Here is a 60948-nt window from a genome sequence, read left to right as displayed (position 1 = left end):
AAACGTGATTAAAATTAATGATCTGGAGATGGGGAGAACATTTTGGATTATCCAGATGTGCCCAGCATAAGCACAAGAGTCCTTTTAAGGAGACTGGAGAGTCACAGTTAGATAAAATATAAAGATGGAAGCAGAGGTCAGAGAGAAGAAAAGATGCTACCCTTCTGGATTTGATGATGTAGGAAGGGGGCTACTAGCCAGAGAATTTAGGCAGACTCTAGAAGCTGGAGACAGCCTGGAAATAGATTCTTCAGAGAGCTTCCAGAGGGAATGCAGCCCAGCCTACACTTTGATTTTAGCTCAGTGAAACTAATTTTGAACTTCTGACCTCCTGAACTGTAAAATAATTAGTGTTGTTCCGTATCATTACATTTATGGTAATTTGTTACAATGACAATAGGAAACTAATACATGCACATCCCTCCCTTGCACAGGCCCCTTCCAAAACCCTGGGAGGCAGTCTGGAAATGTACTCACATGGTCATGGTACAAAAGTAAAGCTTGCAAAATGAAAATACTTTAACTACAAATGGGTATAATGTGTGTAATTTGGTTGGCCTGACTTGACCACTACACTATGTATGCATGAACAAAACTGCACATGTACTGCATAAATTAAATTTGTACAAATAAAAAGGGAAAAAATAAAGTACCTACCATTGATTAAGGCTGCTCTGTCTTTCAACTCTTGACTTCTCCTGGTTGACTAACATGGTAGTGGCTACAAGCATTTGGGGAACCTGCTAAGCAGAAAGGCAGTTGGAGGATACTTTGGTTTGCGTCTGGAGAGATACATTCATAAGATTCATGGTCACTTCCACATAGCATTAAATTATTGCTCAAGTGTAGGAATGGCTTCCAAGAATACTCCGAATACCCAATGTGTCAAAGTCCCCGGGAGTGGTGACTTAAAGGAGTCGTAGAATACATGCAGCATGTATGTAGTTCATGGGTAAGAAAAAGCTATCTTAAACTGGGCTCAGTGGCACTTCCCTGTAGTTCCAGGGACTTGGGAGGCTGAGGCAGGAGGACCATTTGAAGCAAGCAGTGTTCACAGTCCCTACATTTTTTCAGACATGAAGAGGAAGAGAAAATTCTGAAGAGAAGTAATAAATAGGCTCTCACATGGTTTGATAAGCCAGTTAATAAAGAGTGAATCATCATGCATATATTGGGAAAAGGTTTAAATTCCTTGCTGATTTGGCACAATTTACAGGTTTCAATTAAGATATTATAAAGGTAATACACAACCACAAAGAGGACATCAATTCTAAGAGTAGTATTTATCAGTCGCTGCTCAGGAAAATATGAAATGCCCCTGAGATTGTATAATTCTTATATTAAAGAAATTTGATTGAGATTTTCTCAAATTTGGCAATAATCTTAAACATTTGCATAACATTATCAGAACAAACTATCAGACTGAGATGGTCCTTGATGGGGATGGTCAGGAGGCATCCTAGAGAGGGTGGCCTGAATTCAGAAGAGGAACCGGACCCTCAGTGTGTGGGGGAGTCGTCTTGGCGGTAGAACTGGAATTGGTAAATCGAAAAAACGTTTTACATGAAAGGATTGCCAGTAAATGAACTTCCCACCACATTTTTAGTTTTGGCTATACATACCTTGCAGTAGGTCAAGGAATCCTACAAAGTAAATGTAAATATTCAAACCGTTTTGAAAAAACATTAACGCAGGATCAAATTAGAATCAGAGTCGTCAGCCACTGGTTGCTGTTATTAATATGTCAGTTTGGGTTGTGCAGACCTACCTGGCAGCCAGCAACTATTAATTCATACTTATAGCACCTATTAAAACTCTCCTAGCCTTTGAAGCCTCTCTTTAGCTGAGGGGGTGGGATACGTATTTAGAACAGCAAATGAAAAGTGCAAAATGCTCCTGATAAAGACTTTTTCTTCTCCGGAAGGAACCACGGTTCTGGCACTTTGCCTGATTCAGAGCAGGTTCATCCTGACTCAGAGCTGGCGACTGCCGTGCGGACAGCCCACCTGCAGGGGGCGCGCAGGCCGCCGCGGCACCAGGCCGCTCTGGCCCAGCGTGGGGGTTCCGTCTGCCTCTGCGGCTGCCCGGTCCCCTCCGCCCGGCGTCGCCACCGGGAGGTGCTGCCGCTGTCGCTGCTGCTCGTCTGAGTCGCAGGTATCTGGGCCGAGGTTCTGCCGCTGTCGCTGCTGCTCGTCTGAGTCGCAGGTATCTGGGCCGAGAGGTGCTGCCGCTGTCGCTGCTGCTCGTCTGAGTCGCAGGTATCTGGGCCGAGGTGCTGCCGCTGTCGCTGCTGCTCGTCTGAGTTGCAGGTATCTGGGCCGGGGCGATGGGCAGCTCCTGGGCGGGAGCCACTTGATGTCACCCCTGCGGGCTCTGAATGGGGGAAGCCACCCGGGCCAGGGGGAGGGTGGCGGCCGGAGGGAGCCGGGTGGAAGAAGCGGCCGCGGGTCCGAGGTGGCTTCGCCCGGGCTGTGGTGTTCGCGAGGGCGGGGAGAAGGCCTCTGAGGGCTCCCGTTTGCTTTCGCAGCGTACAGCTGTGGTTGCCTGCCGGAGGTGCCGGCCTGGACTAGCGGGCCGCGGCCGGGGTGCGCTCCCTCGCGGTTAAGGCGGAGGTCCGCACGGAAGCCCGCGCTGCACGTCTAGGTGTTAGGCCGGGGCAAAATGTGTGCAGCGTTCGCATGGAAAGTACGTGGCACATTATAAGCAGCCCGCAGTCCAAGCTGTTGAGATGTGAGCGAGCTGTCCAGAGTGACACATGGCCCCAAGGTGTCCGTGTAAAAAGACAGGATTTGCACATCTCTCTCAGGGCTCAGGTAATCACAAACGTCCACTCTGAAATGACGTGTGATACTAACAGCAGCACCATCGTTTTCTCCCCAGATTCTCCAACACTGCTCTGCTTTGAGGGAAAAAAAAAAGACATTTATTTCTTAAACTTTCCCAATGTTCAGAATTGGCTACAGAGCATAATGAGATAAAAATATATCATTGGATAGTAACACTTCTCACTCTTTAAAAAGTAACAGTGGTACCTAGGAGCTTATTCGTTTAAAGACCTGCAATACGTGTACCATTATTTTGGGGTTATTTTTATGTTATGGTAATAACTGTCTCTCTTCAGTGCCTAGTGTATGTCAGACCTCGGCGGAGGGTTTTAAACACCTAGTACCTTTATTTAATCCTTGCAGCAGCCCCTATGAGGCACCATTTCTCTTAAGCAGGTAAGGAAACTGAGGCACAGAGAGTCCTATAAATTAAGGTGTTTGAGGTTAGAGGCTAGCAACGAGTGAACATGGTGGTGTTCCATGAGATGCATGTTTATTAATTTGATTAGTAACCTGAACTGATTTTCTCTCAGTCTTAATTTTCATGGCTAAATGCAAAAATTCTATATTAACTCCTTTTTAGTTTTAAAAGGAGTTTAGTGAGGGAAAACTTTGCTCATTAAGTATTATATTTATAATTAAGCTTGTGCTGAGGTTCTACTCCAGTACCATTTGATTTGATATGATGCATGCGTTGGTTTGGTTGTTAACAAGCTTTATTACTTTTCTACATTATTTGTGTTTTCATACCATTTTTAGTGAGTTCACTTTGCAAATTATGTTAGCAGAACTGGAGGCAAATCAAAGACTTTCCAGTGACAGTAATTTAATATTTTACAGGATGTAGGAAAGGCATTGAGGAGTGGCTAAGGAGTGAGGAATGAAGAGATTTAGGGTATGTTATTTAGAGAAATTGTGTTACTGTAAGAGATAAAAGATTCCTATGGTACCTATCCTTGTTAGAAGAGAAATTGTATTTCCCATTGTGGAAAGAGGATGGATATATTAGAGTGACCCAAAGCTGTAGGCCTTATCGGGCTTTAAAAATTTGTATCTTCCCAAGGAAGGGGAAGGGAGGGGGGAGGTTTCAGTGGAGGGAGGGTAATAGGTAGGCCACATCTATGGTGCATCTTAGAATGGGTACAGGCGATTGCACTAATGTACACAGCTATGATTTAACAATTAAAAAAAATTTGTATCTTCAGCATTCATATAGTCAATATGCATTGAGCACCTTCCATGGCGAGGCTCTGTGCTAAGCACTGGGGGTGTAAGAATGAACAAAATGAAGTCTTTGTCCCCATGGAGCTAACGTTCCACTAGGGGAAGGTAATCTTTAAGAAGTTAAAATTAAAGTATTTTCAGTCAGATGCTAACAATTACTGAGAAGGAAATTAAAGTAGCAAAGGGGGCTAGGAAGCACCTGGGAAGGAGCAAATGCAGTTTAAAAGTAAGGAGAGCCATGCGGCTGTCTAGGAAAGGCACACCGGGTAAGTACAAAAGCCGAGAACCTACCAGTCTTGGAAGACAGCATGAGGCTGTGAGTTTGAGGGGACAGAGGCTGGTGGAGGTCAGAGAGCTAATCAGTCCTGGTAAAGACTTGGCTTTTACTCTGCGAAGGTAGGTAGGTAGAGGGTTTTGAGCAGAGAAGTGAGGGAATCTGCCTTAAGAGTTTTAAAGGGCTTCGGGCTGCTGTGTTTGGAATGGACTGTACATGGAGAGCAGGGAGGAGATTAGTGCAGTAATCCAAGTGAGAGAGGATGGTGGCTTAGACCAGGTGGTAGAAGAGAAGCATAAGAAGCTTCCATATTGTTGGTCTTTCTGACAAGATTTGCTGATGCATTGGATGTGGAGGGTGGGAGGAAGAGTGAAGCACAATTCATGGGCTTAGCCTGGGTGGAGATGGATGGAACAGGAATCTGGGGTTTAGTTTTATCAGGTTCAAGGTGCCTGTTCAGGTTGTGTTATAGAGACTGCAGTTCAAGGGAAAGGTACAACTGGAAATCAGAATTTGGGAGTCACTGGCACAGGGTAGTGTTTAAAGCTAGGAGGCTGTGAGGGCTAGGCTGAAAAGTGAGGCTTGAACCCTGGAGCTGTCCATGTTCAGAGATGGGAGAGATTAAGAGCTGCAAAGGAGACTGACAAGGAGAAGCTTTTGAAAGTAGGAGGAAAAGGAGGTGAGAATGGAGTGCTGCAGGCCCCTGAAGAGTGTGTTTCAAGGAGAAAGCAGCCAACTACCCTAAGTCCTGGAGTTAGAAACATCCCGCTGATGTACTACAACTTGCTCTTATCAACAAGCTATTATAAGGAATAGGTAGATGTACCTCTTCAACTTACATGCTGACTTAAGAACAAACCTACAGGACCTGTCTCATTTGCAATGTGGGGAATGGCTGTTTATCACCTCCTGCTGATAGAAAAGTCAAGTAAGATGTTAACCAGGAGATAAGCATAGGAAGGTGTTTGGGTACCTTGCAAGAGCACTTTCAAGAGGGTAGTAAGGGAGAAAACCGGATTGGTGTGGTTTCAAAAGAGTAGGAGGAGAGGAATTAGAGACTGCAAGTATGGACAGTTCTTTGGAAGAAGCTAGCTATAAATTTTTCATATCAATATTTGAAAGCCCTGTTGTCATTCTCACAGTAAGTAATTTTTATTTCTAACCTCAACTACTTAGGAACTAGACTTGGATTGTTTTATCAATGTCTGGTGGAAATAAAATAACTATACTACTGCTAACAATAATTTATAATTAACTTTCTAAACCACTATACAATGAAAACTTATTCTTTTTACATAATACGTTTCCGGGCCCATAAAAATTCTTGGGTGGTATATGTTCTTTTATCACTTATCTTTTTTTCTTTAGGTTAAAAGCTAACTCCCATATGCTGGAGGTGGTGGGTTCAAACCCAGCCCCGGCCAAAAACCACAAAAAAAAAAAAAAAAAAAAAAAAGCTAACTCAGGAGTGCTACAAACTGTATTTGAAAGCAAAACAGACACAAAAATTGAGAATCAGAATTAATTTTGACATATGCTGTCTCAGTAGTATTAAGAATTGACAAAAGTAAAAAAAGTATAACATACAATTACATACAGTACATAATACTTGATAATAAACAACTATGTTACTGGGGTATGTTAAAAAATAGGAATTGGTATAAGATAATTTCTGTTATAAGAATTAATAACCGACAAAACAAAACTGTGTCTGTTGTTACTTTAAAGATATTAAGACTGATACTTCATTGAAAGTAAATAATAATATGGGTTAAGTAAGGCACCTTGGTTTAAATATGTAGTAAGTGTATAAAAAAGGCCTATTTTTATCTGAAGAAGTGAATTTGCATGCTTGTTTCTACCTTCAGCAGGTTAATGCCCAAACCCAAATACAAAATAATCAAGCAAGGAAAGTGCTCCTGCGAGGTATGCAAATATCTTCCTATGGTACAATAAATGCCAGGTTTACCCCATTTTGACCACAGATAATATGTGCCTTTTCCATAGCAAATATAGCTACCTGTATTGGAGTGTGGAGATTTTAAATGATTAAATAAAGCATTTCAAAGTTCAGGTCTAGATCTATTGATTGCTTTAACCCATTAATTTTATCTGAAAGATGATATGTCTTTCGATCTGTGGATTGAATTCTTTTTTGTTGTTGTTTAGCTTTGTGCATTTTTTTTTGTTCTTGTTTTGTTCCTTGGAAATTTTCATGGGTTGGATTGACTTTCCAGTTTTCACAGCTGTCATCTCACACTCCTTTGAAACTTTTTTTCATTTGCATAGCTTTTTAATAAGTTAGCCCCTTCCACCTCTGATTTTCTTACTGCTTACAATTTGGATTTTTGTTGTTGCTGTTTTTTTTAAGTCCCAATGTGCTTCTTAATACTATTTTTTCTTCATACTGAGTTAATTTTTTGTATATTCCTGAGAGCACATTATTTTTGTGGAATTTTTTCAATTTCTTCTTGTAAGTAATTTTCAGTGGTGTGCTTTACTCCAGATAGAACTGATGTACCTTTTCCCTTACAGTGCAGAACTTTTTTACATTGACTTCATGTTGACTTTCTTTTGTTTTTATCCTTTAAATATGAAAGAACTTTGAGCTATAATATTGAATTTGCCATATCAGTACTGTTCTACTGAATATATTTTGTAGATTTCTTAAAAGAAAAATAGAGAATTGGGTTTTGTGTAGGGATTCCACAAAGGATACAATTGTGGTTTTGTAAAAGATTTACCTATTTAAAATCATTTTCAAGCTGGGTGTGGTGGCTTATTCCCATAATTCTAGCACACTGGGAGGCTGAGGTGGGAGAATTGCTTGAGCTCTGGAGCTGAAGACCAGCCTGATCAAGAGCAAAAATAGAAAAATCAGCCAGGTATGGTGGCATGACCTCTAGTCCCAGCTACTAGTGAGGCTAAGGCAGGAGGATTGTATGAGCCAAGGAGTCTCATGAGTCAAGGAACTGGGCTGAGACCGTGGCACTCTAGCCCAGGTGACAGAGCAAGACTCTGTCTCAAAAAAATAAGAAGAAGAAGAGGAAGAATTAGAGCACAAATCAGTAAAATTGAAAATGGGAAATCATAGAAAAAATTAACAAAACCAAAACCTGGTTCTTCGAAAACATCAATAAAATCTATAAGCCTCTAGCCAGGCTGAGAAAACAGGACATAAATTACTAATATCAAAAATGAAAGAGAGGCCATCACTACAGATTCCCTGGGCACTAAAAGGATAATAAAGGAATACTTTAACAGCTGTGTGCCCATATTCTTAATAACCTATATGAAATGGACCAGTTCATTGAAAGACACATCTACCAAAATTCACACAAAAAGAAAAAGACCATCTGAATTGGCTTATTCAGAAGTTGAATAAAAAGTAATGACCTTCTAAAGAAGCATCAGGCCCAGTTGGGTTCATTGGTGAATTCTACCAAACCTTGAAGGAAGAAATTATGCCAATTCTCTACAACCCCTTTCAGAAAACAGAAGCAGAGGGAATCTCTCTTTACTCATTCCATGAGGCCAGAATTCCCCTAATACCAAGATAAGACAAAGATACCACAAGAAAAGAAAACCACAGACAGGTATTGGTCATCAGTAAAATATTAGCAAATCAAACCCAACAATTTATGAAAAGAATTATGTGTTATGATATAATATTATGGGACCACCAGTTATTTTATATGTGGTCCATCATACTGAAGTGTCATTATGAATCGTGAATAGGACTAGAACCTTAGAAGTGAGTGATACCATGTCAAGTATAGTTACAACTTTGCTGGTTCTCAGTATCCTTGTTTGTTAAATAATGAGATTGGGTTAGATGATCCTGAATAGCCTTCTAATTCTAAAAATTTCACAGACTGCAGTCATGTATGTTAGAAGTATAGTAGATACAAGTAGGTTTATGTAAGAACCTCAGGAGGCTCTATGATGTTCACATAATGACCAAATCACCTGAGGACACATTGTATATATGTATCCCTGTATCATAATGTAGCCCTGTCAGTAAGTGACACAGGGCTGTAGTTAAATTTCTTCTAAAAACACATTTTTTTTTTTTTTGAGACAGTCTCACTTTGTTGCCCTCAGTAGAATGCTGTGATGTCATAGCTCACAGCAACCTTAAACTCTTGGACTCAAGTGATCCTCTTGCCTCAGTCTCCCAAGTAACTGGGACTATAAGTGCCCACCACAATATCCGGTTAGTTTTTAGAGACAGGGTCTTGCTCTTTCTCAGGCTGATCTTGAACTACTGAGCTGAGACAATCCACCCACTTCAGCCTCCCAGAGTGCTGCGATTATAGGGGTGCACCACCACACCTAGCCCTCTAAAAACACAATAAATCTTACACCTTCAAACTTACTTGAGGTGAAGTTTGGTTTAAATTTTGTAGACTGTTCATTGGTGGGATTAGACCAGCGGTGCATCTTACAAGAGTATATGTGAAACTTGGTAAACGGTCTGTGAAGCTAGTGAATGATGCCCCATGATTATATCAATGTACACAGCTATGATTTAATAAAATTTAAAATAAATAAATAAATTTTGTAGACTATTCAAAAAATAAGAATATTTTGCAAAAATTGTAGTTTTTAGATTTTGAAACAATACTGAATAAATGGATAAGTAAGAATGCCACTTAAGTAACACTTTATATAAATTAAATCTCCTATATAAATTAAGTCTGCTAAGGTGGGCTTAATAAGGTTTAGGATTTGAACAGCCCTGGAATCATATTTGTGCTATTAATTTTCTTGATAAACTTTTTTTAAAAGGAAAATTGAACTTTATCTCAACTCTGGATTTTCACAGATTTACAACTAGGGAGAATTATAATGTAAGTAACTGAAATGAAACAGAAAGGTGAAGGTACTCCTCTTGGTTTATACCTGTACTAGACAGACGCTATAGTTGAACTTGAGGCCTAGGTAGGCCACACGGTGGCACCATTAGGCCATATAAATAAAGTACTGTTGCTAGAAAAAAATGATTTTTACAGAATTAAATAACTCTTGTTACATAACTAATACATGTTTATGAAAGAATTCAGATTGATTTCTCAGTGGTTATTTAACATCTTTATTATATGATTATAGATTATAAACTGGAAACTTCCTAGGGAAAAATTCCCTTGCTAAGAATTTTCAGTGTGGTAGATTTATATAGTAAAGATTTAGGAAAATACCAAAAGGTGTTGGAATAAAATAAAAGTTCTAAATAACCAGCATTCCTTTTGTGAACAGTTAATTTTGGTTTAATCTAGTATCTTTTCTAAAAGTTGAATTGTAACTAAATTCTAATAATGCAAACAAGTAGTAGTTAAATAATATAGATAATATATATCAGAAGTCCTTGTTTAGCATTTTTTGATTTCCTGATGAAGAAAGAAAAATTTAGGTTAAAGTATTTTCTTGTTATCCAAGCCAATAAAAAATACTTGAGAATATTGAGTCTGGGAATTCCTTTACTCACTTTCCTATACAATAGAAGACATATCCATATATTTTATTTTTGTTTTCCCACACTTGAAAAAGTTTTCTTTGGGCTCAGCGCCTGTAGCTCAGTGGCTAGGGTGCCAGCCACATACACCAGAGCTGGTGGGTTCGAATCTGACCTGCCAGACAACAATGACAACTACAACCAAAAAATAGCCGGGTGTTGTGGCGGGCACCTATAGTTCCAGCTACTTGGGAGGCTGAGGCAAGAGAATCTCTTGAGCCCAGGAGTTGGAGGTTGCTGTGAGCTGTGACGCCACACAGCACTACCCAGGGTGACAGCTTGAGGCTCTGTCTCAAACAAAGTTTTCTTTGTATGATATGATTACAAAGAGTTAATTCAAAATATGTGTGCAAGGCTTATTTCCTAAGAAGTAAGAAACACTTCCAGATACTGTTTTCTTGCAGTTTAAAAAAGTTCACTTTGAATGAAATGTTTATAAAGAGTTAATTTGAAATGTGTACAGTAACGTTTCCCCTCATGTAATCTTTGATGAAGATTTGATTCTCTAAATAAAAGAATCTTATGAAACAAACTTAGGGACTTGGTTTTTTTTACTCATGGAATGAGCATAGTGATAGTATGTACTTAACTAGTAGGGTTGCTGTGAGGATTAAATCAGTTATTACGGAAAAACATTTAGAGCTCTGCCTGGAGTATAATAACTTAATAAATTGTCAAATATTGTGTATCTCAAATGTTTCTAAGCAATCGTTTGCATAGTAATAGCAGACATACAAACGAATTCTTTTTCCCTTTTCCTTCAGCTTAGTTCCCTAAAAACATCACTAAGTAATTCCTGATTAACCTCTTTTATTATATGAACTTAATATAATGAGGTGGCCTTTATTAATATCACTCTATAATTCACATACTTCCAATTAATCTCATCTTTACTTTCTTAATGAAGTTATTCATAGCTTGACATGAAGATATCATGAAATTAATAATTTTAGATACAGCCAAATTAGACTACAATGTTGGAAACACCACATAATCTGAGTTCCTCACAGGTTTTGATATAAAGTAAAAATGCTTCTGTTTTGGTGGATCCAGATCTACCTAAAAATTGCTCTTTTTGAACTTGTTACTTTTGAGCCTTAGAAATGAAATTCTGAGGGTTCTCTTTCTTCCTCCTCCTCCCAATCCTCTTTATAGTGTTGAGATATCCTGAAAGAATATTATTCTCAGTTCTTCCTTTTATTTACTTGCTAGAATGCTTTCAGAAAGATGATGACCTTTTTCCTTTTTTAAGAACCCAAAGTAAGTATTCACATATTTTCTCCTTATTTAGGACAGATAGCTCAAAGATGAAAAATTGGAATCCTAGCCATGTAGAATTTACTTCCTATGCACTTCTAATACAATCTTCAAAAAAATAAATAAGGTTCTTAAATCCAGCACAGTGGGTGATGAACTACACATTTAAACCAGAATCTTGGAAGTTATGTGAGCAAAGACAGCGTTGCATCAAGATTGCTGTCCCAGTAAAATTATTCACCCATGTGAAATAAGACCGGCTCCACAGCCATCCCTTAGACAACCTCATCTGTGCCCTGTCATTTAAATACATTGCCCAGGAACCGACTGTGATAGCTAAATTTTGACCCAAGGGATTATTTTAAAGTTCTTCTAGACTGGCTACATTTTGATGGGCTGAGAATGTTAATGAATTTGAATCACCTGTCCCCCTCTTTGGTTTCTCGTGTCCTTTATATAGCTTTGTGCCCACGTGTACCCAGGTGTAGCTCCCACTACACATGGCTTTTTTTCTTCCTCCATATCTGTAGGTTTGTGGGTAGCTCAGGCTTTAAGAACAGTAATTTTAAAGTACTAGCAGTTAGGATTTAATGACTTCATTGAAAGTTCTTGTTTTATTGTTCTTTGAGGATGTTTTATATGTTGAGACAACTGTATCCTTTTAAAAGGATAAAAATAATCAAGTAATATAGAAAATCCAGATAATGTAGTTACATTAACTGTATATCATTTATTTTCTCAGTTTTAGTACTGTTCTTTGACATTAGAAAATGGTGAAGGTAATAAGCGCTAATCGGGTACCTCTCCTGCTGTGCTATTTTTTCCTTGCATTTTGCTGAAATGTCTGATGCTTTGATCAGATTGCTGTGTATGCATACAGTTGGTCCATTTGAACCAATACTGTAGCTCTTAGTCTTGCCTCTCCCAGTGACTTTTCAAAATGAAAAATAGATCAGGGTGTTAGGTATTCTTGTAGATAGTGGATACAGGAGAACAACTTAAAGTTATGATGTAGTAAGTATATAATAAAATAGAATATGTCTTCCTTAGTTCTTAACCATCAAGAATACTACTTTAAAGTTTTGTGGATTGACCTAAGATTGTGGATCTAGGTTTGAGATACAAAACAAAAATACTACTAGGAAGAACTTTTTGTCAAGTCAGTGAATGATAAGCTTCCACAAAAATTTCATTATTATTTTGTTATCTGGGTTGACATTAGGGCTCTTGTTGCTGAGTGACTCCATTCTCATGAAGTCTCTTGAGCAGGGCCACAGAGCACGGAGTGAGTTTTAAATGTCAGGCTGCCCCAGTCTTCTAAAACCTGACCTCAGAGTTGTGCTTTTCACAGTCCCTGCTAGTCTGTCTCTGAACCAGTCAATGCATACTGTCCCTTACGGACACTTTCCCTTAGGAACCAGGGTCCTGGTTAACAACAAGCGTGCTTTCTGGGGCTTGGCAATTTCCATATTCACTGTTCTTGTACTAGGCCTGTTCTTTTTTTTCTTTCTTGGAGGTTTTCACTCCCCACTAGATGTCACCCCATTGCCACAGCTGCTCTGTTACCAGGGGCTCAGGGCTCTGTCTATGTAAGCTTTCTTCAATACAGGAGGGAACCGTCTCTCCAGAATTGTACCGGGTCTAGGAAGGATAATAACTATTATTTTTTGAGTGCTAAGTCATATAGCTATTAAGTAGCTGAGCTGCGGTTCAAACCAGGCAGTCCTCCTCCAGACACATTCTGAGTGGAGTAGCCAAGGCCTCTTAGAGGCTCTTAGAGTACGAAAACGGCCTCTCCCTGGCACATTCCTGAGAGTAGCCCCTGGAGGAGAGTCAGCGTCATCTCGCTCTCCTTCCTGCTTTCTCCCCCTGTGAAAGCAGGCAGCAGCATGTTTAGCTTTCACTTTCATTCACTGGCTTGGCCCTCAGTGACTCTTAAAAGCTACTAGTTCACGGTTCACCCCCTCTTCATGCCTCTCACTCGGCTTGTGCCAGGTTCTTTTTAAACACTCCCTTTGGTTAACACCAGGGCATCCACCTGTGCCCCTTACAAATGCTTTATTGTGCAAGATCTTCCATAAATAACCTGACGCCCAGACAAATGACTGGAAAGTTGACCTCATGTTCTCTTTTTCATGGGAGATACAGGTACGTTCATACTCAACAGTCTTTCATGACCCAGAACTTGCACTCCTGACCATTTATCTGGGGTAATGAAGACTTACATTCACACAAAAACCTGTACAAAAATATTTGTAGAAGCTTTCACATAATAGCCAAAGCTGAAAACAACCAGATGTCCTTCAGCAGGTAAAGGTTAAAGAAACTCTGGTATATCCGTACTATGGGATAGTACTCAGCAATAAAAAAGAAACAAACTGTTGATACAACTTACGTGACTCTCCAGACATTATGCAAAATGAAAAAGACATTCCCAAAAGGTTCCATGTATGGTACTATATGGTTCTATTTTTAACAGCATTATTGAGATGACAGAATTACAGAAACTGAAGGCAAAAGTAGTGGTTTCTGGGAGTTGGAGTGTGAAGGAAGAAGTATAAATCTCGTGGATTGTAGAGAACATTAGAATTATTGGGGTATAGCTATATGATCTGTAATTCTATCTCCAGTTGAAAAGCAAAATTTATTATTTTCATAATGTGAACTCGCTTCAGAAGACCTCACTTGGACCATTTTAAATTGAAAATTGAGGCTTGCGGCAAGGCATGGTGGCTCACGCCTATAATCCTAGCACTCTGGAAGGCTGAGGCAGGTGGATTGCTTGAGTTCATGAGTTTGAGCAAGACCCCCATCTTTCTACTAAAAATAGAAAAACTGAGACAAGAGGATCACTTGAGCTCAAGAGTTGGAGGTTGCTGTGAGCTATGACACCTCAGCACTCTACTGAGGGTGACAAAGTGAGACTCTGTCTCAAAAAAATAGTAATAATGTAATCACTTATTTCTGTATAGCAATTTCCCTCTGGCTTTCTAAAACTTTGTTCTTTTTTAGTCTGTCTCAAAAAAAAAGAAAAAGGAAGAAAAGAAAAGAAAGTTGAGACCAAATCCTATGTTGGAGGGAGGCCTTAATCATGAAGACTGCTTCGGTGGTGAGGACAAGAGAGGACAGTACTAGGTTTTGGGTGAATTCAGAATGTTTGTTTAAGGAAATCAAATTAAGTGGCTAAATGATATGAAGTTTGTTTGAATTGATAGTTACGGCCTCACAGAAAACTAGGACAGAATAGAAGAGGGCAGTTTGTGCATTATCAGGTCTTCATCATGTTTGCTGATACTTCTGTGGACTGATCCTCACGTGCATTTTGTGAGTCACTGTCATCAGGCACAGCCTGGCACTGATAGCCCTTATGATAGACCCTGACTTACAGATTGTAAACGGAGCTTCGTAAAATACCATTAATTATTTCTTTATATAAATTTATTTAAAGAGGTTTGGTAACAGTGAGCACGAATGACCAGTTAAAAGTTAACCTGAGTTTCAACCTGACCATGAATTTAGGATTTGGATTTTATATCTTACCATTTAGCATGGTATCTGGCCCATTTCAGGCACACGGTAAATGCTTAGTGAATTAATGTTGCCTTTTTTGTGGTCTGTGGTCCCTCCAGAGAAGAGTTGAGTGGGGAGACAGGGGAACCACATAGTCTTGATGCGCAGAGGTGCACTTGAGTGGGCCCTGACAAGGACAGCAGTGTGAGAGTGGAGGGCACCACAGTGTGGGGATGGGCAGGGGCTGGCTGTGTGGAGACTACTACAGATAGATTTGAGCCAGATTTTCCTTCACACTGAAAAAAGGGGAAAGGACAATCTCAGGAACAGATTTAAGGAAATTAAGTACCAGCATTCAAGATAGATTAGAAATATTTTTTCTTAAAAGTATGGTGTAAATATAAATATTGGTTTGGTGTAAATATAAATATTGGTTGTTTTTACTCTTTCCCCCCTATTACAAATAGTATTTTATTTCTCAAAATAGTTTTGTGGACTAACCTGGGAAGTAGCCTCCATTTATAACATGAAAAATGTACATTCTGAATTCAAATAATAACTGAAGAATGAATTCTCAGAGCCCAGTTTGTTCTCCCTTGATGGCACATAATTTCATTTATCTATTTTTACATGCTTTCTTGTTGGGAGAAACAAAGCAGCTCCTTTTTTTCTTCCTTTCCACTGCTACCTTATTACCTGTCAGGCACTTGACTAGTCTCAGAAGTTGATGCCTCACCCACAGATTTTTCTGGTTACTATCTGCAGGCCCTGCTAGCCTATATCTAATAGAACAGCAAGTTCTTTTTCATGTCACACCTTTATTATAACTGAAATTTCTATTTACTATATAGAACCTGGCGGGCACATTACAGCATTATTTTTGTTGAACCTTCTTAAGAATCCAGAGAGGAGGCGGAGCAAGATGGCAGCCGATTAACAGCTTCCTTGCATCTGGGCACCGTGAGTCTGGGGATATAGGACTCCAGGCATCTCTGACTGGTGGGATCTGCCTATCATCACCCCTGAGAGAATACAGGGAGTCAGTGAGAGACTTCTGGACCCCAAGAGGAGGACTAAAACAGTGGAAAACCGGCAAGTGGTCGCGTATGTTCAATCCGTCTAAAACCGCCCGCAACTTCCACAGGCACGAGAACTTAAAGAGCAAGAGGAAGTGAAAGGAAAATTAGGGCAAGGAAACAGATAAAAGAAATCACCCATGAGGAAGAATCAGCAGAAAACTCCAGGCAACATGAAGAACCAGTCCAGAACAACCCCACCAAGGGACTATGAGGTAGCTACTGCAGAGGATTCCACCTATACAGAAATGTTAGGAATGACAGAAAGGGAATTTAGAATACACATGTTGAAAACAATGAAAGAAATGATGGAAACAATGAAGGAAACTGCTAATAAAGTGGAAAATAACCAAAAGGAAATCCAAAAACAGAATCAAATCAGAGATGAACGATATGAAGAATATAAAAAGGATATAGCAGAGCTGAAGGAACTGGAACAGTCAATCAGGGAACTTAAAGATGCAATGGAAAGTATCAGCAACAGGTTAGACCATGCAGAAGAAAGAATTTCAGAGGTAGAAGACAAAGTTTTTGAGATAACTCAGATAGTACAAGAGGCAGAAAAGAAGAGAGAGAAAGCAGAACGTTCACTGTCAGAATTATGGGACTTTCTGAAGCGTTCCAACATACGAGTTATAGAAATTCCAGAAGGGGAAGAAGAATGCCCCAGAGGAATGGAAACCATACTAGAGAATATTATAAAAGAAAATTTCCCAAATATCACCAAAGATTCTGACACACTGCTTTCAGAGGGCTATCGGACCCCAGGTCGCCTCAACTCTGACCGAGCTTCTCCAAGACACATTGTGATGATCCTGTCCAAAGTCAAGACAAAAGAAACGATTCTGCAAGCTGCCAGGAGTAAGCGCCAGTTGACCTACAGGGGCAAATCCATCAGATTGACCGCAGACTTCTCTAATGAAACTTTCCAAGCAAGAAGACAATGGTCATCTACCTTTAATCTACTTAAACAGAACAATTTCCAGCCCAGAATTCTGTACCCTGCTAAGCTAAGCTTCAAAATTGACGGAGAAATCAAATCATTTACGGATATACAAACATTGAGGAAATTCGCCACAACAAGACCAGCTCTACAGGAAATACTTCAACCTGTTCTGCACACTGACCACCACAATGGATCAGCAGCAAAGTAAGAACTCAGAAATTAAAGGACAGAACCAAACCTCCACACTGATGCAAAAGATAAAACTAAGCAATGGACTCTCACAAAATAAGACGAATAGAATACTACCACACTTATCAATTATCTCAATAAATGTTAATGGCTTGAATTCCCCACTGAAGAGACATAGATTGGTTGACTGGATTAAAAAACACAAGCCATCCATTTGCTGTCTGCAAGAAACACACCTGGCTTCAAAAGACAAATTAAAGCTCCGAGTCAAGGGTTGGAAGACAATTTTTCAGGCAAATGGAATTCAGAAGAAAAGAGGAGTTGCAATCTTATTTTCAGATTCATGTGGATTTAAAGCAACTAAAGTCAAAAAAGACAAAGATGGTCACTTTATATTGGTCAAGGGAAAAATACAACAAGAAGACATTTCAATTCTAAATATCTATGCACCCAATTTAAATGCTCCCAGATTCTTGAAGCAGACCTTACTCAGTCTGAGCAATATGATATCTGATAATACCATCATAACAGGGGACCTTAACACTCCTCTTACAGAGCTGGACAGAACCTCTAAACAGAAATTAAACAAGGATATAAGAGACCTAAATGAGACCCTAGAACAACTGTGCTTGATAGACGCATATAGAACACTCCATCCCAAAGATAAAGAATATACATTCTTCTCATCACCCCATGGAACATTCTCCAAAATTGATCATATCCTGGGACACAAAACAAATATCAACAGAAACAAAAGAATTGAAATTTTACCTTGTATCTTCTCAGACCATAAGGCACTAAAGGTGGAACTCAACTCTAACAAAAATGCTTGACCCCACCCAAAGGCATGGAAACTAAACAATCTTCTGTTGAATAACAGATGGGTGAAGGAAGAAATAAAACAGGAAATCATTAACTTCCTTGAGCATAACAACAATGAAGACACAAGCTACCAAAACCTGTGGGATACTGCAAAAGCAGTTTTGAGAGGAAAATTCATCGCTTTAGATGCCTACATTCAAAAAACAGACAGAGAGCACATCAACAATCTCACAAGAGATCTTATAGAATTGGAAAAAGAAGAACAATCTAAGCCTAAACTCAGTAGAAGAAAAGAAATATCCAAAATCAAATCAGAGATCAATGAAATTGAAAACAAAAGAATCATTCAGAAAATTAATGAAACAAGGAGTTGGTTTTTTGAAAAAATAAATAAAATAGATAAACCATTGGCCAGACTAACGAGGAATAGAAAAGTAAAATCTCTAGTAACCTCAATCAGAAATGATAAAGGGGAAATAACAACTGATCCCACAGAGATACAAGAGATCATCTCTGAATACTACCAGAAACTCTATGCCCAGAAATTTGACAATGTGAAAGAAATGGATCAATATTTGGAATCACACCCTCTCCCTAGACTCAGCCAGGAAGAAATAGAGCTCCTGAACAGACCAATTTCAAGCACTGAGATCAAAGAAACAATAAAATCTTCCAACCAAAAAATGCCCTGGTCCAGATGGCTTCACACCAGAATTCTATCAAACCTTCAAGGAAGAGCTTATTCCTGTACTGCAGAATTTATTCCAAAAAAATGAGGAAGAAGGAATCTTCCCCAACACATTCTATAAAGCAAACATCACCCTGATACCAAAACCAGGAAAAGACCCAAACAAACAGGAGAATTTCAGACCAATCTCACTCATGAACATAGACGCAAAAATTCTCAACAAAATCCTAGCCAATAGATTACAGCTTATCATCAAAAAAGTCATTCATCATGATCAAGTAGGCTTCATCCCAGGGATGCAAGGCTGGTTTAACATACGCAAGTCTATAAACGTTATCCACCATATTAACAGAGGCAAAAATAAAGATCACATGATCCTCTCAATAGATGCAGAAAAAGCATTTGATAAAATCCAACATCCTTTTCTAATTAGAACACTGAAGAGTATAGGCATAGGTGGCGCATTTCTAAAACTGATTGAAGCTACCTATGACAAACCCACAGCCAATATTTTACTGAATGGAGTAAAACTGAAAGCTTTTCCTCTTAGAACTGGAACCAGACAAGGTTGTCCTCTGTCACCTTTACTATTCAACGTAGTGCTGGAAGTTCTAGCCAATACAATTAGGCAAGACAAGGAAATAAAGGGAATCCAAATGGGAGCAGAGGAGGTCAAACTCTCCCTCTTTGCTGACGACATGATCTTATACTTAGAGAACCCCAAAGACTCAACCACAAGACTCCTAGAAGTCATCAAAAAATACAGTAATGTTTCAGGATATAAAATCAATGTCCACAAGTCAGTAACCTTTGTGTACACCAATAACAGTCAAGATGAGAAGCTAATTAAGGACACAACTCCCTTCACCATAGTCTCAAAGAAAATGAAATACCTAGGAATATACCTAACGAAGGAGGTGAAGGACCTCTATAAAGAAAACTATGAACTCCTCAGAAAGGAAATAGCCGAGGATATTAACAAATGGAAGAACATACCATGCTCATGGATGGGAAGAATCAACATTGTTAAAATGTCTATACTTCCCAAAGCAATCTACCTATTCAATGCCATTCCTATCAAAATACCAACATCGTACTTTCAAGATTTGGAAAAAATGATTCTGCATTTTGTATGGAACCGGAAAAAAACCCCGTATAGCTAAGTCAGTTCTCTGTAACAAAAATAAAGCTGGGGGCATCAGCATACCAGATTTTAGTCTGTACTACAAAGCCATAGTGCTCAAGACAGCATGGTACTGGCACAAAAACAGAGACATAGACACTTGGAATGGAATTGAAAACCAAGAAATGAAACTAACATTTTACAACCACCTAATCTTTGATAAACCAAACAAGAACATACCTTGGGGGAAAAGACTCCCTATTCAATAAATGGTGTTGGGAGAACTGGATGTCTACATGTAAAAGACTGAAACTGGACCCACACCTCTCCCCACTCACAAAAATTGATTCAAGATGGATAAAGGACTTAAACTTAAGGCATGAAACAATAAAAATCCTCCAAGAAAGCATAGGAAAAACACTGGAAGATATTCGCCTGGGGAAAGACTTCATGAAGAAGACTGCCATGGCAATTGCAACAACAACAAAAATAAACAAATGGGACTTCATTAAACTGAAAAGCTTCTGTACAGCTAAGGAGACAATAACCAAAGCAAAGAGACAACCTACAGAATGGGAAAGGATATTTGCATATTTTCAATCAGACAAAAGCTTGATAACTAGGATCTATAGAGAACTCAAATTAATCCACATGAAAAAAGCCAACAATCCCTTATATCAATGGGCAAGAGACATGAATAGAACTTTCTCTAAAGACGACAGATGAATGGCTAACAAACACATGAAAAAATGTTCATCATCTCTATATATTAGAGAAATGCAAATCAAAACAACCCTGAGATATCATCTAACCCCAGTGAGAATGGCCCACATCACAAAATCTCAGAACTGCAGATGCTGGCATGGATGTGGAGAGAAGGGAACACTTTTACACTGCTGGTGGGACTGCAAACTAGTACAACCTTTCTGGAAGGAAGTATGGAGAAACCTCAAAGCACTCAAGCTAGACCTCCCATTTGATCCTGCAATCCCATTACTGGGCATCTACCCAGAAGGAAAGAAATCCTTTTATCATAAGGACACTTGTACTAGACTGTTTATTGCAGCTCAATTTACAATTGCCAAAATGTGGAAACAACCTAAATGCCCACCAACCCAGGAATGGATTAACAAGCTGTGGTATATGTATACCATGGAATACTATTCAGCCATTAAAAAAAATGGAGACTTTACATCCTTCGTATTAACCTGGATGGAAGTGGAAGACATTATTCTTAGTAAAGCATCACAAGAATGGAGAAGCATAAATCCTATGTACTCAATTTTGATATGAGGACAATTAATGACAATTATGGTTATGGGGGGGAAACAGAGGGAAGGAGGGAGGTGGGTGGGGCCTTGGTGTGTGTCACACTTTATGGGGGCAAGACATGATTGCAAGAGGGACTTTACCTAACAATTGCAATCAGTGTAACCTGGCTTATTGTACCCTCAATTAATCCCCAACAATAAAAAAAAAAAAAAAAAGAAAGGAAAAGAATCCAGAGAAACTGCTGAGTGACCACTGAAAAGACGATCTCATCTTAAGGCTTGCGTGAGTATTTTCTACTGTGGACTTACAATATGTAAAACCTTCAGAAAACTGTGGCCTTGCTTTAGGGCAGATTCAGTTCTGAGATGAAGATGAAAAATGTTTGTCATTAGATTTACTAAATGGGAGTAAGATTAGCTGTTTCTCAAGGACTCAGAGAAACTGACAAAATATACTACACTTATTCTTACCTAAAAAAATAGACAAGAATGTCTATTTTACTGAGCCAACATTCAGAAGAATCCCAGTCTGCAAACCACAAGAATTCTTACTGTGTTTAAATCAAAAACACCAAGTAGATTGTTTTTTGTAATCTGTTTGTACAGAATTTAATCAAAACATATTACCTCTTGAAAAGCCCTTGATAATATGGTATTATTTTTAAAAGGTTTGTGCTAACTTTGTCTTCTTCGTGATCCAATCCCATAAATAGTGTAAGGGAAAAATAGATTACTTTCAAAAAAGAATTCTTGACTATTTTATTGAGTAATTTCTTCTCACTGAGTTAATTTTAAAAAATTACATATAGTATCATAAAATGAAGTTTATTTTATCTTGATCCCTGTAATTCTTTTTTTTTTTTTTTTTTTTTTTAGACAGAGTCTCACTATGTCGCCCTCAGTACAGTGCTGTGGCGTCACAGCTCACAGCAACCTCCAACTCCCGGGCTTAGGTGATTCTCTTGCCTCAGCCTCCCAAGTAGCTGGGACTACAGGCGCCCGCCACAACGCCCGGCTATTTTTTTATTGCAGTTATCATTGTTTGGCAGGCCCAGGCCGGGTGGCTGGCGCCGTAACCACTGTGCTATGGGCGCCGAGCTGATCTCTATAATTCCTAATCCTAAGCAGATTTGTCTCTTATTTGGAATTAACCTTGACAGTTCCTTCCCACCTTTCTTATCTCATGAGTCATTGAGTTATGCCAATCCTATCTTCTCTGCTCCTCTCTAGTATGTCCTCTTCCACCTACCACCGCGTCAGAGCAGGCTGTCGTCATTTCTTGCCTAAATTACTAAATTGCCTACTGATTGATCTCCCCGCCTTCCATTCAGCTCCTTTCCCCTCTCCAATACAGCCCCTCCATATCGCCATCAGGTCGTCTTCCTCAAAGAGTAATAAGACTCTGCCACTTCCTCAGCTTAAGATCCTTCAGTGGCTCCTCACTGAAATTCAGGTATAATTAACCTTACCATGGAGTTAAGTAAAACTCAGTAAAAGCCTCTAGATGATGCCTGCCTCAGAACAGGACCCAATATGTGATAATGCCACCCCTGCCCGTGTAAGGCCGCCCAGGTCTAGGGGACAGTGGCTTTGCTGGGAAGCCAGGAGCCAAGAATCTCACCAAACTCAGCAGCCGTGCTTTCCTGAATCCCCTTGAGGGTAGGCACAAAAATAGATAGGTTTAGCATCCATTCATGCATTTTCCATAAAGAAGGATTTCTTCTGATAAACTGTGCAAGCAAAGCCCATCTGTGACTAAGCTTTGATAACCTTAGAGTAAGACAGCCATCACTATAAATGCATCAGTCTCGCCTTTCTGCTTTCTTGTTTTATTTTCTCTTCAAATTCTTAGTAAAGTTTCTTTTTATAGGCTGTAACTTTTTCTTAAATGAACCAAAGGGAAAAGAAAGAGAGAGACCTAGTTGATTGTACTTTGTTAAATCAGAATGTTCTGAGCGTTCAGGCATGCCAGTGGGGCAGGGAAGCATCAGTGGGTGTGGGCAGTCTGGTGATCTGGTTAGTCAAAGGGATGAGACTGATATTGGACCCCGCTGGGCGTGCTGCTCTCGTCCTGCCTCTCTACTCCCAGACACATGCTTTCCTCTTCACCTGACATTCTTCAGACGATGGGAATTTAGCATTGAGAAAACCACAGAACAGAGCAGAATAGAATTAATACTGCAAAAAGAAGGATAATATGAATTGATTTCACAGTATTTCCAATTTTTAAATTCAGTTTATTACTTTCCTAAGCCTTTCTCTTTCTATGAAAGAACTATAAAGTTCTTATTGAGCATGTTATTTCTATGCAGGTAGTTTTTTTTTTTTTTTACCGTATAGAATATCTCAAATACAAGAAGAAGCAAATAATGCTTGCTTCGGCAGCACATATACTAAAATCGGAATGATACAGAGAAGATTAGCATGGCCCCTGCACAAAGATGACATGCAAATTTGTGAAGTGTTCCATATTTTTGGTGCATTTTACAAGGGTAGATGTTAAATTTACTAAGTGTCGAGTATAAATGTCTTAACACAATAACTAAGAAAATGTGGTAAAGGCTATGTTAACCAGTTTGATGCAAATATTTCAAATGGCATATAAAACCAGCACATTGTACCCCATAATTGCATTAATGTACACAGCTATGATTTAATAGTAAAAAGAAGCAAATATATGAAAGAGAATTATTTTCTATTTAAAAAGAATGTATCAGCAGTAGCATTTTTAAATATATATTTATACATATATGTAGTTCTTTTAAGTTTAAAGATCATGTTATCTGACAACTCAATAAACATAAATCCAAGCAATTATGTCTTGCTTAACTTTAAAAATGTCTTAATTTTTTTATATGGTGAAAAGCAAAATAGAGCTTTATGGTAATTTAATTGTAATTTTGATCGAACAGATGTGAAGAAAATAAAACATTTTAATGGAAAATAAAGTATGTAATTAAAGTATAATTAATAACTCTGTTTAAAAAATTTTTAAAAATAGGCCAGGCGTGGTAGCTCACGCCTGTAGTCCCAGTGCTGTGGGAGGCTGAGGCAGGTGGATTGCCTGAGCTCAGAGGTTCTAGACCAGTATGAGCAGCAGTGAGCCAGAGTAAGACCCCATCTCTACTAACATCAAAAAAAAAAAAAAAAAAAAACAGACGTGGTGGTGGGTGTCTGTAATCCCAGCTACTCGGGAGGCAACGGGACAGAGCATTGCCAGAGGAAGAACATTAAAAAAAAGAAGAAAGAAAATGAACAATAAAAAAGAATACTTCAAACAAAGAAGAATGAACAAGAAAGCTGAAATTTTAAAAAAAATAAATAAATTTAGAAAATAACTGTTGTTTCTGTTTGGTAAGGTACTTTATTAGAGGCAGGAGGCCAAGATGGATAAGATGTAGTGCTTTTCTAAATGACTTTATTGTGTTGATTTCATTTGACTTTATCAAATCTTACCTCATTTCATTACAGGCATTTGCTATCCGCAAATCAGAACAATGTCCTACGTTTTTGTAAATGATTCTTCGCAGACTAATGTGCCGTTGCTACAAGCCTGTATTGATGGAGACTTTAACTATTCCAAGCGGCTTTTGGAAAGTGGCTTTGACCCAAATATTCGTGACAGCAGGGGCAGAACAGGCCTACACCTGGCAGCAGCTCGCGGGAATGTAGACATCTGCCAGTTACTGCATAAATTTGGTGCTGATCTTCTGGCCACAGATTATCAAGGAAACACAGCTCTTCACCTTTGTGGCCATGTGGACACCATTCAATTCTTAGTTTCCAATGGACTAAAAATTGACATTTGGTGAGTTCTCTGTGCTTTTTGAAGTCTAGTCATTTCTTCCCTTTACTCTGTCAACCTGTACTCTAATCTCAGAGTCTACTGATTCTGTTTACTTGTTGATCAATTGTAATGACAAGTTCAGAAAGGCATTGAAGATAGTGTTATCTTGTTGCGTGGGTGAGGGAAGGAACAAGGGAATGACTTACATGTTTTTACTGAAGCAGTATAATTTACCTATGAAAATAGTGCCCAGCTTCTGCTGTTAATTAATTGTATAGTATAAGATGGGCGGGGGGGGGGGGAAGTGGAGAAACAAAGAAAGAACAATTGTTGGAAATCTTTGAGCTATATGTGTTTACTTATGTTAACTCGTGAAATCCTCAGAGTGAATAACTCTCACAGTAGGTGTAATCTTCATTTCACAGATGAGATAGTTGAGACAAAAAGGATTAAACGATTTGAGAAAGGTCACAAGGTTTAGAAGGGACAGAGCTGGAATTTGAACCTAGTTCTGCTGATTCCAGAGCTCATGTGCCTTGTGTCATATACTGTATCATGCTAGCTTCATGATTTCTCTGGGGTCCAGAGTCCTTTTTAGACTCAGTCATCTGAGGAAGTCATGGGGGTTTTTGTTTGCTTTAGAGATACCCTATTTCTTGAGTGGGAAAGGTGGCAAGCCTACTGAGCTGGACCTTTAAGTTACAGTTGCATGCTACCCTAATTTATTGGTGTCATAATGTCCTAAATCTGAATAAGTAGCAAATGGTTCTATTAATGGGATCTAAATTAACTGCAGGATTTAAAGTGATTCTGGTTCTCTCCTGTTGTTAGTCCTAAGTAGCTGAGTGAACCAAAGCAACTTATTTAACCCCTTTTTTAAAAAAATTCTTAAAACTTGTTCTATGTATACTCCTCCCATAAAATGAAATGTCAGATAAGATGAGTCTACAGCTAGACTTCCCAATTAATCTGTGAGAAGATGGTCTCTCTATCTTTTCCTTTATCTGCTCTTTTGCCTGTATATATTGTCTTTTGCCTTTCCCTGGAAGGAAAAAATTGGTTAATTGAAAATTCAACTTCTGCCTTGACCTTTGGCTGTGCCCTGGGTTTTAGTTTTGAGTTAATTTGGCTCATCTTTTCTTCACTGAAATCTGCACAAGTGGGCGCTAACAATGTAATTCACCATGTAGTATAACTGCTACAATGATGTCTTTATTTTTTCAACATTTTTAGCAATCATCAAGGTGCTACTCCCTTAGTTCTAGCAAAACGCAGGGGAGTGAATAAAGATGTTATCCGATTGCTGGAATCTTTGGAAGAACAGGAGGTAAAAGGATTTAACAGAGGAACCCACTCGAAACTGGAGACCATGCAGACAGCTGAGAGTGAAAGGTACTTGAGATATGTATTTATTTGTTTATCATTTATTATGTATTTATTAATTAGAGACAGGATCTCACTATGTTACCCAGGCTGTCCTTAATTCCTGTGCTAAATCAGTCCTGCGTGAGCTTCCTCAGTACCTAGGACTACAGGCATAAACCAAGCAAGATAAAATTTTTAAGGGGCAAGTCACTTAAGTACCTGGATCTTTTTTGGTGACCTTACATTCATTTGATTTCAGGTGCAGAGTTTTGATACTTTCCTTGAACTTTATATAGGCCCTTATGGCTTCAGGTTATAATTGAAAAGCTGTAAACAGAAATTATACACCACATGCATATAATGTTCTACTAGCCACCTGTTGTATCGACAGCATGAGGGAGAAGAATAGTTAAGAGCTGAATCTGAGATGAGGAGGAAGCAGAAGTTTGGGAGTGTTAAATACAGGTCACAAAAAAATGAAATTTCAAAAAAAGATAAGAAACATAAGCAAGCCTGAGAAGTTGGACAGTGTTAGAAATGACCAGAAAGTAGTTTCAATGGTAGGAAAGTGGAGTGCTGAGAGACAGTGAAACAGGAGAGGGAAAGTAAGACAAGATTTAACACATACTCAATTTGGGGATGTGAAAGTGACAAGATTTAACATACACACAAGTCAGAAATGTGCAAGTGACTTTTAGATGAATTTGGACTAGTGAAATGTGATAGAAGTGAAGATGTGGTGATTGACAGGGTCTTCAGCATCTCATCATTTTCTGTCTGGAAGCTGTGGAGAGCACAGTTCAGAGAGCTGTGAAAAGGTGGCCGGTCATTTTTTCTCCTGGCCCCCCTGGCTCAGCAGGTGGTCAGTAGACGAGACCTAGGTGTCGTGGTGCCAAGCTTAGTTGACCACCATGGATTTTCAGCCTTCAAGATTAAACAAATGTGGTAAGAAGAATGAGGGGCTGACTGAAGTCTTGTAGTCTCTTCGCAAGATTTTTGGTAGACTATAAATAGAACAGAAAGGGGCCCACATGAGCATCAGCATCAGCTGTTGACCTGAAAGCTAATTGACCACGACTTGGATTTAGGCTCACACAGACCACGTATGCCATCAGGATCGTTCTGTGAGATCTAAATGAAATCCTCTCTGGTTTTCACAGCTCATCCTTCACGCGCTCCCTCCCTGCTCATTGCTTTCCTTCTCTCTCTGTGTGCTGGTTCTTCCGCTCCTTGGGGACCATTAATTCCATTCCCAAGCTTAGGTCTATTTTGTTTAGATACTTTCAAGCACTTACTACTGTCCTAAAGAAATCTAAGAGTTTTGCTTCTAAAATTGTGTATGCTTTTTATGAGTTATCACAAAAGCTGACGAATAGATAAAATTCACAAGTCGTCAAATGCATTTGCAAGCCCTTTCACTCTCTCCTGTGTAGTCTGGATGGACAGAACCCAAAAGCACTTTAATAATACTCGATTAACTATTATTTGTTTAAGATCCTGTTCCTCCAAAACATGGTGTTTTGGAAGGAGCATGGTATACTTGGGGGAACTTCATTTTGCTAACAGCCAGTTTCTTGCAACTTCTTTATCAGAAATGTACTTTTAACATGAGTTTGCCTCAGTTGTGATTACTTATTAGTTAAGCAGTGATTAGTCATTTGAGCAGCTCAGTACAAAACACTCCTACTTCTTTCACTTACCTGCCATTTCACTTCAGCATGAGAGTTTATATGATGGTGTATAAAACCAGTTCGTCAAAAATTAAATTATTCATCCTTTATTCCTGGCCTTCAGTGTCAGGATAGAAATGCAGTGGTTGAAGCCTAAGTTTGAAAGTGTAAAGGCCATACCATTAGGAAAATGCAAATCAGAACCACGGTGAAATACCACTTCACACCTACTAGGATTAATGAAATGAAAAATGAAAAAGATAGACAATAACAAGGGTTATCAGGAATGTAGAGAAGTTAGAACACTCAATACATCGCTACTGGGAATGGAAAATAGTACAGCTGCTTTGGAAAAGTCTGGCAATTCTTCAAAAAGTTACACATAGAATTACAACCTGACCAGCAATTCCACTTCCAGGTATAGATACCAAAGAAAATTGAAACTTTATGTTTACACAAAAACTTGTGCACAGTTGTTCATAGCAGTGTTATTCACAGTAGCCAAGATGTGGAAACAACTCAAATGTCCATCAGCCGATGAATGAATAAACAAAATGTCTTCACGTCATCCAGTGGAATATTATTTCGCCACCAAAAGGAATGAAGTACTGATGCATGCTCCAAAGCACAAAAGGCCACCTATTATGTGACTCTGTAATGTGAAATGTCCAGCATAGGCCAATCCCTAGAGACGTAAAGTAGATTACTGGTTATTAGAAGCTGGGGAAAGGGGCAATGCGGAATGACTGCTCGTAAGTTCAGAGTTTTTTATGCCCATGATAGAACCATACTAGAATTAGTGGAAATGGCTACACAAGTTGAGTATGCTAAAGCCCACTGATTATTTATAAAGTTTTAAAAAGTGAATTTTATGGTATGTAAATTAAATCTCAATTTTTGAAAGTAGAAGAGAAAGTTTGAAGAGATTAGCTAGCATGCAGCATTGTGGCTTAGCTGTGTAACACCCTTTCCTAGGACAGAAGGTAATACAGTAAGGTTTTCAATGTATTTACTGCAGTATTTTCTACTTCCCTTAGGATTCCCTGAGACATGGTACAACTTCTATCATCCTATACATCAAATTGATGAAAAATATTTCCACACTCCACCAGACTGTTCAGGTTTAATTTAGTTCCTTTTTTTCATTTGGTAGTTCTGGAATGACAGAGACTGTGCAAATGACACAGGTTTTTAAAAGGCCATATACACATGCATACACACAAACACACCCCGTTATGTCCGAGTTAGTTATTCCCTGGACAGTAGAAAGCATTTCATTGAATAAAGTTTCTATAGAAAACTCCGATTGGCAGAGCTTCATGGGCTCCTAGAGAATACTTGCTGAGTTTTCATGTTAAGCCAACATCTCTGAGTGAGAGCGTGTCCCTCAGACATAGTAAGTTTTGTATAGGTCAAACTAGGCCTTTCCTGAGCTGCTTTATTGTGGGTTCACTTGGTCAGGCCTTCTTAATGTTCTTGTCTTATTTTTAAACTTGCTTAAGTTTTTTTAAACTTCTGTGTTGTAGATTCCCACTGAAAATCTTTTCTCTTAGAGAATAAACATCTTTTAATACTAAAAAACAAAAGTTTCATGTCAGGCAGACTGGCCCATTAGGAAGTCAGCATGGCACAATCAGGGAAGAACTCAATACTGGTAAAGGCTGAAGTACCTCAGGTTAATGGTGTAAAGAAGTAAAGTTGTAGGTTACAAACCTGCCAGTTTCACACATGCTTTCTCCTAGTTCATGGTGAATGAGACTAAGACATTGTTTTATGCTGTTTTCGTGGTTCTGAGCCAAGGTGTTTGGAAAAACCATAAAGGGAAGGGACATGGGAAGGGTGGTCATGACCTTCTATAACCAACAGATAGTTGGTGCCTGTGATTGCGGCCATTGTGACTTTAGTCTGTGAGACTCTGATATTGGGCCTGCATGCTGTCATGTAACGGTGGGTGCTGATTCCCTAGAGCTTCTGCATGCAAAAGGCAGATGCAGTGTCCTGGTTTCTCTATATGGGGCTCATATTTCTCACTTATGTAGTTCTGAAAACCAGAATCAGTGTCTTTGTGGTGTTTGTACAACCTTATTTTCAACTAGACTCAACCATTATGCAGAAGAAAAATAAACCTATTCTGTGTTATTGTAGAAAATAGAACTAAAACCAGTAGGAAGAAACTACTCAGAATTCCTAGTGATTACACCAGTCCCCATGTACAACCAACCGACTTACATTCTGAGAGGCATACACTTCTAAAGAAGGAATTCTTCGTGGTGAGATTAGTGAACTAAATTAAAAATTCCCTTTTAACTGTAAGCTTCACACACTGTGAATTTTTTTTAAATTTACCCTTCTTTGCTTATTTTCTTTTTCTTCTTGGCAGAAATTTATTTTCTCCCAATTCTAGAGGCTAGGAGTCTGATATCAAGCCATCAGCAGACTTGGTTTCTTCTCAGGACTCTCACCACTTTCAGATGTCTTCACCTTCATGTCTGCTTATTTTCATGGACATCTTTTTTGTTTCTGGAGAGTGCAGTGGTGTCATCGTAGCTCATTGCAACCTCAAACTCTTGGGCTCAAGCAGTTCTCCTGTCAAAGCCTTCTGAGTAGTTGGGACTACAGGGTGTGTGCCACCATACCCAGCTAATTTTTCTATTTTTTGTAGAAACAGTCTCGCTCAAGATGGTCTCGAGCTCTTGGGCTCAAGCAATCCTCCCATAGTACTAGGATTACAAGTATGAGCCCACTTACATAAATTCTCAAATTATGAATCTTCATTTTGAATCTTCTTCCTAAATTTAAAATAAAAATGTGTTTTGGCTTAGTATCTTGATGAAAACAACTCATTTGACCTATCTCAAGACTTCTGCTTGGTACTTCTTTAAGTAGGATTTTTTTCTTTAAGAGATGGTGTCTCACTCTGTCAGGCTGGTGTTAAGTTCGACCATAGTTCACCATAACCTCCAACCCCTGAGCTCAGTTGATCCTCCTGCCTTAGCCTCCTGAATACCTTAGACTATAGAGGCATGCACCACCATGCCTGGCTAATTTTTAAATTTTCTTTGTAGAGACAGGTTCTTGTTAGTTGCCCAGGCTGGTCTCAAACTCCTGGCTTCAAACAGTTCTCCTACCTTGGCCTCCCAAGGTCCTAGAAGCCACTGGGCCTGGCCATTAATAGGATTTCTAACTTGACTCTGTTAGATACTCAATCAAGAAACATACTCATTATGGTCTAGCAGTTTTCAGCTTCAGGTAGATTGTCCAGATACCTGTGGATATATAAATCAATATGTAAGCATGTAAGAGTGTACGTATGTGTCCATTTTTTCTTATGTGTGTTATAAATTTGGTCTTTTCTAAATAAGATGGTACCTATTGTTTTACGTTTTTGAAATGGGTGAGGTATTGGTTTCATGCCCTTTCTTTTTCCTTCTTGCACAGTGCCATGGAAAGCCACTCTCTCCTCAATCCCAATCTACAGCAAGGCGAAGGAGTCCTTTCCAGCTTTCGAACCACATGGCAGGAGTTTGTAGAGGATCTGGGCTTCTGGAGGGTCTTGCTTCTGATCTTTGTCATCGCTTTGCTGTCTCTTGGCATTGCCTACTATGTGAGTGGGGTGCTGCCCTTCGTGGAAAACCAGCCTGAATTGGTGCATTGAAGGGGCTATGGAAGATGAGGCAAATGCTCTTTCCTGGCTTTGTATTTGTTCTCAGCTTCCCAAAACTCTTCTTAGTGCAAGGCAGTGAGGGCTGTACATTTTTCTTTTTGCATTTTTACCTATCATAATCCTTTTACATAATGACATGTTTATTTGAACTAACTACACACTACAATCAAGTAAACTGCATCCTAACGCTACCTCTGACTCAACCTGACTTCTTAGGAAAACCTATACCTAACCTTGTTTGACAAAAGAAATGGAAATGATTAGAAAATGGGGGATAAAGGAAGGGGCTAGGAAGTCCTTGCTCTCAAAACCATACTCTAATATAGGACCAACTGAAGCATTGAAAAAATACATTTCGTACATGATTAGTTTTTTTGGTGGTTTTGTTTTTATTTTTGCAAGAACCGCTCTTTTTTATTTTTTGCTTTCTCTAGGGATAGGACAAAAGTTTAAAACTTGAAGTACATTTTTCAAATCTTATATAGCCAATTAGTATTGTTAGAATCTGTGTGGTTTATTTTAAAATTTTTAAGTCTAGTCATAAACCAAACAAAACTTTTGAAAATGAGCTATATTTTCTTCAAAAATGATTGATTTGATCTTATATTTATTTGGTTTTTGGATAATTTTTTTGTAAACTGCATTGCTTGTTAATATGGTGAAAAATAAACTTGAGGAATACATTTTGTTCACTTTTCAATTTCCCCTGCTGTTTATTTTAAAGGTCTTTTATTCACCAAAATTATACTCAGAAAACACTTTTTCTACTGAATAGTAGCAGGAAAAATAATTCTGATATTTAATTGTCCCAGTTCTGAGGCACTATTATTATGTTGAAAAATACAGTTCTATAAGCTAGCTGTGTTGTCACAGTTGTATCATGGTTCATGACTATTTCACGTGCAATCCTGTTTAGAAGCCCTGTTAGGCTTTTCTTAACAGTACCATCCATATCAGTAATTCTCTGAAGGCAAGAACGGATGGAATATTTCTGAGTTAACAGACCTGAACAATATTGTACTGGGTATCATAAACTCTTTATGAACGGTAATATTATGTAAATGGAAATCTGGCTTCCGAACTATATTGCAGCTTTCAGCAGTAAGTTTGAAAGCCTCTTTTGTTAATGATTCTGTAATGTATAAATCATGTTCTTGGGCTATTAAAAAAGAATATGAAAGCTTGATAATTATTCATTATGTAAAGTCAGAAAATTGTAGAGAAGGAACTAATGGTTTTATTTTTTAGAACAAAGGCATCAAGCTACTGCTAATTGAATTGTTGCTAGAATTATAATTATAGTTTAGAATTGAATTGGTATTTCTATGATTCTTTTGCTTCTTGATGGTTTCTCTTTTGTATTTATATATCTAGAGTTGAGGCTTTTTCTTTCATGTGGCTTTATCCCCTCTTAAATGGCTGTTGTAAAATTGCCTAGTAACTAGCTGCTTCCATATCAGCTTGCAGAGTCTTGCTTCTAAGTTAGATACAAACAAAATAAATCATACTTGGTGTAAATAGAGCAAAAAAATAGTTGGCTTTAGAATAGAGAACACTAGAACTCAAATTTGAAGTATATTCAAAATGAAAGCTTTGGAATTAGCTTTACGTTTGTTTGTAAATCTAAACAGATACAAAAATGGGTCTATATATGTAAATATCCTTGCATTTTTAAAAATTAATGTTCCTTTTTAAGTGTTGCTTTCTTTGTATTCTATTCTCTGCATTCATCATACAGGAATACCATCAATAAATGTATTTACAAATCCTTTAATCCCAATTTGTTTTTTAAGTGTATCATAGTTTATCTTTTAATTTGAAGATTTTACAATGGGTCGCAATTAGCTGCGTAAAAACAGTTTTCTTTCAACCATAATATGAAAGTATATTGCGTTTTATATATGCTTGTCTTATAAATGCTCTGACACTAACTTGAGTGAATTGATTGTGGATTTAAGAGTGTTAATACCTACTATGATCAGGCTCCTCCCAGTTATGCAAGTCACTTTAAGGCTTGCACATCTCATTTCATCATTATGCCCTCTTGGGCACTGCATGTTGCTATTTTACAAGATGAAGAAACTGACACGGAGAAGGTTAAGTAACTCATCCAAGGCCAAACAGCCAGGACGTGTTGGGTTCCACATTGAGGCTCTATCCTCAGTTATAAATTGGCTCTTTCCTCCTGCCCCACTGTCTGTCGTGAACCTGGCAGTACAATCCTGTTTATCCAGAACTTCACCTGATGCCATCTCAGCAGTTCATCACTAAATTTTCCACTCCTGTTCCTATGTACTTATCTTTTCCTCCTTTGATAATGCACCATTTCTACGTGTCCTCCCAGGGTTATCTTTAACATTCAAACACCAACCCTGGTGCATTCCATAATTAACCACAGCTGACTGCCCCGTTCTCTACCCTCCATTTCCCACTACTTCCCTTACTCAATTTCTTTGCAGTTATTTTGCATTTCTTGATCTGTTTCTTTGTAAACATGTTTTTTTTATTGTTTCTTTAATTGTAAACTTCATGAGACAATCTATTTTTACAGACTCATCTGTCCACAGAGCACCTGTAGAGTTCTTTGTACACAAATACTGATAGCATTACTTTTTTATCTATGCTGTAGTTTTTTTGTTTTTTTTTTTTCCAAAATAAATAGCTTTTTGCCTTTTACATGTTCTCCCCAATAAGGTGCATGTGTGGACCTTGCTGGTCTGTCTTTCCCCCAGTGTACCTGCCCCCTGGCAGATTAACTGCACAGGCCTTTCCACAGGACCATGTAGGCTTTCAACCAGTGTCAGCTGCCACAGGTTTATCCCTTGGTGTAAAAGTCCAGGAGCCATATTCACTGTAGTTTTGTTTTTAGTGTTTTTAAAATCTAGGCCCCAGTCTTTAACTTGGGAAATTGTTTGTGTATGTATCAAAGTGCTTTCAGCTGCAAGAACCAAAATCCAAATTCAAAATAGGAAATGTATTGTTGTCTATAACTAGAAGCCCAGTCATATTAAGAGTTAGGGTAGACCCCAAGGGTGACATAATCCAAAATCTTTAGCTCAGTTACCCTATGCTTTTGGCTATACCCCCCTATTTATTAGAAAACAAGCATTCTCCAGCTTGTTCTGCAATGTGTACAGAATTTTCAGGCATCACATCCATTTATAACCATGTAGAGAAGAGACTTTTCTTGTGACTCCCTCAGCAGAAACTTTGTTGCAAAGCCCCAGCACACGCCTGTTGTTTTCTATGTAACCTGTTCTCAAACTGACTAATGCCATATGCTGATTGACTTAGACCTGGATTGATGAACCAGTCATTGGTGAGGATGGGTGGAATTCATATGTTGGGCTTGGACTAAGCGTTTTAGAAATGACGGGGGCCACTACTGGCAATTAGTGGGCAGAGGCCATAGATGCTTTATATCTCTTAGCACATGGGACAGTTTAGCCCAACAAAGAATTGCTCTACATCCCACAGGATTCTTTTTTCTGTTTTGTTTTGGTTTTTTCAGAACAGGTAGCTCTGTCACCTGGCTTGGATGCATTGGTGTTGTCACTGCAACCTCAAATTCTGCCTCAGCCTCTGCTGGGACTACAGGCACACGCCACCATGTCCAACTAATTTTTCTAGTAGAGGCAAGTTCTTGCTGTTTTTCAGACTGGTCTCAAACTAAACTCCTGGGCTCAGGCAGTCCTCTCATCCTGGCCTTCCAGAGTGCTAGAATCACAGACATGAGCCACTGCACATGGCCTCCGACATGATCTTAAATGTTCTGCTAGATAGTCATGTGCTTAAAAAACAAAAAACACTAGTTACCTGAGCCTAAAACCCAATTCCATTTTACATCTTAAGGTATTTGGGGGTAGTTTTAATGTATCATGAATTTTCTAAGAACACCATATAATTGTAATAAGAGAAGAGTCCACTATATTTTGTTCAAAACTTGATCAAAAATCATACCTGTTTGAAAATAATGTTGTTATTGACAGCAGTGCTACTGATGATACTGAGGTTACCAAGATAATTCCATTGGAAGTATTGATGACTTCACTGTTTGTTCTCATGTAGTTGTGCCCTGAGCATTTACACATCGAAATGCAGGCTTGATTATACATTGCTTTTCCTTTATTTGGGGTTTTTATTACATGGTTTGTGTGAAGTCATATCTGGGACCCACATTACAGTTTATCTCACTTTGTCATCTTGCTGTACCTTTTCTGAATAGTTCAGCTTGGAGGGAACAGCAGGAAGTAGTTTTTCCCAAAGTTAATAGAACACTGGGCAGGAAAGAAACAAATGTCTGGTTAAACAACACTTTAAAATTGTCCAGGCCGAAATAATTCCAGCTGTGTTAGATGAAGTAGAACGTTAGGATCGGGTCCATTCCTTTGCTCTGAAGTAGATTCAAAACAATTTTCTAGGGAGGATACTGGCCTTGCCATGCCTACACATAGCTGGACTTTTCACAGCACAGCCAGAGGGGTCTCCATCCGTCTCTCCACATCACAGGTTGGTGTTGAGGGTTCTGAAGTCTAGAGTTCCTCATCACCCAATATTCACTAAAAACTTAGCTAATAGTTAAGAGTATTGCTTTGAGGATATTTTAGAGCCACACTGTCCAGTCAGCTGCTGTGATGGAAATTTTCTGTCTGTGCTGTCTAGCCCAGTAGCCACTTGCCACCTGTGGCTATTTAATTTAAATTAGAAATTCAGTTCTTTCCAACATTAGCCACATTGCCAGTGCTCAATAGCCACTAGTGACTATTAGGCAGTGCAGATGTAGAGCCTTTGTGGTTTTCTAGAACAGTGTGGACCATGCTGTTCTAGAATCTAGGTTCAAGTCAGGTCAGTGTAGAGCTAGGTACTTGACCTGTGTCATGGCAGTGTCCACCCTGATTGCTCTGACTGAGCTCTTCATTAGTAAGTGGTGACACTGTACAGTGCTTATTAACTCAATGTTTGCAAATGCTGTCTCCACCTCACAGTTAAAGTTTGAATAACGTGCCCAGAGTCACACAGCTAATGAGTGGCAGAGCTGGGATTTGAACTCAGGCAGTGTGAGATGGAGGTCCCATCTCACCACCGTGTTGTGATGCCATTGTCTTAAGTGAAAATCATCTCCTACCCCATGGACCTAACCACCGCATCTATCCTGAGGCAAGTTGAGGATGCTGTTGGAACAATTCATGAAGAGCCTTGAGGAGGAACTTTTGCTTCTTGCTACCACAAACAACTCCATTTCGGAGTTGTTCCAAAGCGGAGCAGTGACTTTGCTTTTATTTTACCTTCTCTAGGAATTGTATCATTAGTCAGGTGGAATTCCTCTTTCTCACTGCATGCTGAAAAGCTTAATGCCAAATTTGGGTTCTACCAGAGCAATTATAATATAGGTCATGAAACCTCATTCCTGGTTTGTTACATATATATCCTCATCTTTAGTGTTATTTTCCTGTTCTCAATGTTCACTATTCACATACGCTATTCTGTATTATTTAAGCCCCCTCAGGTTGTTTATGTGGCCTGTGATGGGGGATGGATGGTTAGACAGCTATTAGTATGAACTGACAGGGCTGCCACAAAGCTACTTGTTGATTTCTGGAACATAGGGGCAGAAAATGACCTTCTGCAATCACAAACAATTACTTTGTTGCCTCTTATTCGAAATGCAATTATGGTTTTGGCATATGTGAAAATGTCCAGTTTACCTTATTTGTATGTCTGTCTTTGTTACAGACAAGGATTTAAGTTCAGCTGACTAAGCAGATACTATTCTAAACTGGAAATCATATGGCCTAGGTTGTTTGTTCTATTCCAACATCCTGATGAATCATTTGAATGAAGCCTGAAAAATGAACATTAAGAAGTTACTGTAATCATAGAATTTTAGAGAAGGGGGCATTAGAAGTCATCTGGGTGAGGGGATGGGGAGGCCAAGAGAGCTGTGGCCCCACCATTGGGAACAGAGCTGAGTGGTGTTTGAATGCAGACGTAGTTACTCCTCTTCCATGCTGCCTCTGACTCCCACTTCATTCTCACCCCAATGTGCTGCTATTCTAAATCTTACTTTAAAATACAGATGTCTGCTGCAGATACAAAACAATACACCTTCTTGCCATTGTGTTCTTTGTACTTCAATAGCCAAGCAAAATATGGACTGACTTTTTCAAGCTCGTAGCATCATAAGCCAAAGATGTTTATTTTTTTTAAAGAGGCAAAATCTCACTCTGTCACCTATGCTGGTGTGCAGTGGAATGACTTGGGCTCACGTGATGCTCCACGTCAGCCTCCTGAGTAGCTGGGACTACAGGCATACCACCATGCCCAGCTAATCTTTTATATTTTTTGTAGAGATGGGGTCTTACTCTGATGCCCAGGCTGGTCTCAAGCTTCTGGCCTCAAGCAATCCTCCCACTTCTGCCTCCCAAAGCACTAGGATTACAGGCATGAGGCACCATGTCCAGCAACCTTTTGATAAACAATTTGTCCTGAGAAATTTTCCACTTCTGAAAACAAAATTCATAATCAAATAATGCACTCTGTCTATAAATCACCTTACACCATGGAAATGCTTTGAGGAAGCTCAGCAGAAGGGTTAGAGTTTCCGCAGCAGTCATGATGTTAACACATTTTTCTCTAGTTAGTCATAGTACTTTTCTTATTATAAGAGCAATTATTTCTTCAAGCTCATCGTCTGCTGTATACTTTTGATTCAAGTTAGGGGACCAATGGTTGCAAGAACGTTTGTAAACTTGAGCCCTGGGGTTATGAAATGCTTTGCTTGATAGTGTTTAACAAAACCTTATTCACCGCCTGGTTCTCCAGTGTGCCCGAGATATCTTGGAGGTATTCCCTGAGCTCTTCAATACGTTTTCCTGTGTTTCCCATAGGATCTTTAGAAGCATCTCTTTAGAGGCACGAGACACGTGTGAAGACCGAATAACACACACTCGGGATAAACTGTCATTGCTTCTGCTTAGGAGTCACTCATTCGGAGGTGTCCGATAAGTCCTTTCCTTTTTTCCATTAAGATCTATTATTGGGATCCTCGTTAGTACAGTGGTGAGTAAAGAAAAAAGAAAAATAATTATTATCGTTTGGGTTTTTTTAACCTGTATTTTTTTATGTCTGTATTAGTGTAAAGATCAATTTAAAAATAAGCTCTGCCTTATGAAAATTTCAACTTGAAATGCATAATAGTAAATTTCCTGAGTTTTTTTTTTTTATGAAGATAATTTATTTGCTGGAATCGTTCCAGCATGTGTATGTTATTTAATTAATGCATGTGTATGTTATTTAATTAATGCATGTGTATGTTATTTTTGTTTGTTTGGTTTATGCATATGTTATTTTATGAATAGATACATCTCAGCAAATTTCCATTGTTTTCTTCTCTTTTTCACAGTATTGCTTTCTATGCATTTAAAATGTAATGATGTGCAATATCAGCTGTACAGAGAGCTTATGTGTTTGTATGTGGCCCTCGGCCAAATTCTCTTTTTTTGGAGGTTCAAGAATAATCGCTAGCCTAATTATCCCACTTGGCTATATCTTAAGTTACAGATACATAGAAGTGTGCATTGCAAAGTTAGTTATTTCTTGCTATAATCGGGCTATGAGGGGGTTATTCTTTGCCACAATAAGAGTTGTTCCTCTTCTTTGGGGATTAACTTCTAAATTTGAAGTCTTCGGGTCAGACTTGTCTGGACTGTGTTTCACTGAAATTTCAGCCCCTAAGAAATGAAAATAGGTTTTGAAATAGTTTCTAGGCCACTGGCACAGAAAGCTGGCAAAAAGCGGTGCCTTCCTTTGGATAGTTCTAGTTAGTACAGTTCCACAGGCACAGTCTGTTCTTTTTAGATTGTGATTCAAGTTAAGGAGAAAATAAAATGCCTGGATACCCCAACGTCACCCTGGCCCCCAAAGTGCTTTTGCATTCTGCCTCCATAGCTTAGGCTTGGGTTATTCTCCTTCATTTTTATAGATTCCCTGATTGGAAGGGGATCATATTTAATTAGGTATCAGTTCTATGTTTCACTTAATTGAACAATCCACCTTTATTTGTTATTTTAGATAAGCTCCAGTTCTGGATCAGATAGTGGAGGCCATAGTTATGCTGGAAAACATGTGGACTTGAGTAAACAGATCCCAGGTTTGCTTCGTAAGAGCCGAGCTTGGTCAAATAAGCTTCCCGAACCCCTGTTTCCATGTTTAAACAAACAATAGCAACTTCAAAGTCCTTATCATAATTACCGAAAATAATAACTATCTTATTTCAGTGCTGTGTTGTATCAGGTCCTATAAGGGTTGATACTGTTATTACCCTCCATAAAGAAAATGAGGCTTAAAAAGTTAAATATGTTTCCTAAAGTCATGGAGTGGAGTCATTTTTCAAACTAGCTTCTGTCTAACTCACTCTGATGGTTTTGCGCTCACCCATTCTGGCATCCAGGTGCTTCTCCTATGAAGTAAGACACCACATCTGAAAGAACACGGTACCTTATAGAGACTCGGTGTATGTTAACTTCTCCTTACCTTGACAGACTAAATCGGGTGTTTTATTGGCAGAACTCTATCTAGCTTTTTATGTTCAAACTAATTTACATACTATTACAAAATTTTTTATTTTCTGAGGAAGTTTTAAGAACTGCTTTGTTAATTACAAACCCCCATTCATGGTTTTGATAGTAATGGGTTTATAAGAGCCCATAAAACCTGCCAAGCATCACCTCATTAACTCTGGCAGTCCCTCCACAATGCAGGAGCCTCTCAACCATCAAGAGAGCCCAAAGACCTCACCAGTGACAGGAGAGGGAAATACGCAGTCTCCTGTCCCCATACATAGAGCATAGAGGTATATACTTTTTAACCAGCTGAATGCCAGATCCACATCCTGGGAGACTCAAGAGGCTGATTTCAACTGAGTTTCATGAGAAAAAAATTGAGATATTGGTAGTCATGTTTGCTAAATTATTTTAAAAGTATTCCTCTAACAGAACTAATCTTAGAGCTCTGTAAATGAGAATTATGGATGCTTATATTTTCCTTCTGGTTGAATTTTTTTTCTGTGTAAGAAGCACAGAGGTGTTCACTCATGACTTTTGTATCCATGATTATGTTGGCGCTATCAGGGCTGTGATGATATCATCTCGCCTAATCACAAAAATGTTTTAATGGCTGAGCTCAGAAAATCACTACTTATGATTCTCAGAAAGTATCTCTTGGTCACAGAGGTGGGGATGCGCCACATCCTCAATCAACAAGCCTGCAGCCACTGTGCAGTCACCACTCTGGAATCCTCCTTGTGGAAAATACCAACCCCAATCCCCAGTGTAAAAGAACTCCCTCCTATCTTATTTCCCCTTTGACAAACTCTGCACCTTTTCAAGGCTTGCCCTGACCTAGCCTTAGGCTGCAGCTGAAAGAGAGACTTGAAGATAAGCAGGTACCTTTTTCCCTGCCTCTGACTCAGAGAATGCCATACATAGAAGGTTCCCGGGCCTTCCACACCCCAAGAGGTGGTGTCCTTTTATAGACAAAATACCCATTCCTCCTAAGAATACAGATTCTATTAAACCCATAGGGTCATTCTTACTAGGAATTATTCCAGTTCCCCTTTCTCCTGCAGACTGACATTCTTTATCATCTTTAATGGGTCCTACTTACTCAGCCAGCAACTTAACTTGGGTTCGTGGGTTTACCATTGCTCAAGTAGCATTCCCTGTTGTGGAATCAATATAGACAATTAATTGATTGATTATAGTTAATTTTAAAAAATATCTACATATATGTGAGCCAGCTTTAAAAAATATCTACATATATATGATTCTTTGAGGGTCATTTATTTTGGATAAAATAAGTTGTAAGAGAGGGTTGACACAGTGCTTCTGAATTATAAGAATAGGTATGAAAGAATGAGATGGTATCCTCCACCTCCAAGAGCCCGTGGGGAAACACACACACACACACACACATACAGTCTCCCTACCTCACCAAGTACCAGATTCATAAGAAAGTAAACATGGTGCTCCTTTTCACAGACACTCTCTATTGTGTGACTGGGAGGTAGATTAGTGTGGTGCTTAAAACATGTGGGTCTTGGAGTGAGAGAGACCTGGGTTGGCATCCCAACCCTGCAATATGATGGCATGGCCTTGGGCAGGTGACTGCCCTTTTCCCATTCCCTCAAGTTCATTATCTATTAAATTGGAGCAGTAACAGTAACTGGAGGCGCAAATGAGATGGTGTATGTAAGATGCTCAATACAGAACTTGGTATTAGTATAATTACATGATTACTTCCTCTTTAGGAACCGAAAACTCTATCCAGCACTACATTAGAGAGCATTTATTTGCTGAAACACAGGCCAACTTCTGTTCTCACATAATTGGTCAGGCCCACAGGCACTGGCTGATTGGGTTTCCAGATGGCTTTGGCTCTTTTTCGAGGTTTCATTAAATAATACTTTAATTATTAGCTCGACAGTACATTGAGCACAGTCCCTGCCAGTCTCCCTGAACTTGCAGGGAGCCATGGACTTTTGAGGAGCTACTAGACCCTTTCCTGTGAGTGTTGAAAGCTGAGAAGAAGGTATACAAGCTTGTGCTTTCTAGTTCCATACAGTTAGGAATTGACCTAGCCTGGCGTATCTCTGCAGGGTAGCAGAACTAGGATTTACCTTCCTCACCTTTAACAGAAAAAGAACCAGGCTTGGGAGCTTTGCAAGGCAAGACAGAAGCTGAATCCAGGCTGTCTAACTTCCAAACCAGTTTTCTGTGTGTCTGACCCTTGGAGGCCAAGGGAGGAGGGACACAGACGTCAGACTTGTGTCACAGAGCGTCATCGCCAAAGCTCTGTAGTTAGAGGAAGCAGAGGGACCTGCCACTGCCTGTCCCCTCCTGCCAAGACTTGTCCTAAGGGCAGCCTAGGCACCTGCTGCCCCACTGGCCTCCCAGATCATCAAGACAGAGCTCAAAGAACCATCCCTTCCTCTGCCTGGGCAGGTGCCACCTCCATAAGGCAAATCACATCTATTTGATCTAGAACAAAAGGCTGCAGTGGTGTCTGAAATGACAACTCCCAGGCGGGTGATGTCATGCTGTTTTGTTTGTCTCCATGGACTGTGGGATCCAATTTCAGTTGTGAAGAAAATGGTCTAGGGAAAGAACTTACTTCATTCGGAAAATTCCGAGAAGCCATAAATACAGTTTGCAGCTGGTTAAAGCACTTACACGCAGACAATGGCCTCTTCACCCCCACCCACTGGCCCTACTTCTGAGAGCAGATGTATGTGTGCAAAGTTCTGGAAAGATCCAGAACAACCCCTACCCCCCTTCCCTGAGGAGACTCTCCATGACCCAGTGGTAGGTTGGCTGGGGCCGTGTTTCCCCTGGTTCTCCCCCTAAGTTACCCCCTGTCCAGAGCCCATCCCTGGGGTACCCAGTGCAGTTGAGCCCACTTCCCTCTCATAAACGGTTGGCCTGCATATCCAAACTTCTGCTAAAGCACATTTAAATTAACATTTCGTTTTGTTGTTTTCATTTCTTATTCTCTTTCTGGTCTTATTTTCTTGTAAGTCCTTTTAATTTTCTTCCTCTTTGCTTTTTTCTCTACAATCAGCAGAGTGAAAAAAAAAAAAAGCAGAAACTAATGGTAAATCCCATCATAATTTTCACAAGAACCCTAGAATACATAGTTCCCTGTCTAGATCCTCATCCCTGAGTCAGGAAGGAATAGTCACTGCTGGGAAAGACTAGGAGCAGACATCTTAGATCCCAGGGCTGTTTTTTAAGCTTGTTGCCCCTAGATTCCCTCACCCTTTTTCAAAATAATCATATAGGCCGGGCGCTGCGGCTCATGCCTGTAATCCTAGAGCAGCAGTTCTCAATCTGGGGCTCGAACGACCCTTTCACAGGGGCTGCCTAAATACATCCTGCATATCAGATTTTTACGTTACAATTCATAACAGTAGCAAAATTACAGTTATGAAGTAGCAGTGAAAATAATTTTATGGTTGGGGGTCACCACAACATGAGGAACTGTATTAAAGGGTCGCAGCATTAGGAAGGTTGAGAACCACTGTCCTAGAGCTTTGGGAGGCTGAGGCGTGTGGAGTTAAAGATCAGCCTGAGGAAGAGCAAGACTCTGTCTCTAAAAAAATCGCCAGGTTTGGGGCGGCACCTGTGGCTCAGTCGGTAAGGCGCCGGCCCCATATACTGAGGGTGGCGGGTTCAAACCCGGCCCTGGCCAAACTGCAACCAAAAATTAGCCAGGCGTTGTGGTGGGCGCCTGTAGTCCCAGTTACTCGGGAGGCTGAGGCAAGAGAATCGCTTAAGCCCAGGAGTTGGAGGTTGCTGTGAGCTGTGTGACGCCACGACACTCTACCCGAGGGCCATAAAGTGAGACTCTGTCTTTACAAAAAAAAAAAATAATCGCCAGGTTTGTGGCGGGCATCTGTAGTCCCAGCTACTAGAGAGGCTGAGGCAAGAGGATCACTTGAGCCTGAAAGTTTGACGTTGCTGTGAACTATGATGTCATGGCACTCTACTGAGGGCAACAAAGTGAGACTCTGTTTCTAATAATAATAGTGATAATGATATAATGATATCATAATCGTATCATGATAATGATATAATGATAATCGTATAAAAGCAATATAGCAAGATAACAGAATTTTGGAAGAAAGAAGAAAGTGTCCTTAGCCTAACCCCTTCATCCTTTATGTCTTCCTGGTCCCAGGATCTGTTAGGTCACTGAGCCCCGGACTCTGTTTTGTTTGTTGAGGGAGGTTTGTTGTGTTTTCTGTTTGTTTTCTTTTTGAGACAGGGTCTCATTCTGTCTTCCAGGCTAGAATGCAGTGGTGTGATCATAGCATTACTGCAACCTCAAATTCCGGGGCTCCAGCAGTCCTCAGAGCTGCTCTCTCCTGAAACTCTCCCACAGCTTCTTATTTCCAACCCAGTTACTCCCCAAAGTCAATGGGCCCCTTCATCCTGAGGACACAGAGCCCCTTTCCCTGGGCCTACATGTGCAGCTTGGGTGCCTGACCACTGTTGGGGAGGAAAACTTTTCCTCTAACCTCGTGAGTTTTTCCGCTAACCTCATGAGTTCTTTTGGGGTTGGCCTAAACTGACAAAAGACAGATTTTTATTCAAATACATGTACATGTACTTAAGCGTTCACCAAAAAATGTGACTCAAGGGGGCAGGTAGAATCTAGAGCTTATGTACCATCTTAATAGGGATTGGGGTGAGGCAGAGGGGTACCTCTGGGAAAACAAATGACTTAAGGAAAAGAAGAGAGGTGTGATAGGCTCGTGACAACGTCTGTTTTGGCAGTTTTTTATCCAGGTGCTGAGTTCTGTTGACTTCTCTTTAGTGATAAGAGTCTATCTCTGGTTGTGAAACTCCTGGGGAAGAGGTTTATGATAGTTGAATTCTTTGGGGAGGCTTTGCTTTTAGGAAGATAAAGGAGGGCAAGAAAAGGCTCCTCCTGCAGCTGTTGATTCTCAAATGTCTTCAGCTCAAAACTGTCCTTATGGCACCATGACATATTCTGGACCGCTTCACCACGCGGGTCTCTAGACAATCCCACAGCCGCGAGCAGCCATGCCGCAGGTCCCAGCCAGTGCCCGAGCTCTGCTCCTCTTCCACACCTGCCTTGACCCTCACCGGGCATGGTCAGGCTCCCAGCCACTGGTTCCCACAGCCACCCACGTGAGCCTCAGTGGGTGACACACAAAGTGTCCAGGGAGCTTTGGGAAGGGGCAGGGGGCAGCCTTCTTTACTTCAGAATCCCCCATGCCTGACTTACTTCCTGGTATACTGTGGGAGTTCTAAGGAACAAGCAGAGGACACCACCAGTATTATTATTATTATTATTTTTTTTTTTTTTGCAGTTTTTGGCCAGGGCTGGGTTTGAACCCGCCACCTCCTGTATATGGGGCCAGAGCCCACCACCAGTATTCTTTATGAGGGCTTTCTGCCCCTCGGGCAGAGTGTGGAAGATGATATTATAATACAAACAAAGCCAAAGCTTTTTAAGAGGTCTTCATTAACCCAGTGAGGCCAATCCTAATGTGGTTTTTATCTTAATGGAATTTGACTGTGTCTCAGTATTACTCAACCCACAGGTGCCATCAGTTTAGATTGAGGAAATGTGGATCTTGCGGGTTCGGGGATGCAAGTAGTTTTTCCTCATCAACCATTTAAATTCTCTAGTAGTCACATTAAAAGAGTAACAAGAAACAAGCAAACTTAATTTTTAACAGTGTATTTTATTTAACCCAGTATATCGAAAATAGTATCATTTCAACATGTAATTAATATTAAAAAATATTAATGAGATATTTTACATTTTTGTTTGTACTTAGTCTTTGAAATGTTACACTTTCAACATGTCTCAGTTTGGACTGGCCATATCTCAAGTGCTCAGTGGCCACGTGTGACAAGTGACCACTATGCTGTTCAGAGCAGTTATAGACAATGTCATCTAAGTTAGCATTTCTGGAAGCCCCTGTGACATATGACTCTAAGAGATGGTCAACAGCATGCTAGCAGACCATAGGCCTGGGCCTATCTGAGATCACAGGGCACAACCAAAAACAATTCAGGAAGAGTCCGGAGTCTCTCTGTTTTCTCAGTCTTGACATATGATGGGATCTCTTCAGATCCACGTTTTCTCTGTAGTCTATTAGACCAGTTTTGTCAGACCCAGGCTGATACAGGCCAGAGGTAGGAAGTTTGCTCCTGCTGGTAAAACTATATTAATTCATTCAATAAATCTTTACTGGGAAGCTATTTTGTGCTAGGCACTGTTCTAGGACATGGCTTACTGCAGGGAACAAAACAGATTCCCTGCCCTTAAGTAGACAGTGAAAAGCAAACAAAATAAAACGAAAGTTGAACAGTAAACTAGAAAGTGATGAGAGCTGTGGAAACAAAGGGAAAAAATAGAAGAAAGTAAGGAAATAAGAGATGCTGTTGGGGGCGGGCAGGTCACATTAAATTTTGTGGTCAGAGCTGGCCTTCACTGAGAGGTGAGATTCAATGCAAAGACTTGAAGGAGGTTAGGAGGTTGGCCAGAAGAGCATTCCCAACAGAGAAAATAGACAGAGCAAAGGTCCTCAGGTGGACGGGAATGTGCCTAGCTCCAGAGGAAGAGAATAGGGAGATGAAATCACAGAGGTGGGGGTCAGAGGATAAGCAGATCATTTGGGGTATTGCAGGCCATTGCAAGGGCATCACCTTTAATTCTGAGAAAAATGAAAACTCACTGTAGGGTTTTGAATAACATGATCTGCCTTCAATTTTAACAGGAGTGTAGGGGGCAAGAGAAGAAACCTGAGCACCAGTTAGAAGGCTCCTCCAACACCCCAGGTGAAAGGTGATGGGGGCTGGACCAGGATAGTAGCAGTGAAGATGATAAGAATAAATGGGTTATGGGGCGGCACCTGCGGCTCACTGATTAGGGCGCCAGCCCCATATACCGAGGGTGGCAGGTTCAAACCCAGCCCCGGCCAAACAGAGTAGTGTGGGGCAGGCTGAGTCTGCCTACTTGACATTTCTCTTTGGAATTCTGAGTCTAGAATTTAGGAGAAAAGTCTGGGCTAGCGATAGAACTTCTCTGTTGTACTGGAAGTTCTCAACATATAGATGGAATTTAGAGTCCTGGGACTCAGTGAAACCATCTGGGGAAGGAGCCCAGAGAAGAGGCTCCTGAAGCATCCAACATGAAGAGCAAAGATGCCAGGGAGGCTGAGGAGGAGCAATTCGAGGTAGAAGGAAAACCGGGAGACTATTAAGTCCTGGAAGCCGAAGGAAGCAAGAGCTTCAAAGAAGAAGGAATGCACCGTAGGGACTATTTCAGTTAGGTCAAGAAAGATTCGACTGAGAAGTGAGAATTATCTGTTGGGTTTAGCACCACAGAGATCACTGCCACTTTGCTGAGAGTGGTCTCCATGGCAGGATGGAAACAAAAGCCTAACGGGGTGGGCTTCAGAGACAAAGTGTGCGGTGGAGTGGGAGGCAGTGAGTACAGACAAGGCCTTCAGGAATTTTGCAAAAGGGTAGCTGGCAGAGGAAGTGGAGACAGGAGAAGGCTTTTAAAAAAAATTATTTCATTAAGATATAAGTTACATACAATATACTTGATGTGGACAGTTTAGTGAGTTTTGACAAATGTACGCATTCATGTGACTAGCATGACAACCAAGATAGACACCACCAGCCTGGCCGCAAAGCTCCCTGTGCCCCTTCAGTCCACCCCTCCCATCACCTTCCCACTCCTCAGCTGCAGTCAAGTACAGGTCTGCTTTGGTTTCTCATCCTGGTTTTGTCTTTTCTAAAATTTCATATAAATTGAATCATGCTGGATGTACTCCTGTGTTTGGCTCCACTGTCCAGGAGAGGAGAGTTAACTTCTACCTCCTGGCAGGGAGTAGCTACATATATTAGTACTATTTGGAATTCTACAGGGGGGATTTTTCCCTTCTTTGTAAAGAAAGTGGGATTTCTTCAGAAAGGAAAAATAATTCCATATATTTATGTTGATGGAAATGATCCGACAGAGAGTAAAACATTCTGAGAGTTTCTTTAGTTTCTCCAGCAAGTGCTAATTTTGCTTTTCACTGTTAGATTTCCACCAGGGATTTCTCACGTCTTTGAAAAATTCGCTTTCACCCATGATTCCATTTCCTTAGGTCCTGTGGGAAGCCGGTTGTTGAAGATGGGGCAGAAGTTCCACAGACGGCCCTGGGGAACCAGGTGTCTGTCAGGTCTAGGTGTGGTGATCTGGCAGAAGCCTTCGATACTTGGTGGCAGGGGATGCCTCTCTCCCAGTGCTCACCCTTCAGCCCTCTCAGCTCCTCAGCCACACACAGGAGTGGGGCACAGGGTGGGCAGTTCCAGGGGTGGGGAAGAGCTGTGTTTTCCTTTTGATAGGAAAGGGCCCAGTGTCTATCCTGGGGAGCTGGGGAAAGCTGTAGCCCTCTGGAGGAGACTGCAGACTTAGGGTCCTTGGGGAGAATTCAAGGGGAAAGAAGTGGCAGACGGAGAACCTTGGCTCCACCTCCGAATCCAGAATAGTGGGCCCTGTGTTTCTTCTGTGTCCTTTCTGGGAGGATGGAGCCCTGAGCCCCAGGACAAGGGAACAAGGTATTAATGACTTTTGAAGTGCAGGTTGGAAACCTAGTGGTGGGAGAGACAGCCCAGGGGAGAGGGCTGGAACAGACCCTAGATGGGACTTTGGCCACTGCCAGCTGGCCTACTACCCTGTTCCTACCCCACCCTCTACCCTCCCCACTCCCTTCCTATAGAGACTCTCATCTGGCCTCCAGTGGGGAACTCCAGCCCACAAGCCTGGCCTCTAAAGGGCGTGGGGGTGGTGGAGAGAGTGGTTATGACAAAGGTGACATCTCCTGGGCAGCAGAAGTGATCTCCAGGCATGCATTTTGCAGAGGCTATAACGGTATGGTGTCTACGTAGATGTATATATTTGTATATGAATCAATCCACACCCTGCAGAAAAACTGTCAGTCTTGAAAGGAAGGTGGTAAATTCCCTCTCATTCAGAGAATACCTCAACTTGCTGCCCACGGGTTTCTCATCAAGATAGTAATTCATTGAACAGGGAAGGGAGCTCACCATGTGGAAATTCCCGCTTCTTCCAGAGAACAGTGCACACGGTGGTAACCTTGGTGAGTAAGAAGTTGCCCTAGGTCTTGTCCAAAGTCTGGGCTCAAATATGAAAAATGACCTAGAGGCAAATCTGTCAAGTACCATCAACCCAGGGGATTGGAGTGCGTATATATATTTTTGTCTACCCAGCCTCCCTTTCTTGTGACAACAGCACTTCAGTTTTCATTTAGGGAAGGACCTCTGCTCCCTCTCTGTTCATGTGCTTCTAGTAAGGGAGAGGGCAGATGGCCCAGGGCTGGCCATCAGTCATACATCGGGCTGGCCACAGGGATGGGCACATGACCCAAGTCAGGCCTGCCAGAGTCACGTGCGTAGGGCAGGCACTGTGGCCCTGGGATGGAGAGCAGCGCCTGTCCGAGCCTCTGAGCCTGGAGTCGATGCTGAGGACAGCGAGGACAGGGACAAAGGCCAGAAAGCCACCTCAGAGCATCTTGGTCACCTGGCCATTTCAAATACAAGCATATTCTTTTCCTTCTTTTCTCCCTCCTTCCCTCCCTCACTTCCTCCTTCCTTTCCTTCCTTCTCTTCTTCCAACTTCTTCTATTCAAAGGAGGCCACTGATTTGGACTAAGCGTCTGCTCTATGCTCCAACAGGCCAAGCCATGTCAACTCACGCTGACAGTCCACATCATCAGACTGAAACCCGGTTGTTTATGAGACCTTCCCAGAAATCAGGAGAGAGATAACCAAATCCCCAGGCAGGGCAGCTGTAGCCAGCAGAATAAGGAAGTCCCCTCTGCTTTCACCCTAAAAGGAAAGTAACCGGAAGTCACCTGATCTAACCGGTCTACTTTTTGTTCCCTGAGTCTGTCTGCTTTCTTCAGCCATTTTCTGCCTATAAAGCCCTCCTCCTCTGTTCAGCTCAATGAAGCCACTTTGCTAAATTTTTAGAAGAGCTGCTGCATCGATTCATAAATACAAATAAAAGCCAATCAGTCTATTTAATTCACTTTGTTGTAATTTCGTCTTCTGACACTTCGCTCCTTTTTTCTCTTTCTACCCCCTCCTTCTCTGTTATTCCATCTTTCCTATTTATTTTGGCTTAGAGAAATTTGAGTTTGGCTTTTGTCTCTTGTACTAAAATTGTTCCAAAAAATACCCAAACGGTATTGTCACGGCAAGTGAGTGCCTGCCTGTCCTCCAGCATCATTTGAGAAGGGCTTATGCTATCAGTTTTTGAGGTGCCCTGAGGTTTCTGAGCCATCGAAGCCCCCTAATCCCCTTTCTCTGCTGAAGTTTAAAATAAGAACATATTTTAAATATCATATACACATTTTTTTACTATACAAGTCAAACAAATATTTATTTTTAAATTAGAGAACGGGAGGAAATTACTCATAATCCAGCTACAGTGAGCATTGAGCTTGTTTCCTTACAAATGTTTCCCCATAAACACCTACATAGGTATAACCGCTGTGCCTACAAAATGTATGCTGCTATTATTGTTGTCACCATCATATGGGAATTTTCATTAGCACGTCTCTCTTTCTGCGGTTTGTCAAAGTCTCCGTTTTCACTGCTGCTCTTAGCGGAGGTAGAGCTATTATGAGACCAGAAACTAAGTAAATCACTCAGAATGATGTAAAACACATTCGGTAGGTCGGAACTGTTCCAACCCCTGGGGTTTTTATACTGATGCCTGGTTTCACCCTGAGAGATTCTGGTGCAGTAGGTCTGGGGTGGGTTCCAGTGTGCCTTTCTGGGCAGCTCCCAGGTGAGACCAATGCTAGCAGGCTCAGTGTTCAGGAAGGCATTTGCTGTCTGGATGATAAGCATATTCAAGTTTAGGAGGCCCATATGTAAACAAGTCCTAACTTTCAGTTTAATGATCATTTACTCAGCACTAATTCACACCCCTGTGGTTTATAAGAAGTCTGCATTTTGCTTAAGGACAAAGTTCTGGAAGGGGATAGGACCCCCCAACTTCACATAACCTGGATGCGTAAGACATCAGGGAGGGGTTTCTTTCACTGTCCTCTCCTTACCTTCCTTCAGGTGGGGAGAGGTTGGGGGTGCAGCTGCGGGGGTGGGGCCGGGGGAGGGGAGCCTTCCTTCAGTTTCATGTTTACAGAGTGCTGAGGACTGGGGTGGGGGGAAGGAGAAGGGGGGGAGGGTGGGATGCAGTGATGACTAAACTAAACAGGACTCCTGCCCTCTAGGAGCTGACACCCAGTGGGAGCAAGAACACAAAAAAATGCTGCACAATCTTTTGTATTAACCTGGATGGAGGTGGAACACATTCTTCTTAGTAAAACATCACACAAGAATAGAAAAGCAAGAATCCAATGTACTCAATTCTAAAATGAAGCCAGTAGATGATCTAATACACACCCACATAAGAGAAAAAAATCAGTTCAAGATGGGAGCGGGGGAGGGGAATGAGGGAGGGGGAGAGAGAAGGGGAGAGGTATGCTCCCACTTTATGGGCACAGTGTTAGGGAAAGTGGCACACCTCTTAGAGGTGGAACACAATTATAAGAGGGACTTTACCTAACAAATGCAAACATCGTAACCTAAGTCTTTATACCCCCAAATTAACCTGAAACAATAATTTTAAAAAATAAAAAAGAAATAAAGAAACACTGTGCAAGCTGGGAAAGAGCTAGGGTGGAGGAGGCCCTGCGTGCATGGTAGAAGACCCCCAGCCAGCCCTCAGTGATGGGGGACCCCAGAAGCAAAGCTGAGGAAGGGTCAGCCAGGGGAAGGGAGGTGGGAAGGGCACCCCCTTCCCAGTGACAGGAACACCAAAGGCAGGCGGGTACTCTGAGGTGTGGCACTGTGAGCAGTGGAGCCGGAGGGCAAGGGGCATCCAGGCCTAGGCAAGCTCAGCCGAAGGACAGTGTAGAGCTTCTGAGGTCTCTGGTCCTAAGCCCCATGTGGAGCCAGCACAGGGCCATTGGTGGACTTTCCACTAGTCCTCTCAGTGAGATGACTTGGTTTCTCTGATTGCTTGTGGTTTCGCCTCAGTGGCCTCACCTTTGACCAATAGTTCCCCAATCCTAGTTGAGGTCTGCACACATCTGACCACCATGAGGCACATCAATAGCTTCTGCAACTGCAGCCACATCTTTCTAAGGACAGAACAATGAATGGTTGGATTGCTGGTAGTGAACACAAACAGCAGTGGCTTAGGTGAAATATAGACACATTTTCTCTAGAAAACAGTCCAAGGTTAAATGGTGGTCCCATGGTCAAGATTAAGTACCTCCAGCATTCCAGCTCACCACCTCTGCTCAGCTTTAGCATCGCTGGGAGCTCGTGAAAAAGTAGAGTGGGCCAGAATCCAGACTTGCAGAGCCACAGCCTGTGGTTTAACAAATCCTGAGGGGTTTATTTGCAAACCTGTAGTTGAACATGTTGGCCTTATCACTCATTGCAATGAGAGAGATTACACACCTTGGTGGAACCATTTCAATGAAAAGGTGTTTGAAAGGACTTAGAGATAGACCTAGGGCTTTGGAGCAGGGGAGCGCCAGAGGAAGCCAGGGTTTGCTCTGGATTGACTGCTGTCAGGAAACAGGACAGTCCTGCAACTGGGTATCTTGGCAAATCTAACCTATAAGGAGGGCAGACCAGATTAAGGCTAAAGTTGTAGTTGGTAAAGAAGCAGCTCTTACTCATTTTAGCCAACAAAGAAGATGCTTAGTGTTTTGTCTGTGCTTGAGAAAGTTATGCTGTGGTCTATCGTGACTCAGTTCCTCACAGTTGCAGAGTGACCTTGGCTGATACTGGTGTTCTGTGAGATTGTTTATGTTCAACAGAATAGCCAGGCCAGCTTCTAATAAAACTAAGGCCCAGCCAAAAGTGTCAAGCCATTTCCCAGATGTCAGGGGATGCTCTTTCTTTTCTCAGTATGAAAGGTTGAGAGTTATTGTTTTATTTTTGTTGTGGTTTTCTTTTTCAGAGTTGCCTCATGTGCCAGTAGAGTTGCTACTGCTCCAGCATTAGTATTTCAGGGCTAGCAAAGGGGCTAGGGAGGGTGAAGAGTACATTTCTTAGATCGCTTTAAGAGCCTTTTAGGACACCCTCCCCAAACAAAGTGTTTTTAAACCTCATCAGCCATCCCCAGTTTCAAGAGAACTGGGAAATACCGTCTTAGCTGGGTATGTTGCTGCCTGCCCCCGCCCCCATCTGGTACTTTTGGTAAAGCAGAAGGGGAAATTGGGCAAAGGTAGGAGACTGGCAGTCTCTATCGCAGACTGGGAAGCCAGGGCTCGGGAATGGGGAAATTCCAAGTCTTGGAGGGTGACCAGATTTTATCTTCCCTCCCTTATCAGTACTTAACATTCCTGAGGCCAGAGTTGGGTAGAGATTTCTTAGTAAAAAAAGAGCCAACCTGTCTCTAAGATCTGTAAGAAATTCTTATAAGATAGACTCTATTTCTCAGGTTTTCCATCTCACTGGCTGGGAGAGCAGGAGTGATATCAATATGCAAAAGAGAATGCCCCAAGGCCATGGCCACAGTGGGAGAGTGGTTAGAACAGGAAAGGAGGTATCTCTGAGAAGTGAGAACTATTGATTTGCTCTACAAGAAGGTTTTATCCCAGCCATAGGGAGAGTGAACTATGGAAAGAGGACTTCTTAAAACAAGATAGGCAGAGCTAGTACGAAGGAAGTCTGGCTTCTCTTTTCTTCCACAAGGGAGCTCAAAGGCTGGGAATCCCAGAGGTGGCCACCTGTGTGTGAGTAGGGTCATACTGATGCTCCATTCACAGCGACTCCCCCCGGCCCCAGTACGCACGTAACCATCAGCTCAGGTGGAACCTCACTCCCTTTTCAGTGTCCTCCCATCACGTTCCAGAAGCCCCCAGAAGGACACCCCACGTGTGCCCCATGATAGCCTGCCAGTTGCCGGGTTCATTGTCCCATCTAACACAAATTTATGGAGCACCTTTGAGATGCCAGGCCCTGTGCTAGCGACCAGAATTTTTCCATTGACCAAATTCCCTTGAACTCTTCTTCAACTAGGCCTGGAGTGTGGACTCCCATGCTCATCCCTGCATTGTCTATTTTTAGCAAGAACCCTGTGGAGTCAGTTTAACCAGAACTCCCACCCTCGACATCATCCCCACCATCCCCAGGTGATGTCTGTCACCCTGGCCTGCCCTCAGAACCCCCTTGCCCCTCATGTTTCTTTCTTCTTAGTAATTTTCTATTGGTTGGTTCAGGACACACTATTCCAAAATATGTCCCCTTGACATCTGAGAAAAAGCAGAAGCAAGACGTCCCTCTGACCTCCTCCATCATTCTCCCCTAAAGCACCCATAAAAGACTTCCATGACCTTTCTCTAGTGAGGGTCATAGGAACCTTATTCCAGAGGGTGCTCCCTACACCCTGTCCCTGAATGAGCACACAGAGAGCCAGGAAGCATCTGAACCAGCAGGCCTTGCTAGGGTCCACTACTTTATTCTCATTTGATCACACCCCCTGTCATCCTATTACCCTGCGTGACTGTCCATACTGTTTCTTTGGGTCTTAATTTCTGAAGGCTCCTATGTCACGTGAAACTAGTTTTAAATAACTTTGTATGGCTTTCTCTTGTCAATTTATCTCTTATTACAATGGTCTCAGCCACAAACTTTGTGATAGTTGAAGGAAGGATACTACTTTTCTCCCCTAAACCAGACACTGACTCCCACCCACTCCTGGACTATAGATTCCCGCTTGCAAAATCCCATAGCACTGATCCCTATACCTATTGCAATGATCTCACCTTGAGTAAAGTCTGCCTTACCATTCTTTAGCAAGTAGCATTGAATGATTTTTTTTTTTTCAGTCGGGGCTGGGTTTGAACCCGCCATCCTCGGCATATAGGGCCGGCACCCTACCCACTGAGCCACAGGCGCTGCCCTGAATGATTTTTTTTTTTCTTTACCGATGGCCAGGAATGACACAGTCATCAAAGAGACACTTGCCTAAGTCTCCTCTACAAACAAGGGTGCTGGTTCCTGCCTAACAGGCTCCTGGGAGGATTCCATGAGACCCTGTCTGCAAAGCCCCCAGCCGGGGCCCAGTGCTCAGTGGGGACTTCACAAACGTCAGCTGTTCGTCTGGTCTGACAAGTCTCCACAGCACTCACATGGCTCCAGGCATTCAGCAGGTGCACAGTAGGCGCCCAGCGGCTAGGTGAGCTCCATCTCCCTCCATTGCCTCCTGTGGATTACGTGTCAGAGCATTTGGTTCCCTTTTTCTATGGGTTTGTCTCAAATGTGCAGGACTGGGGAAGCCCACAGCTGATCATTTCTTCAGAGCCTGAACTGACGAACAGATGGTAGGATCAAGTTCGTGGGCAAGCATAGGAATGGCATCTGAGCCGTTTTCAATTGCCTAAAAAGGTGGATGGAACTTTTGTCCCCCAAATGTTTACTGTTCATCCCACCCTTTCTGCATAAACCTTTCTAAGGTAAGAGCAGTTCTGGGGCAACCCTGTGTCTCAAAGACAAATTCTAAAGACCTAAATCCTGTAGGTGTCATGTGACCTGCAGTGATTTCGGTTTTGTCCGATAGAGGGTGAGCATCTCCATCCTACATTGTCCTCATGACACCTCCCACTTACTGATCCTGTCCTCGGGGCCAGGTCCCGGGCTGGCCATTTTATACACACGGTGTCTCCTTTCATCCCCATGAGAACCTCATCCTGCAGGACAGGAAACAGAGGCTTAGCGAAGTTCATTAACTTGCTGGAGCTCACACAGCCAGTGAATAGCAGAGTCGAACTTTCCACCTGGTCTGACCTTTTGCAATACACTGGCCTAGAATTTGAGGGCCCAGCTCTGAGCCAGGCCATCGCTCCCCTAAATAGAGGTAGGAAATGACTTCCTCTCACTGTCCAGGTAAGGATTTTCAAATAGGGACAGGAAAAGACTAAAAAATAAAATGTGATTTTAAAAAATGTATAGCTAAAAACATTGCCTCTTGTAGCCATTTATATCCATTTCCCCTAATTCAAGCAACTCTGGGAGAAAAGTATTTGGCTGTTGCAAGAGTGTTACTTTACTTGACTTGTAACAGAGAACAATTCTTTTGAACCTCTGAAAATGTTCTAGAAGTCACATGTTTTCACTTCTACCTGTTAACACGGATGCTTACGTTCAGTTTTTTCAAAAGCTTCCCCATGCAGAGGCAGCCAGCAGCCAGTAACGTGGGCTGGGTCTCAGGCCTGTGCCAGAGATCCGTGTTCTGTGGAAGCAGAGACTGGCCTGGCAAGCTGCCCTTTAAGCTCAAACCTGAACTGATTTTGAAAGAAAAAGGCCTACAGAAAGGTCACAATGAACCAACAGGAAACAATCAACATCTGTCATTGTCTGGACTCCAGGCCTTGGGGGCTGCTCACTCAGTACAGAGCCCAGTGAGGGAAGGAACTGAGCGGGGAGGAAGTGCAATTTCTGGGCTGGAGGGACCCGAGGCCTGGAGGAAATCCCCGTGCACATCTGCCTCCCTGACTCCCAGGCTCTGCCCCACGGAACCAAACCCACCCTGGGCCAGGAGCCAGCACCAGGGCTCACCTGCGAGGGACATCTGCTGAGTTCTTTGAACTGAATGCCAAGGCTACAATTTCAATGATCAGAAACTCCTCCAGAGGGTTCCCCAGAGCATATTTGTTTACTGGGTACAGAGGGAACCCACTGCACACAGCTAAGGAGAGGGAGAGAGAGAGAGAACACCTGCATCATCTGGGAGTGAGATTACTTGCATAACAGATACCTTTTCAGATACCAAACAAACAGGAAGTTTCAGAACCTTTGCTGTTTCTTTTCGCTATGAATCAGCAGCAGCGATTCACATCTCTTCCCATAAAGAAATGACGGCAATGGTAGGAGCCCAGGTGAGCATCAATAATGCCTCCAAAGCCACTTTTCCTGTTCAAGGGCTTCCCTGTATGTCCCGCCCCCAGCCTCACTCCCTGAGGCCATCATCCTCAGCCTGCCTGGCTTCCTAGAAGCACTTCAAGGCATGTTTGGACCCCAGCCCTATACACATGAGTGACACAGTCTCTAGCCACACAAGGCACATTACATTAACGCCCTGAACATTACAGCCCCACCCACCCCCACCCCACCCCTGTTCCCGGTGAGGCTCCTGTCGCAGAGATCTGCTGCAAAGTAACAGCCACATCCTGGACCTGGCATCAGGAGACCTGGGTGCAAACCCTCGCTGTAGCCTGGGCGGACCTCGGGCAAGCTGCCAGCCCCTTGGAAGTTCTATGCACAAAAGGGAAGAATATTTGGTAGCAAATTAAAGCATGGGCTTTGGAGTCAGGTATTTGAGTTCAAATTCCAGCTCCACCATGTCCTGATTATGAGACCTTGAGAAAATTACCTTTTTTAAGATTTAATTTCCCCATCTATATAATGGAAATTATAAGAATATCTACCTGTAGTCTGTTGGGAGGGTTAAAGATATAATCACTTAGCATGAGCACAGTGGCTGGCACACAGGAAGCTCTCAGTGTGAACCAGACTTCCCAGCACCCCGACCCCCTCTTCCGTCTTCCCACTCAACCCGCTGCTGCCAGATTCATGAGGTAGGGGCCCCACTGAGCTTCTTCCCCAGCAAGTGCCCAGCACCTGTCTCGGCCCCTAAAAAGGCTTAACAAATCAGTTGAATACATGAAAGAATATCCCTGGTTCATGGCAGGTGCTAGGGAAATGCATCTATATAAATATAAATCTGTATAAAGGCCACAGATTAAATCATGCCCTCTCTATTTTTTAAATTCTCTTAAGGAGGGCCAGTATTGAATGATGACTACAAACATCACAGGCTTTGAAAGCAAGGGGGTCTGGTTTGTGGGACCTAGCTCTGCCAAGTCCCACTGGTGTGCCCTCTACCTTTTCACAGCCTCACTTTCTGCCTCTGTAAAATGGACATAAGATAGTAACTCAGCCACCCTGCCTTGTTTGAGGTGTAAATAAGATAATGTATACAAAGCACTTAGCACAGAGCTCAGTTCTCAGCAAGAGTGTAAAGTGTCAGATAAATTCCAGCCTCAGGCCCTGCCTGGAAAAAGAAGAGTCCCAGACTTGACGTTGTTGTTACCAGCAGGACAAGCCTCGACATCCTTCTTGTCTCATTTATCTTGTTTCCCTCCTTTCCAGAAAACTCCATCTCCCTCCTCGGGCCTTGTGGTCTTTTCTTGTTGAAGAGCTGGAGCTGGATCCCTGCAGGACTCCTGGAGGGGAGAGGGAGCTGCACCCCCTCCATAGCCACACCGGGACAGCAAGGACCAGGAGGTCCATCTGTATGAGGAGGACAGCATGCTTGCCCAGTGCTTACTGGGGGCATGTTGGTCTCACTGAGAGTAAGTCCAGGATGCCGCAGACTTACAGGCCAACTGGCAAAGTATGGCGTAGGACAGCCTGGCTTTGAATCCAAGGCTCTGCCACACACAAGGCTGTATAATCTCAGGCAAGGCTTCAGCCCTTTCTCTACCTTAATTTCCTAATCAGTAAAAATGGGACCAAAGCTAGTACCCACGGCTCATGCTGAAAACACTTGTAATCAGCTAAGGCACTAACCTGTCCTGTGGTGCAGCAGTACCAGGGTGTGCCTGCTAAATATTAGCTCTGCTAACCTCTCCTGCAGAGGCGATTGTGACACTTCACACGTGGTAAGTGCCGCTAAACATTAGCCACTATTTTTTATGTTGAGTCATGTCCCATAGTTCTTAGCACAGCCCACACTGGAGGGGGTTTCCAGAAGATACTAGCTTTCAACAGACCTGATCTTGATGCTCCCCGAGGTTAACTAAGGCTTGTTTTCCCTCTTGCCTCCTTTGCTCACTAAAATCACAAATGGGCTGGGGATGGGAAGGGACCTTAGTCTCACTTGTCCAATGTGAATCATGGTACATTCCTACTTTACCTGTGGGCAGAACAGTCTTCTCCATGATCACTCTGCAAATCTCAGTCACAGCAACGTAAGAGCCACATACCTATCGGCCTAGTCACTGAGTACACATTTGCAGTACAACCTCAGCCTACATGTAGTGACACTGGGGTCTTCGTAGGGTCCGGAAGGAACATTCCCAGATATTTGTTGTGCACAGGCTCTGGGCAGGTTCAGTATCAGGGGCCGGAGGTACTTTGTTCATGTTATCTCTCCTGGGACCAGTGTTTCAAAAAGGGCCCCAGGGCCTCCAGGCACAGAGGCAGCCCTCCACACAGCAGGGGTTTAAGCTCGTCCATCCCTGGCAATGCACCCTGCATCCCAACAATGCAAAGCCACTCAAGGACGCTAGGCCCAGCTGCCAGAGATCCAAGGTCATCTCTGCCCCCAGGGACAGGCTGGTGGAGTCCAAATCAGCTAAAAGCCAGGACAGCTGGTCACCCAGGGAGAGCTGTGGTTCCTTGCCTGGGCTGTGACAGCCTGCAGGGCCCCTGCTGTGAGGATTAATGGCAGCCCCAGCAGCCCCAGCAGAGCAGGGCTCCATCCACATCTATCTCTCCTGCCATGCCATGAAAGATGTGTCCCCTGGAAAGCTGCCACCAGCCAGGGAGGGAGACTGAGCCTCAGAGCCCCAGCTCTGAAAGTAACCTGAGGGATTGCTGCCCCACCAACGCTGAGTGACAAAAGGCAAGCCAAAGTGGGGTTTTCTAGTAGCTGTTTGATCAGAAGCTTTTATGATTATGATTATTATTATTATTATCATTATTATTATTAGAACTGCAACCTTTGTGAGTGGACCCCAGCAGAAATTCATCCATGAGTTTTTCAAACATCTATGTCTGTCGTTTGCTCTGTCACGAGTATGCACACCGTACCATCACACTGCCATTTCTTGTCTGAAAACCATGTTCTATCAGGTTTTTACATATATTTTCTCTCCTTTTATTTATTTTTTATTTTTTTCCACATTGGGAGATTTTTATTAACTTGACATTCTTAATTTTATCTACCAAGTCCTTTGTAAATATGCCTTTATTTGATTCTCCTTTTATTCCTTGCCAAAAAGCTTTGAGACGTGGATTATAATAATAATAAATTAGTATCATTTATTAAATGCTTTCAAGAAGCCAGGCAGTATGTTCGATGCCTTATACTAACATCTCACTTATTCCCTCCCCAAGAATCTCCAATGAAGTAAGCACCATTGTTGCCCCATCTCACAGATGAGAAAAGAAATAACCAGGACTCCAGCCCAGATCCACTGCTCAGAGCCTGGGCACTTCCCCGTTGCTCCCTCTGCCTCCTCCCATCTTCCTCCCACCACTGGGGCCTCTGCCACTTGGCACAGACTGTGTTAACTCCCCTCAGCACAAATGAAAGAATCAGGAACGACCCACTTTCCGGTTGGTGTGGTACACCTGTCACAGATGATGAACCAATATTGCTACGGCTTTTCTAAAGCCCAGGGTATGCATTGAGGTTCACTCTTGGCGCTGTCCATTGTGTGGGCTTAGGGAAGTGCATGATGCCGGTGTAGGGACCAAAGAAAACTCCCCCTTTGCCCTCTGAAGGCTCACTGAAAACCAACCAACAAAAGGCAGATTAAGAGGAGAAAAAAACACACAAGTTAATCTGATCATGGTCTTATGTGACACAGCAACCTTCAGAATGAAGACCCCAAGGCACAGAGGAGATCGTCCATTTTTTTTCTGTTTTTTTTTTATTATTATTAAATCATAGCTGTGTACATTAATGCAATCATGGGGCACCATGCACTGGATTTATATATAATTTGAAATATTTTCATCAAAGAGATCGTCCATTTTTAATGCTTAGGTTCAGCACCGTACGGACTGCGGTGTACACTATGATTGGACTAAAAGGGAAGGACCTAATGCTGATGGACAGTGGGGACACCAGCGAGCCTGTCCATCTGGATTCTTCTCATCCTCTCTGAGCAGCCTTCCTTCAGCCTGGGTGTGAGGCGGACCCCCGGAGTGGGGGCCAATGACTGACAAACAAGACGGCTCAGATAATTCCTTTATGACCAGTCATTCCGCAGAAAGGTGGCAGGAGTGGGGGTTAGTGTAATACTTTCTGGTGTTATGTCTGGCTTTGGGGAAAAGGGCTTCCGGTTTCCATGACCCACCTTCTGAGGGA

At 41.6% G+C, this 60948-nt stretch overlaps 1 protein-coding gene and 1 non-coding gene across 5 annotated transcripts; both read left to right on the top strand.

Annotated features, from left to right (window-relative positions):
• The first annotated feature begins 2030 nt into the window (after positions 1 to 2030).
• ANKRD46 (ankyrin repeat domain 46) lies at positions 2031 to 31547 on the top strand. Of its 4 annotated transcripts, none has more exons than XM_053558991.1 (4): positions 2031 to 2154; positions 24192 to 24528; positions 25741 to 25899; positions 30981 to 31547. In XM_053558991.1, exons 2-4 carry the CDS (start codon positions 24218 to 24220, stop codon positions 31195 to 31197), a joined length of 687 nt encoding a protein of 228 aa, XP_053414966.1. In that variant the 5' UTR covers positions 2031 to 2154; positions 24192 to 24217; the 3' UTR covers positions 31198 to 31547. The 4 variants fall into 4 exon arrangements, with proteins under 4 accessions (XP_053414966.1, XP_053414967.1, XP_053414969.1 ...); XM_053558992.1 differs by lacking the exon at positions 2031 to 2154 and adding an exon at positions 2182 to 2258 and having other exon boundaries at positions 30981 to 31454; XM_053558994.1 differs by lacking the exon at positions 2031 to 2154 and adding an exon at positions 2248 to 2309 and having other exon boundaries at positions 30981 to 31454.
• LOC128564080 (U6 spliceosomal RNA) lies at positions 23090 to 23196 on the top strand. The gene has a single exon (XR_008373968.1). It is a non-coding gene; the product is annotated as a U6 spliceosomal RNA (small nuclear RNA).
• Positions 31548 to 60948: the final 29401 nt, after the last annotated feature.

Source organism: Nycticebus coucang, chromosome 13, assembly GCF_027406575.1.
Source record: "Nycticebus coucang isolate mNycCou1 chromosome 13, mNycCou1.pri, whole genome shotgun sequence".
Lineage (NCBI taxonomy): Eukaryota > Metazoa > Chordata > Mammalia > Primates > Lorisidae > Nycticebus > Nycticebus coucang.
This window is presented reverse-complemented; position numbering and strand designations above follow the sequence as displayed.

What these genes read in the sequence shown, in the direction of transcription:
- ANKRD46 (XM_053558991.1), top strand. Translation starts at nt 24,218, where the DNA reads ATGTCCTACGTTTTTGTAAATGATTCTTCGCAGACTAATGTGCCGTTG. An exon ending in GGACTAAAAATTGACATTTG is followed by an intron (nt 24,529 to 25,740) that starts GTGAGTTCTCTG and finishes CAACATTTTTAG; the next exon opens with CAATCATCAAGGTGCTACTC. An exon ending in CAGACAGCTGAGAGTGAAAG is followed by an intron (nt 25,900 to 30,980) that starts GTACTTGAGATA and finishes CTTCTTGCACAG; the next exon opens with TGCCATGGAAAGCCACTCTC.